This window comes from Balaenoptera physalus (genome assembly GCF_965194825.1).
Source record: "Balaenoptera physalus genome assembly, contig: HAP1_SCAFFOLD_902, whole genome shotgun sequence".
NCBI lineage: Eukaryota > Metazoa > Chordata > Mammalia > Artiodactyla > Balaenopteridae > Balaenoptera > Balaenoptera physalus.
This window is the reverse complement of record NW_028125882.1, coordinates 1-72089: the sequence shown is the minus strand read 5'-3', so window position 1 is coordinate 72089 and position 72089 is coordinate 1. Positions and strand designations below refer to the sequence as shown.

At 42.6% G+C, this 72089-nt stretch overlaps 1 protein-coding gene, 1 long non-coding RNA gene and 1 pseudogene across 3 annotated transcripts; all 3 read left to right on the top strand.

Moving 5' to 3' along the window:
- The first annotated feature begins 30893 nt into the window (after positions 1-30893).
- LOC309653695 (serine/arginine-rich splicing factor 3 pseudogene) lies at positions 30894-31945 on the top strand (annotated as a pseudogene). Its single transcript has 2 exons — positions 30894-30933; positions 31125-31945. The product of its transcript is annotated as a serine/arginine-rich splicing factor 3 pseudogene (transcript).
- Positions 31946-38980: 7035 nt separating this feature from the next.
- On the top strand, positions 38981-41345 carry LOC309653693. Its single transcript, XR_014259374.1, has 2 exons — positions 38981-39091; positions 39587-41345. It is a non-coding gene; the product is annotated as an uncharacterized lncRNA (long non-coding RNA).
- Positions 41346-46639: 5294 nt separating this feature from the next.
- On the top strand, positions 46640-71633 carry LOC309653694 (unconventional myosin-XVIIIb-like; the record flags this gene model as incomplete). The annotated part of the gene is made up of 5 exons (XM_082478537.1): positions 46640-46999; positions 67202-67400; positions 69438-69580; positions 70415-70515; positions 71570-71633. Coding segments are annotated over exons 2-5 (339 nt in total), but the record flags the coding sequence as incomplete, so codon positions are not given.
- Between the last annotated feature and the right edge of the window lie 456 nt (positions 71634-72089).

Genomic DNA, 72089 nt, shown 5'->3' with positions numbered 1-72089 from the left:
TGTATTTCCTGATGAGAGAATCACTAAGTCACATTAGCTGTTCTGAACTACGTCTTACTCACCGTGACTCTAATTAAAACAAACAAACAAAATACTTTTTTTGTAAGTCAGTTCTGACACTTCCTCGTTAAAGACAAGGTAACAGATATCGACTTAGATCTACCAGAATTGAGCAAATTTTTGATTATACCTGTGTTGAATATATGAGCATGACCTGCTACAAATCTTCATTATACTCATTGCCACAACTGACAAATTCCCTTTTTCCACTCCTGATATGTTGCATGTAAGGAATGCATAGGTCACTAATCCCAGCTGGTCACAGGTAAACTCTGCCACATGGATTACTGCATGTTTTCCTGCTGGAAGACCACACATTCTCGAGTATCATGCCTGCCGAGTATCTGGGCTCTTCTTTTTTTCTGGATAAAGGTTAGATAATCACCTAATTTTATGACAAATATATAAAATGTATTTGCATATTCTTCAGGTTTTTATTTATCCATTCTCTTTCAAGTCCTAAGTGCAAATATTAAAGTGATTTCCAAGAGGGTGGTAAATAAGACAGCTACATTTATGCTCCAAAATTAGCAATAAATCATAATACAATTGTAAATGCATTAATGTGTGATTAATATGTAGATACTTATGTAAATGCAAGTTTAGTAATGCTTTGTGGAGAGCTTCAGAATCTAGGTATTAAAAAAAAAAGAAGGAGTTCTTGAAACTCTGAGGGAATTATAGAGAAGTCTTTGTGTCTATAAATATCACTCTGAAATAATGCATTTTCTCAGAAGTAAACTAGGCATAAAACTGTAGGAAAAAACTTCATGAAATGAAAGAGCATGTGAGATGGCCATACAAGAAAAAGAATATTCTCACAGAATAATGAACAGTGTGGAGTTCAGCAGAAGGGTCATACAGATTCAGAGAGTAAAACTTTGTAGAGCCTAATTGTGAGTTCCTCATATTTCATCTTTGGAGACATGGTAGTCATTGGAAATATGATGTTATAAGATGACGTTAACATACTTAAATACTTTCGTTTAGAAATGACCACTTAGAACCAGAATAAATGAAAGAGAACACAAAATTATGTTTTTGTTGATTTTTAAAGACCTCAGGTGAGTGCTGATAATTTAAAAACACATGATGTCTTTCACTGCAAAGTAAAGGAGCTGTTACAGTGGAGGATTACTGGACTGAATGTCAATATTACGACACAGTATGAGTGTGTTTCGTCTTTGGTAATGGCAATCATTGTTGCTTTTGTTGTGGTCATCCATTTACAATGCTTAGTGTCAGTTGATTTATCTCTTGTAAAAATAAAATACAGTGTGTGTGTGTGAAAAAAAAATACATGATTTCTTGACTAAAGTTGTATGGAATTTGAGATCTGGAAAAAAAAGCATCTCTTTTCTGTAATGCTAGGATGCTAATTGGACATTTTTGCAAGAAAGAGATTTCAGGATGCAAATCTCGTGTCTCTAAGGTGGGAAGTCAGTTCATGGCGGAACATTCTATTAAACTTGTGTGAGTGGAGAAATATTTCTTTGCAAGGAAGAGGTCACGAATCCCTTTTTAATAGTTATTGGTTTATAGTATACCGAATGAGCAAAATGGCTATTTCTGAACGTTAGAAACAAATAATATAGTTTTTCTGCATTTATAATATGAAGCTGATGTAACGTATCAAAAATTCTTTATTTTGCAAAGCAATGTAACCAATTTGACATAATTCACATATATTGAACCTGTGGTACACACACACACAATAAAACTTACATTCAGAAAATTTTTTGCAGTTAAGAAATATTTTCAAGTGTAGTTGATTTACAGTGTTGTGGGTTTTTAAAATACATGTTTATTGGAGTATAATTGCTTTATAATACTGTATTAACTTCTGCTTTACAACAAAGTGAATCATCTATATGTATACATATATTCCCCACATCCCTCCCTCTTGAGCCTCCCTCTCACACTCCCTACCCCACCCCTCTGGGGGACATAAAGCACCGAGCTGATCTCCCTGTGCTATGAGGCAGCTTACCACTAGCTATTTTACATTTGGTAGTGTATATATGTCAGTGCTACTCTCTCACTACGTCCCTGTCTCCCATTCCCCCCTGTGTCCTTAAGTCCGTTCTCTACGTCTGTGTCTTTATTCCTGCCCTGTCACTAGGTTCGTCAGTACCATTTTTCTAGATTCCATATATATGTGTTAGCATACGGTATTTGTTTTTCTCTTTCTGACTTACTTCACTCTGTATGACAGACTCTAGGTCCAACCACCTCACTACAAATAACTCAATTTTGTTCCTTTTTATGGCTGAGTAATACTCCATTGTATAGATGTGCCACATCTTCTTTATATATTCATCTGTCGATGGACATTTAGGTTGCTTCTATGTCCTGGCTATTGTAAATAGTGCTACAGTGAACATTGTGGTACATGTATCTTTTTGAATTATGGTTTTCTCCAGGTATATGTCCAGTAGTGGGATTGCTGTGTCATATGGTAGTTGTATTTTTAGCTTTTAAGGAATCTCCATACTGTTCTCCATAGTGGCTGTATCAGTTTACATTCCCACCAACAGTTCAGGAGGGTTCCCTTTTCTCCACACCCTCTGCAGCATTTATACATTGTTGTATTAATTTCTGCTGTGCAGCAAAGTGATTCAGTTTTATATATATATAGATATATATCTATCTCTCTATATATATCTATATCTATATATATGTATATCTATATATCTATATATATTCTTTTCCATTATGTTTTATCACAGGATATTGAATATAGTTTCCTGTGCTATACAGTAGGTCTTTGTGGGTTGTCCATCCTATGTAGAATAGTTTGCTTCTGCTATTCCAAAGCTCCCAATCTTTCCTTCACTCTCTCCTTGGCAACCACAACTGTGTTTTCTATATCTGTGTGTTTGTTTCTGTTTCGCTGACATGTTCATTTGTGTCCTGTTTTCGATTCCACATATAAGTGATATTATATGGTATTTGTCTTTCTCTCTCTGACTTACTTCACTTAGTATCATTATCTCTAGGTCCATCCATGTTGCTTCAAATGGCATTATTTCATTCTTTTTTATGTCTGAGTAATATCTATTGTATACGTATATCACACCTTCTTTATACATTCATTTTTCAATGAACATTTAGGTTGTTTCCATGTCTTGGCTATTATAAATAGTGCTGCTATGAACATAGGGTTTCATGTATCTTTTTGAATTATAGTTTTGTCTAGATATTTGTCCACAAGTGGGATTGCTAGATCATATGGCAACTCTCTTTATAGTTTTTTTGAGGAACATCCATACTGTTTTCCACAGTGGCTGCACCAACTTACATGGCCACCGACAGTGTAGAAGGGTCCCCTCTTCTCCATATCCCCTCCAGCATTTGTTAATTGTAGATTTTTTTTAATGATGGCCATTCTGATCAGTGTGAAGTGATACCTCATTGTAATTTGGATTTGCGTTTCTCTAATAATTAGTGATGATGAGCATCTTTTCATGTGCCTATTGGCTATCTGTATGTCTTCTTTGGAGAAATGTTTATTTAGATCTTCTACCCATTTTTCCATTGATTTATTTGTTATTTTGTTATTGAGTTGTATCAGCTGTTTGTATAGTTTGGAAATTAAGCCCTTGTCAGTCTCATCATTTGCTAATATTTTCTCCCAGTCCATAGGTTGTATTTTCATTTTGATTATGGTTTCCTTTGCTGTGCAAAAGCTTATAAGTTTGATTAGTTCCTGTTTCTTTTTTGCTTTTACAGTAAGTCCCCTACATATGAACAAGTTCCGTTCCAAGAGTGCGTTTGTAAGTCCAATTTGTTTGTAAGTCCAACAAAGTTCGCCTAGGTACACAACTTACACAGTCGGCTATATGGTATGGTACCGTAATAGGTTTATAATACTTTTCATGCAAACAATACATTAAAAACAAGCACAAAAACAAAGAAAACATTTTTAATCTTACAGTACAGTAACTTGAAAATTACAGTAATACAGTACAACAGCTGGCATACTCGGGCTGGCATCGAGGGAATAGGCGAGAAGAGTTACTGATTCAAGAGGGAGAGGAGGTGGGAGATGGTAGAGGTGAAGGATTATCAGTAGTAGGAGACAGAGGGCAAGCTTCAATTTCACTCATACCTGACGTTGATGGCAAATGTTCTGGTTCCTTGTTGGATTTAATTCTATCTACCCTCTTGAAAGAATGATCCATTGATGTCTGAGTAGTAGCTCTTTTTTTCTCATCATAGATGACAAGGTAGCACTGGATTGCATTCTGAATGGCTGCTGCCACCTTTGGGTCCCATTCTAGGTTCGGGTCCTGTGCCTCAAAAACTAACAGTGTTTCCTCAAATAACGAAGATTCCCTTGCCATTTTCTGTGTCGTGAATCTCTTCAGTTCTTCAGTTACTTCTTCTTTCTCCTGTCCCTCTTCATCCTTTCTCTGGGCCTCCAATTCCATCAGTAAGCTCCTCATGTTGCACAGCAAGGAGTTCAATGGAATCATCCTCTTGCAGATCTAGCTCCAGCTTCTCACTGAGGTTCACTGCGTTGCTGAAGACCTCTTTGGACTTCTGATCTACCTTCTCAAATCCACAAAAATCATGAACAAACTGTGGGCAAAAGTTCTTCCAAACCCTATTCATGGTGACCGCCATAGCCTCACACCATGCAAAGTCAATGTTTTTTATGGTCTTGTAGATGTTATAGTCTTTCCAAAGTTGTCCCTAGGTTGTTCCTGATTTGTTACTTACCTTTACTGCCTGACAAAAAGTGTGACATAAATAATATTTCTTGAAAGTCGTTATAACTCCCTGGTCCATAGGTTGGATGAGCAACGTAGTATTCGGTGACAGATGCAGTACTTTGACGTTGGGATGAAAGTCATCCATGAATGGGGGGTGGCCCAGAGCATAGTCAAGCAGCAACAGAATGTTTTGCTGGAACGTCCTTCTCCAAGTAATATTTCTCTACATCTGGGATAAAGTGGTGGCAAAACCAGTCCTGGAATGTGGCCTGTGTAATCCAGGATTTGGGGTTACGCTTCCACACAACAGGAAGGGTTCTTGGGTTCTCTGAATGATAAACTGAGAGAGGTTTCAGCTTCAATTCACCGGAAGCATTGCCACCAAACAACAGTTAGCCTGTCCTTTGCTGCTTTACAGCCCGGCATCAACTTTTCCTCCTTACTGATGTAACGTCGGTCTGGCATCCTCTTCCAGTACAGTTGTGTCTCATCCACGTTAAAAACCTGGTTGGGTAAATACACACCATCATCAATAATTTCTCAAAGTGTTTCTGGATGTTCCTGGACAGCTACCCTATCTGCACTTGCTGTCTCTCCACTTACTTTTACATTGTGAAGGTTGGCTCTAGCCTTGAACCGATGAAACCAGCCATGGTTGGCATTAAAAGATGTGCCCTCTGATTCTTTGCCGTGTTTCTTCTTCAAGTCTTCATACAGGCTTTTAGCTTTCTCTTGAATCAGTGTTAAGTTGAGCAGGACTCAGCGCTGATGTTGATCCTGCATCCGCACACTGAGAAGTTTCTCCATCTCCTCCATCACTTTTCCATGCTTCTTCGATATTTTGTCAACATCATCGGCACAGCAGACTTCACATGTTCCATGATCTTGTCCCTGTTCTTTAGATTCCTGACAATGATTGAATGATTCATGTTATAAGAATGAGCGATGTCTAACATCTTTTTGCCTCGCTCCACTCTCTCAATTACTTTCACTTTTGTTTCCATCATTATCGCTTGGCGCTTCTTAACAGTACCAGCTACATCACCTCTGCTTTTACGCTTGCTTCCAGACATCTTGGGCTTGAAATAAAGATACTGTACTACTGTACTCTATACAGTACTGTAAAGTACGCAAAAGCACAACCACATATAGAGGAAGCACGCACGTGACAATGTATGCCAGACACGTGAACTAACTTACATGATTTGACATGCAAATGGACGTTTGCATCTTTGAAAGTTTGCAACTTGAAGGTTCGTATGTAGGTGACTTACCGTATTCGTACTGCCTAAGGAGAACTACCTAGGAAAACTTTGGTATGACTTATGTCAGAGAATGTTTTGCTTATGTTCTCTTCTAGGAGTTATAAGGTGTCCTATCTTATATTTAAGCATATAAGCCGTTTTGAGTTTATTTTTGTGTATGGTGTGAGGGTATGTTCTGACTTCACTGATTTGCATACGGCTCTCCAACTTTCAAAACACCACTTGCTGAAGAGACTCTCTTTTCCCCATTGTATATTCTTGCCTCCTTTGTCAAATGTTAATTGACCATAGGTGTGTGGGTTTATTTCTTAGCTCTCTATTCCATTCCATTGATCCATGTGTCTCTTTCTGTGCCAATACCATGCGGCTTTGATTACTGTAACTCTGTAGTATTGTCTGAAGTTTAGGAGGGTTATGCCTCCTGCTTTGTTCTTTTTCCTGGGGATTGTGTTGACAGTTCTGACTTTTTATGGTTCCAGATACATTTTAAGATTATTTGTTCTAGTTCTGGGGAAAATGTCATGGGTAATTTGATAGGGATCACATTAAATCTGTAGATTGCTTTGGGTAGTATAGCCATTTTAACAGTATTAATTCTTCCCATCCAAGAGCGTGGGATGTCTTTCCATTTCTTTGAATCATCTTCAGTTTCCTTTACTAACGTTTTGTAGTTCTCAGCATATAAGTCTTTCACCTCCTTGGTGAGGTTTATTCCTAAGAATTTATTTTTTTGATGCCATTTAAAAAAGGATTGCTTGTTTACAGTTCCTTTCTGATATTTCATTGTTAGTATAAAGAAATGCAACCAGGGACTTCCCTGGTGGCTCTGTGGTTGAGAATCTGCCTGCCAATACAGGGGACATGGGTTTGAGCCCTGATGCAGGAAGATCTCACATGCCGTGGAGCAACTAAACCTGTGTGCCACAACTACTTAGCCTGCACTCTAGAGCCAGAGAGCCACAACTACTGAGCCCGTGTGCCACAACTACTTAAGCCTGCGTGCCTAGAGCCCATGCTCCACAACAAGAGAAGCCACTGCAATAAGAAGCCTGTGCACCACACGAAAGACTAGTCCCCACTGGCCACAACTAGAGAAAGCCCGTGCACAGCAATGAAGACCCAATGCAGCCAAAATAAATTTTAAAAAAAAGAAAGAAAAACCAAGAAATGCAACCAATTTATGTATGTTAATCTTGTATCCTGTTACTTTGCTGAATTTGTTTATCAGTTCTAGTAGTGTTTGTGTGGAATTTTTAGGGTTTCCTTTATATATATTATCATGTCATCACATATAATGACAACTTTACCTCTTCCCTTCCAATTTGGTTGGATTTTATTTCTTTTCCTTGTCTGATTGCTGTGGCTAGGACTTCCAGTACTATGTTGAAGAGAAGAGGTGAGAGTGGGCATCTTTGTCTTGTTCCAGATTTTAGTGGGAAGGCTTTCAGCTTATGAACATTGAGTATTATATTGGCTGTGGGTTTGTCATAAATAGCTTTTATTATGTTGAGATATGTTTCCTCTATACCCACTTTGGTAAGTGTTTTTATCATGAATGGATGTTGAAGTTTTTCAAATGTTTTTTCGCCATCTATTGAGATGATCGTTTGTTTTGTGTTTTTCCTTTGTTGACGGGGTGTATCATGTCGATTGACTTGCATATGTTGAAACAACTTTGTGACACTGGGATGAATCAAATTTGGTCATGGTGTATGATCCTCTTCTGTGATGTCAGTTTCGGTTTTCTAATATTCAGTTGAGAATTTTTGCATCTATATTTATCAAAGATATTGGCCTGCAGTTTTCTTTTTTGGTAGTGTCTTCCTCTGTGTTTTTTGTTAAAGTCTTTATTGAATTTGTTCCAATATTGCTTCTGTTTTATGTTTTGGTTCCTTGTTTGTGAGGCATGTGGGATCTTAGCTCCAAAACCAGGGATCGAACCTGCACCCCCTGCACTGGAAGGCAAAGTCTTAACTGCTGGACCACCAGAGAGGTCCCCATCTGTTTTATTTTGTTTTTTTTAAGTAAATTTCTTTATCTATTTATTTTTGGATGCATTGGGCGTTCGTTGCTGTGCTCGGGCTCTCTCTAGTTGCGGCGAGCGGGGGCTACTCTTCACTGTGGTGTGCAGGCTGTTCATTGCAGTGGCTTCTTTTGTTGCAGATCATGTGCTCTAGGTGCACAGGTTTCAGCAGTTGTGGCTATCAGGCTCAGTAGTTGTGGCTCATGGGCTGTAGAGCGCAGGCTCAGTAGTTGTGGCACACAGGCTTAGTTGCTCCGTGGCATGTGGGATCTTTCCAGACCAGGTCTCGAACCTATGTCCCCTGCATTGGCAGACTGATTCTTAACCACTGTACCACCAGGGAAGTCGCCCCCCCCATCTGTTTTTGATATCAGCGTGATAGTGGCTTCATAGAATGTCTTTGGAAGTATTCTTTACTCTTTAGTCTTTTCAAAGAGTTTGAGAAGAATCAGTGTAAGTTCTGCTTTGTATATTTGGTAGAATTTGCCTGTGAAACCATCTGATCCTGGACTTCTGTTGGTAGGGAGTTTTTTAAAATTACAGATTCTATTTTTTTTAATTTTATTTATTTATTTATTTATTTATTTTTGGCTGTGTTGGATCTTCGTTTCTGTGCGAGGGCCTTCTCTAGTTGCAGCGAGCGGGGGCCACTCTTCATCGCGGTGCGTGGGCCTCTCACTATCGTGACCTCTCTTGTTGCGGAGCACGGGCTCCAGACGCGCAGGCTCAGTAGTTGTGGCTCACGGACCCAGTTGCTCCGCGACATGTGGGATCTTCCCAGACCAGAGCTCGAACCCATGTCCCCTGCATTGGCAGGCAGATTCTTAACCACTGCGCCACCAGGGAAGCCCTCTGTTTTGCTTTTAGTGATCAGTATGTTCAAGTTATCTATTTCCTCTTGATTCAGTTTTGTTCAGCTGTAAAAAAACAAAATATATTTTTAAGTTATGTTAGCACCTAAATACTTACCATGTATTAGACCACAAAAGAGTGAAGAAAAAAATATTAATATTTTTTCAAATACAAAAAGTATTGAAATGTTTTTAAGAAATTGGTATAATAATACTAATTACAATAATGACAAATTGTTCTGAACTTAAAGACTACTTATATCTAAGATGCATATTATATGCTTATTGTTTTATTATTTTTAAAAACATGGAATGTTTTCTCCTTTCTAATGTAGTTCTTTTATTTTACCTGTATATTGTGAAGAAAATTTAGTTGCACATAATATAAAAAATTACACTTTAATAGGAGATATTAATCCATTTACATTTACTATAGTACTGAAAATACTTCGGTTTAGAGTTCCATGTCACTGAGTGCTCTTTTTTATTTATTTATTTTTTAAAAAGATTTAATTTGGGGGGCATAAATTATTTATTTATTTATTTTTAGCATCTTTATTGGACTATAATTGCTTTACAATGGTGTGTTAGTCTCTGCTTTATAGCAAAGTGAATCAGCTATACATATCCAAATATCCCCATATCTCCTCCCTGTTGCATCTCCCTCCCACCCTCCCTATCCCACCCCTCTAAGTGGTCACAAAGCACTGAGCTGATCTCCCTGTGCTATGCAGCTGTTTCCTACTAGCTAGCTATTTTACATTTGGTAGTATATATAAGTCCATGCCACTCTCTCACTTCGTCCCAGCTTACCCTTCCCCCTCCCCATGTCCTCAAGTCCATTCTCTATGTCTGCGTCTTTATTCCTGTCCTGTCCCTAGGTTCTTCCCAACCATTTTTTCTTCTTTTTTTTTTGATTCCACATATATGTGTTAGCATACAGTATTTGTTTTTCTCTTTCTGACTTACTTCACTCTGTATGACAGACCCTAGGTCCATCCATCTCACTACAAATAACTCAATTTCATTTCTTTTTATGGCTGAGTAATATTCCATTTTATATTGAAGATGTGCAACATCTTTTTTACCCATTCATCAGTTGATGGACACTTAGGTTGCTTCCATGTCCTGGCTATTGCAAATAGAGCTGCAATGAACATTGTGGAACATGACTCTTTTTGAATTATGGTTTTCTCCAGGTATATGCCCAGTAGTGGGATTGCTGTGTCATATGGTAGTTCTATTTTTAGTTTTTTAAAGAACGTCCATACTGTTCTCGATAGTGGCTGTATCAATTTACACTCCCACCAACGGTGCAAGAGGGTTCCCTTTTTTCCACACTTCTGCAGCATTTATTGTTTGTAGATTTTTTTGATGATGGCCATTCTTACCTGTGTGTGGTGATATCTCATTGTAATTTCGATTTGCATTTCTCTAATGATCAATGATGTTGAGCATTCTTTCATGTGTTTGTTGGCAATCTGTATATCTTCTTTGGAGAAATGTCTATTTAAGTCTTCTGCCCATTTATGGATTGGGTTGTTTGTTTTTTTGATATTGAGTTGCATGGGCTGCTTGTAAAGTTTGGAGATTAATCCTCTGTCAGTTGCTTCATTGGCAAATATTTTCTCCCATTCTGAGGGTTGCCTTTTCATCTTGTTTACATTTTCCTTTGCTGTGCAAAACCTTTTAAGTCTCCTTAGGTCTCATTTGTTTATGTTTTTTTTTAAATTTCCATTTCTCTAGGAGGTGGGTCAAAAAGGATCTTGCTGTGATTGATGTCATAGAGTGTTCTGCCTATGTTTTCCTCTAAGAGTTTTATAGTGTCTGGCCTTACATTTAGGTCTTTAATCCATTTTGAGTTTATTTTTGTGTGTGGTGTTAGGGAGTCTTCTAATTTCATTCTTTTACCTGTAGCTGTCCAGTTTTCCCAGCACCACTTATTGAAGAGGCTGTGATTTCTCCATTGTATATTCTTGCCTCCTTTATCAAAAATAAGGTGACCATATGTGTATGGGTTTATGTCTGGGCTTTCACTCCTGTTCCATTGATCTATATTTCTGTTTTTGTGCCAGTACCATACTGTCTTGGCTAATGTAGCTTTGTAGTATTGTCTGAAGTCAGGGAGCCTGATTCCTCCAGCTCTGTTTTTCTTCTCAAGATTGCTTTGGCTGTTCAGGGTCTTTTGTGTTTCCATACAAATTGTGAAATTTTTTTGTGCTAGTTCTCTGAAAAATTCCATTGGTAGTTTGATAGGGATTGCAATGAATCTGTAGATTGCTTTGGGCAGTAGAGTCCTTTTCACAATGTTGATTCTTCCAATCCAAGAACATGGTATATCTCTGTATCTGTTTGTGTCATCTTTGATTTCTTTCATCAGTGTCTTATAGTTTGTTGAGTAAACGTCTTTTGTCTCCTTAGGTAGGTTTATTCCTAGGTATTTTATTCTTTTTGTTGCAGTGGTAAATGGGAGTGTTTCCTGAATTTCTCTTTCAGATTTTTCATCTTTAATGTATAGGAATGAAAGAGATATCTGTACATTAATTTTGTATCCTGCAACCTTACCAGATTCATTGATTAACTCTAGTAGGTTTCTGGTAGCATCTTTAGGATTCTCTATATATAGTATCATGTCATCTGCAAACAGTGAGAGCTTAACTTCTTCTTTTCCGATTTGGATTCCTTTTATTTCTTTTTCTTCTCTGATTGCTGTAGCTAAAAATTCCAAAAGTGTGTGGAATAATAGTGGTGAGAGTGGGCAATCTTGTCTTGTTCCTGATCTTGGTGGAAATGGTTTCACTTTTTCACCATTGAGAACGATGCTGGCTGTGGGTTTGTCATATATGGCCTTTATTATGTTGAGGAAAGTTCCCTCTATGCCTACTTTCTGGAGGGTTTTTATCATAAATGGGTGTTTAATATTGTCGAAAGCATTTTCTGCATCTATTGAGATGACCATATGGTTTTATCCTTCAGCTTTTTAATATGGTGTATCACATTGATTTGCATGTATTGAAGACTCCTTGCATTCCTGGGATAAACCCCACTTGATCATGGTGTATGATCCTTTTAAGGTGCTGTTGGATTCTGTTTGCTAGTATTGTGCCGTGGATTTTTGCAGCTATGTTCATCAGTGATATTGGCCTGTAGTTTTCTTTCTTTGTGACATCTTTGTCTGGTTTTGGTGACAGGGAGATGGTGGTCTCATAGAATAAGTTTGGGAGAGTTCCTCCCTCTGCTATATTTTGGAAGAGTTTGAGAAGGATAGGTGTTAACTCTTCTCTAAATGTTTGATAGAATTTGCCTGTGAAGCCATCTGGTCCTGGGCTTTTGTTTGTTGGAAGATTTTTAATCACAGTCTCAATTTCAGTGCTTGGGATTGGTTTGTTTATAGTTTCTATTTCTTCCTGGTTCAGTCTTGGAAGGTTGTGCTTTTCTAAGAATTTGTCCATTTCTTCCAGGTTGTCCATTTTATTGGCATATAGTTGCTTGCAGTAATCTCTCATGATCCTTTGTATTTCTGCCATGTCAGTTGTTACTTCTCCTTTTTCATTTGTAATTCTATTGATTTGAGTCTTCTCCCTTTTTTTCTTGATGAGTCTGGCTAATAGTTTATCAATTTTGTTTATCTTCTCAAAGAACCAGCTTTTAGTTTTTTTGATCTTTGCTGTTGTTTCCTTCATTTCTTTTTCATTTATTTCTGATCTGATCTTTATGATTTCTTTCCTCTGCTGACTTTGGGGTTTTTTTTTCTTTCTTTCTCTAATTGATTTAGGTGTAAGGTTAACTTGTTTATTTAAGATGTTTCTAGTTTCTTGAGGTAGGATTGTATTGCTATTAACTTCCCTCTTAGGACTGCTTTTGCTGCATCCCATAGGTTTTGGGTCTTCATGTTTTCATTGTCATTTGTTTCTAGGTATTTTTTTATTTCCTCTTTGATTTCTTCAGTGATGTCTTGGTTATTAAGTAGCGTATTGTTTAACGTCCATGTGTTTGTATTTTTTTACAGATTTTTTCCTGTAATTGATATCTAGTCTGATAGCGTTGTGGTCGGAAAAGATACTTGATACGATTTCAATTTTCTTAAATTTACCAAGGCTTGCTTTGTGACCCAAGATATGATCTATCCTGGAGAATGTTCCATGAGCACTTGAGAAAAATGTGTATTCTGTTGTCTTTGGGTGGAATGTCCTATAAATATCAATTAAGTCCATCTTGTTTAATGCATCATTTAAAGCTTGTGTTTCCTTATTTATTTTCATTTTGGATGATCTGTTCATTGGTGAAAGAGGGGTGCTAAAGTCCCCTACTATGATTGTGTTACTGTCAATGTCCCCTTTTATGGCTGTTAGCATTTGCCTTATGTATTGAGGTGCTCCTATGTTGGGTGCATAAATATGTACAATTGTTATATCTTCTTCTTGGATTGATCCCTTGATCATTATGTAGTGTCCTTCTTTATCTCCTGTAATAGTCTTTATTTTAAAGTCTTTTTTGTCTGATATGAGAATTGCTACTCTAGCTTTCTTTTGATTTCCATTTGCATGGAATATCTTATTCCATCCCTTCACTTTCCGTCTGTATGTGTCCCTAGGTCTGAAGTGGGTCTCTTGTAGACCACATATATACCGGTCGTGTTCTCGGAGCCATTCAGCCAGTGTATGTCTTTTGGTTGGAGCATTTAATTCATTTACATTTAAGGTAATTATTGATATGTATGTTTTTATTACCATTTTCTTAATTGTTTTGGGTTTCTTATTGTAGGTCTTTTCCTTCTCTTGTGTTTCCTGCCTAGAGAAGTTCCTTTAGCATTTGTTGTAAAGCAGGTTTGGTGGTGCTGAATTCTCTTAGCTTTTGCTTGTCTGTAAAGGTTTTAATTTCTCTGTCGAATCTGAACGAGATCCTTGGTGGGTCAAGTAATCTTGGTTGTAGCTCTTCCCCTTTTATCACTTTAAATGTGTCCTGCCAGTCCCTTCTGGCTTGCAGAGTTTCTGCTGAAAGATCAGCTGTTAACCTTATGGGGATTCCCTTGTATGTTATTTGTTGTTTTTCCCTTGCTGCTTTTAATAATTTTTCTTTGTATTTAATTTTTGATAGTTTGATTAATATATGTTTTGGAATGTTTCTCCTTGGGTTTATCTTGTATGGGACTCTCTGCACTTCCTGGACTTGATTAATGATTTCCTTTCCCATATTAGGGAAGTTTTCAACTATAATCTCTTTAAATATTTTCTCAGTGTCTTTCTTTTTCTCTTCTACTTCTTGGACCCCTATATTCGAATGTTGGTGCGTTTAATGTTGTCCCAGAGGTGTCTCAGATTGTCCTCAATTCTTTTCATTCTTTTTTCTTTTTTCTGCTCAGCAGTAGTTATTTCCACTATTTTATCTTCCAGGTCATTTATCCATTCTTCTGCCTCAGTTATTCTACTATTGTTTCCTTCTAGAGAATTTTTAATTCCATTTATTGTGTTGTTCATCATTGTTTGTTTGCTCTTTAGTTCTTCTAGGTCCTTGTTAAACGTTTCTTGTCTATTCTCCATTCCAGTTCCAAGATTTGGGATCATCTTTATTATCATTACTCTGAATTCTTTTTCAGGTAGACTGCCTATTTCCTCCACATTTGTTTGATCTGATGGGTTTTTACCTTGCTCCATCATCTGCTGTGTGTTTCTGTGTTTTCTCATTTGGCTTTGGGGACTGTGTTTGGGGTCTCCTTTTCAGAGGCTGCAGATTCATAGTTCCCGTTGTTTTTGGTGTCTGCCCCCAGTGGCTAAGATTGGTTCAGTGGGTTGTTTAGGCTTTCTGATGGAGGGGACTGGTGCCTGTGTTCTGGTGGGTGTGTCTGGATCTTGTCTTTCTGGTGGACAGGTCAGCATCCGGTGGTGTGTTTTGGGGTGTCTGTGACCTTATTATGATTTTAGGCAGCCTCTCTGCTAATGGGTGGGCCTGCATTCCTGTCTTGCTAGTTGTTTGGCATGGGACGTCCAGCACTGGATCTTGTTGGTCTCTGAGTGGAGCTGGGTCTTAGCATTGAGAAGGGTACCTCTGGGAGAGCTTTTGCCGTTTGATATTACAAGGTGCCGGAGGTCTCTGGTAGACCAATATCCTGAATTCGGCTCTCCCGCCTCAGAGGCACAGGCTTGACACCCGGCTGGAGTACCAAGACCCTGTCAGCCACATGGCTGGGGGTGAGAGCAAGAGGTAACTTTGGTACATCTCAAAGACCACCAATGAGAATCACTGACCATTTTCTCTCCAGAAGTGAAGAAAACAAAATTCAGACTTCGGCTTGTCAGCCACTTTGGTAGCCAACCTCCAAGATGGCCCTAATTATCCCCTAATTATCTCCCAGTCTTCATGTACCTGTGTGGCTCCTCGCACTTGAAAAGGGTTGACTGTTTAACTAATAAGAAATTGCAGAAATGACAAAGTGCAGCTTCCAAAGTTATAAAAGACATTGCAGCTTCTGCTTTGGTTTCTGCTAGATCACTCATCCTGGGGTAAGCCAGCTGCCATGTCATGAGGACACTCAAGCAGCCCTAAGGAGAGATCCATGTGGCAAGGAACTGAGGCCTCTTACCTACAGCCACGTGAGTGAGTCATCTCAGAAGTCAAAAGATTTAATTTTATTTATTTTTGGTTGCGTTGGGTCTTCGTTGCTGCACAGGGTTTCTCTAGTTGTGTCAAGCAGGGGTTACTCATCGTTGTGGTGCGTGGGTTTCTCCTTGTGGTGGTTTCTCTTGTTGTGGAGTATGGGCTCTAGGTGCATGGGCTCCAGTAGTTGTGTCATGCAGGCTCAATAGTTGTTGCTTGCAGGCTCTAGAGCACAGGCTCAGTAGTTGCGGCACACAGGCTTAGTTGCTCTGTGGCATGTGGGATCTTCCCAGACCAGGGATTGAACCACTGTTCCCTGCATTGGCAGGCAAATTCTTACCCACTGTGCCACCAGGGAAGTCCAGTGTGCTCTTTTTTAAACCTAGTCTGTTTTCATTATTTTCTATCTTAACGATTCTTTATTAAAGAAAAAAAATAATACTCCTTTCTACCCCTCCTCTTTGAGGATTATATATGAAGAAGTATGTCTTATTTATTAACCTCAAAGTTTCACCTTACATTTAAGGAGTAATCACAATGTCAAGTATTTAATACCTTTCACTTCCACCTTGAAAAGCATGGATATTAAAGTGCTAATATAATTACCTTCCCTAGTCTATCTTTTTTACTTTTTGTTATGTATAAAAAACAACTAAAAACATGCATGGTTTGTAAGGAAATGACAAATTTCAGAAAATTCAGCATCTGAATACACTCTCTACATAGCTTCTAGATAAATACACAGAAAATTGCCAGATACTCAGAGGTCCCCTGGTCCCATTCTAGTGACTCCCCTTAAGGTTTAATATTGTTCTGGTATCTAACAAAAAGATAACTTTACCTGTATTTTGTATTTTATATAAATGTTATGGCACAGTAAAATCACTTTTGGATTGGGCTTTTTTATTTTATGTTGTTTGTGAATATGCCTATATGGTTGCCTGTTGTTGTGATCATGCATTGCCACTGATGCATAGGATTCCATAGTGTAAATATTTAACTATTAATTAATTTATTCCAATGTGTATTACAATATGAGTGATTTTCAGTTTGTGTCTATTGAGAACAGCACTGGTATATAAATTCTAGAACTTGAGCTTTGGCGGTGTGTGTATAAATTATTGTTCAGTATACATGTAGTAGTAAAATTTTCGAGTCATAGCTTTCTTGTGTTTATCTTTTTAGATATTTCTAAATATTTTCAAAACATTTGTATGATTTTTCATCTTCAGCAGCAATGAATGAGATTCAAGGATTATACACATTCTTGTCAAACTTGATAATACTTGTCATTTTCATTTGAACTTTCTGGTTGGTGAGTGATAATTCCAGGTATCACGTTTTTGCATTTAATTGACTACTAAGAAGCCAAGCATCTTTTGATATGTTTACTTAACATTCTGTACTCTCTTTTTTGAAATATCTTTTGGTATATTTTCCCCATTTTGCTATTCCATTATCTTCTTATTGAAGACTTCTTTTTTATAACATCTGAAGACTTTTTATTTAAGAGTTTTTAATATATGCTTGATATGAGTTCTTCTCTCTTTGTGTCTCTCCTTCTCTTTCTTTAGATGAGTGTCAGTTTTTAATGTTAATAACATCTAATTTGTTATTTTCTTCTTTATTTATTTATTTAGTCTTATTTCTATTTATTTATGTAGTCTTCTTATCTGTAGCAGAACACATTATTTATTCTAAACCACAAATATGTTTTCGTTTCTTTAATAAATCTAATTATTAAGCTTTAAAATTAAGTTAACTTTCTAAACTAAATATGTTGTATCATAGTGAGTATTAATTTTTCTATGACAGCTGAAATGTTACATTTATTCAGAAAATGTTGTATTCAGTTTTCTTTTCATTTGCTCCTACTTCTCATTGATTCACAGTGGTAAACATCACTTCATCCATGGATCTGACTTTTCTCTGATTTCTCATGGTCATTCTCACTAATTCGTCTTGCCTCCTGAAATCTTTAGCAATCCCATTATTCCACAGAAGCAAAAACCTTCCTTGGGCCTTTTTCCTCAGAAGATTGATTATTCCCACATTTTAAATGGGAGATTGCAATAAGTTAGGAGAAAATGCCACAAGGGTCTCTCATTTTTTTTTCACATCTTGTATCACCCTCTGCTTGCACTCTCTGTTCAAAGATTTTTGTACAACACATTGATGGAAGATGCCAGTTGTTTCTCTCCTTGGGGAAAAGACAGATTAATTACCTGACAAATAAAATAAAGAGAGTGTCTTGCTCTGTTCAAATGTTGGACAGGATTGCTTGCATCCTAATTTAAATGTTTCAGGTGACTGAAGCTTAAGATTCCTAAGCTTTAATCCATACTTGCACCATGCACAGCACCCAACAGGAGTGCTTTACATAACCCCATGAGACACTTGTGTGCAAGTGGAACAGATAAAAATATAAAACTATTGCTGTCTTTTTGTGCCATAAAAATGATTTTTTGTCTCATTTAAAATATTTTTTTCTAAAATCCAAAAACGTGTCAGGCTAAAATATTGTTATTTCAAATATGGTAAAATCGAAGACCCTTCAAATTTCTTTCCAGTTTTGTTGATGATGGAATGTTGTCAGAGATATGACTTCATTAAACACAATAGGTAAGATTCCTTCATAGGCCTGATTGGGGAATATGAAAATAATCCCCAGAAAAATCTGGACATTTTCTAGTTCTCAAATATTGGTTAAGATGGTAGAAAGGGCCCTTCATTGTCCTATATGTTAATGCAGATCAATTGTGAGAGGTGGGGATAAAACAAGCAGCCTAAATATCCTTTATGTTTGTTGTACTACTAGTAGAAAGAGGAAGGGTCAACATGTCACCATGGTTGATATAGCAAATAAGCTGCTTGAAACTACACAGAAATGTACCTGCTTGTGTTTTCTGTGCAGTTACCCTCTCTTTTGGTGTGCCCTGATACCTCCCTCAACTTATGTACCAACTCCAGCAGCATTAAGCAGAAATCCAAAGAAATCTATTCTTTGGAATTATGAGGAAGGGAAGAGTCGAAAATTTTATAGCATACTCTATACAAGGATACACGTCACCATTCTTATCTATGTCATGCCATTCATGGAGGGTCAGTAGGTTCAGGGGATTCTGGAAGCACCAAGTTCTGTGGGGTTAATCACAGCTGCGTTCATGGGCAGTAAAAGAGAAGGGCCTTATCTTGGTCACTTTCTCAATGCTAGTAGCTACAAAAAGAAGAGGACAGCAGACATCTTAGGGAGAAGAGCCAACATTAAATGAAATGTCCTAATTACTCTAGGCAACTTCTCATGATGGACTCCCATAGCTCCTCAAATCCCTACATACTTGCACAAGGGATAGTGTAATATTACTGGAGTGTCTGACTGCAGATTAACATTATTTTTGTTGAAAAAAATAAAAATAGGTTCAAGTGATAGGGTTTGAAAAGGGTTCACAGTGCGAGGGAAGCTATTGTAACAATGTGGCCAGAACCCTTTGGATGGATTCATCATGTTTTGTTTTGTTTTTTTGCTGCTTCAGAATCTGTAGTAGAGATTGGTGTGTTCCATGATGCATTCCCGCTTCTTATAAGTTTTACATGGAATACCCCATTAGGAAGAAGTGCACGTAAGGAAGATTAGTGAATCAAACTCCTCTGCCCTCTGTCAGCAGTGGGTGCAAAGGGATTTAGACCAAGTGCTTTCATCCTTTTATGTGCAAAGTTTTCACTATATGAATGATGTTTTGTTTGTTTGCAGGTCAGGAGCCTTGGTCTCAATATCCCTGTTTAAAGTGTTATCACGTGTCTGCCAGAAAGAATTGCTGATGATACTGGAAAAAATTGAGAGTTATCCTTAACAATTAAGGGTTTTGTAACAACATGGATGGACCTAGAGATTGTTATACTGAGTGAAGCAACTCAGACACACAAAGACAGATATCATATGATATTGCTTATATGAGGAATCTAAAAAAAAAAGGTACAAATGAACTTATTTACACAACAGAAATAGAGTCATGGATATAGAAAACAAACTTATGGTTACCAGGGGATAAGTGGGGAAGGGATAAATTGGGAGATTGGGACTGACATATACACACTACTATATATAAAATAGATAAGTATTGATAAAGACCTGCTTTATAGCACAGGGAACTCGTCTCAATGGTCTGTACTGGCATATACAGAAAAAGAATCTTAAAAAAAAAAAACAAGGGTTTGGGGATTATATAATAAATATAAATGTGCAAACCTTTAACATGAAAGGAAAAGTCAGTTAACTCTGTGGTCCCTGTTATGGTGTAAACAATTTGTACCTCTAATTTTAAAATTTTGAAACCTAGCTCCCATGTTGATGGTATTAGGAGGAGGAGTTTTGGGGAGGTGATTAGGTTATGAGGCCATAGACCTCAAACATGGGCTTAGTGACCTAATAAGTGTAGCACACAGAAGATCTTATGCCCATTCCATGATTTCATTGCCGAGCGAGAAGACCCATATTATGAACCAGAAATTGGTCGCTCGCCACACACTAAGTCAGCTGGCAACTTGTTCTTTTTTTAAAAAATTAATTAGATAATTAATTAATTAATTTTTTGGCTGTGTTGGGTCTTTGTTGCAGTGTGCGGGCTTCTCATTGGGTGGCTTCTCTTGTTGCGGAGCACGGGCTCTAGGCGTACGGGTTTCAGTAGTTGTGGCTCACGGGCTCAGTAGTTGTGGCCTGTGGGCTCTAGAGCACAGGCTCAGTATTTGTGGTGCATGGGCTTAGTTGTTCCATGGCATGTGGGATGTCCCCGGACCATGGCTCGAACTCTTGTCCCCTTTATTGGTAGGCAGATTCTTAACCACTGCACCACCAGGGAAGCCCCTGGTAATTTGTTCTTGAACTTTTCAGCCTCAGCAGTTATGAGAAAACAGAAATATTCTGTTGTTTATAAAATACCAAGTCTCTCATATTTTGTTTTAGCAGTCAAAGAGCTGGCTGAGGAGAAATATCTGTGAGCTTGAAGAAATATCAAGAGAAACCTTTAAATCTCAAAAGAAAAGAGAAAATGGGCAGGAAAGAAATCAACAGAACAGAGTAATCAATAATTGTGGAACAATGAAAAATGCTGCGACCTATACATAATGGGTATAGCAGGAGGAGAATAAAGATAACAAAGAACAGAAAATATTTTCTAAAAATGACTGAGAATCTCCCCAAACGAATGTCTGACACTAAATCCACAACATCCAAACTTAGAGGAACATCCGAATAGTAAAGAAAACTGACCAATATCTCTCAGGAACATCAGTGCAAAAATCCTCAACAAAATATTACCAAATCGAATCCAACAATATTTTGAGAGAATTTTATATCATGAATGAGAGGGAATAATCCCAGGTATGCAAGGCTGGTTCAACATTCTAAAATCAAATAATTATAGCCATCATATCAACACCCTAAAGACAATCATTAGCATATCAATAGATTCAGAAGCCCTTTGAAAAAATCTAACACCCATTCTTCATAAAAACTCTCAGTTAAAGAAATAGACTGGAGCTTTCTCAAGTTGATAACAAAGATTTACAGGAAACTTTTATCTTACATCATGATTAATGGTCCAAAACATGAAGCTTTTCCACTAAGTTCAGGTAAAAGCAAGGATGTCCTCTTTCATGGCTCCTTTTCCATATTTTACTTCAAGTCCTTGCTAATGCAATAAGGCACAAAAATAAATAAAACAAATACAGATTGGGTAGAAGAAAATGAAAGCAACCTAAATAAAATGTGGACCAATATACTTTATGGACACCTCACCAAAGAAAATAGACACTATGCATATAAGTATACAGAAGAATAATCCAGATTACATGCTGCCATGAAAAAGCAAATTAAAAATACAATTACATACCACCATGTAACACTTAGAATGGCTAAAATGTGAACAATGACAAGAACAAATTCTGTAGGAGATGTGGAACAATAGGAAATGTCATTTGTTATTGGTGGAAATGAAAAATAATACAGCTACTTTGGTAGTCTGATTGACACTTGCTATAATATTGAACATTCCCTTACTGTACAATCCGGCAAGTGTTCTCATGGATATTTACTGAAAGTAGTTTAAAACATACTTCCAGACGAAAACCTGCATATGGATATTTATAGCACCTAATTCAATATTGCCAAAATGTGAATGAAACTAAGGTGTCCTCCAATAGGTGAATGAAATGATATAGTATTAATATATTCTGGGAATGGGATAATATTGAGCACTAAAAAAGTAAACTATCAAGCCATAAAAATAGATGGGGATTCTTATTTTCTTTTGAAATATAGGTGATTTTCTTTATCTTGTAATTTAAATTTTATTGGAGTATAGTTGATTTACAATGTTGTGTTCATTTCACCTGCACAGCAAGTGATTCAGTTACACATATGCATATATTCATTCTTTTTCAAATTCTTTTCTGATAAAGGTATTCTCAGAATATTGAGTAGAGTTCCCTGTGCTATACAGTAGGTCCTTGTTGCTTATCTATGTTATATATAGTAGTATTCATATGTTTACCCCAAGTTCCTGATTTATCCCTACCCCCCACCTTTCCCCTTTGGTAACCATAAGTTTGTTTTCCAAGTCTGTGAGTCTGCCTCTGTTTTGCAAGTTAGTTCATTTGTATCAATTTCTAGGTTCCACCTAGAAGTGATATCATACAATATTTGTCTTACTCTGTCTGACTTACTTCACTTAGTACAATCATCTCTAGGTCCATCCAAGTGACTGCAATTGGCATTATTTTCTTCTATTTTATGGCTGAGTCATATTCCATTATATATATGTATCACATATTCTTTACCTATATTCATATGTTGATGGACATTTTGGTTGCTTCCATGTCTTCGCTATTGTAAAGAGTGTTGCAGTGAACATTGGGGAAGATGTGTCTTTTCGATTTATGCTTTCCTCCAGATATGCACACAGGAGTGAACTTGCTGGATCATCTGGTAGCTCTATTTTATTTTATTTTATTTCATTTCATTTCAATTTCAATTTTTTTGGAGAAGAGTTGATTTACAATGTTGTGTTACTTTCTGCTGTACAGCACAGTGAAGCAGTTATACATATATCCAATCCTTTTTGGATTCCTTTCCCATACAGATCATTACAGAGTATTGAGTAGAGTTCCCTGTGCTATACAGTAAGCCCTTATTTGTTTTCTCTTTTATATATAGTGGTGTGTATATGTCAATCCCAATTTCCAATTTATCCCTGCCGCCTCCCCTTACTCTGGTAACCTCCATTCTGTGCTCCATAGTGGCTATTACCAATTGGCATTGCCACCGATAGCGTAGTATTGGTGGCGCAGTGGTTAAGAATCTGCCTACCATTTCAGGGGTCACAGGTTCGAGCCCTGGCACGGGAAGACCCCACATGTCACAGAACAAGTAAGCCCGTGCACCACAACTACTGAGTCTGCACTCTAGAGCCCACGAGCCACAACTACTGAAGCCTGTGTGCCTATAGCCTGTGCTCCACAACAAGAGAAGCCACCGAAAAGAGAAGGCTTTGTACCACAACGATGAGTAGCCCCCGCTTGCTGCAGCTAGAGAAAAGCCACATGCAGCAATGAAGACCCAACGCAGATTAAAAAAAATAATAATAAGTAGTAGGTTTCTCTTTTTCCCACACCATCTGAAGCATTTCGTGTTTGTAGACATTGTGATGATGGCTGTTCTGAGTGGTTCCAGGTGATACTTCTTTGTTCATCTGATTTGCATTTGTCTAACATAAAGCAATGGTGAGCATCTTCATATGTGCTTTATTTTTTTTGAACAGTGTGAGTAAAATTTACCCCTTGAAAAAGGGTTATTGAAAGGTTGCCTTGTTTTGAAGTCTATTTCGATTACCTACCCTAAGACATTTTTTGAGGGCTGTTGTCATTTACAGCTCCCCAGGCATTGTGAATATGAAGTGCCTATAAGGTCCAGTTTTTAGAGTTGTTGTTATGGGAAACAGAAGGCGGCAGGATTTCTACTGCCCCTGTCTGGTTGCTGACACAACCTTAGATGTAGGGAAAGTCCTGTTCCTGGGTTTTAAATTAGAGTGGAATGTGCCTGAGCAAACATGTAAGGGCTTCTGTCCCATTCCTTCTTCCCCCTTACCCTTCATCCCCCGAACAAATACAAACCCCTGCAAAATCACCTGTTGAGGGTGCTGTCTTGCAGAGTGGGATGACCCTAATGAAGAAGTCTGGAGGTCGGAACCCAAACACCAGGATATGTTGAGACCAGGTGATTTTCCAAGTGTCATCCAGCCCAGAGAGTCCACCATCCTTTGGGTGTCAGAGGGTTGATTTAGTAGTATGAGGGCACACTTAGATCTGGAGATTGTGATCCCATGCAGAGGGGACCAGGTACTACATGTTCAAGGGGGGTGAATTAGCTGGCATATCCTCCCGAGGTCCTCAGGCCCACAACAGTCCAGTCTTGGGACCAAATTGGGTCTGTGTCCAGGGATGTGACACTAGCACGTTCACCGCGACTAAACGAATTTAGTGATCATTTTTCTTTTCTGTAATTTAATTTTAAATTTATAATGGAGTATAGTTGATTTACCATATTGTGTTCATTTTTGACATACACCAACATGATGCATTTATACAGAGATGACTATATATTCTTTTTAGAATTATTTTCCCATTGAGGTTACTAAAGGGTGTTGAGAAGAGTTCCAAGTGCTCTACAGCGGGTCCATGTTGATTACAAGTTTTCTCTCTGTAAATATGTATATACTAACTCCAACCTCATGATTTATGCCTCCAACACACCTTTCCAGTTTGGTAACCATAAGTTTGTGTTCCAAGTCTGGGACTCTGTTTCTGTGTTGTAAGATAGTACCTTTCTATCAATTTTTAGATTCCCCTGATAAGTAATATCATATGATATTTTTCATTGTCTGATTTATGACACTTAGTATGAATGTATCTAGGTCCTTCCGAGTGGCTGCAAATGGCCTTATTTCATTCATTTCATGGCTGAGTAATATTCCATTGTACATATCTACCATAATTTCTTTATCCATTCTTCCTTCCAAGGACTTTTAGGTAGCTTCCAAGTAGAGGCTCTTGTAAACAGGGCTGCATAAATTTTGGAATGCCTGGGTCCTGTCAATTTACGTTTTTTCCAAGATACAGGCCCAGGAGTGGTATCGCCATATGCTCTGAAGCTCTGGTTTTTAGATTTTTAAGGAATCACCACCCACTTCTCCAGAGTGGCTGTTAGCAATTTACATTCCCACCATCAGCTTGTCAGGGTTCCCTTTTCTGCACATCCTGTCCTGCATTTCAGGTTTTACACTTTGTGAGGTTGGCCATTCTGACTGGTGCGAAGTGATATCTCTTTGTAGTATTAATTTACATTGCCCACCTGTTCTGTTGGTCAAAAATGGAGTAAGGATTTTTCCTGAATATATTAAGGAATAACGCATACGGCCTTTTTGGCAAACTGCATCATTGGCGATGTTCAGCAGCTTTGCATGTGCTTTAATGGCGAGTGCAAACTACCTCTTGAAATTCCTTTCCTGCAATTCTGCCTTGCTTACAAGGCCTTTAGGAATACTTGGCTGAAGAAATGGCTCCATTAGAGGTGTCAGTTACAACCCTGCTTGTTTGTGAATTGCAGTGCCCCTGAGCACCGGTTTTCAACTTGTTGTTTAGGGAAGCAGACACAAAGGGGCAGGATTTCTACAGACCCATTCCGGTTACTGGGGCACCTGAAGGCTAGGGAAATTCTTCTTCCAGATTAGGAAACTAGAGTGGCATATGCCTGTCCAAACATCTAAGGCTCGTGTCTCATTCCATCCCCCCATTCCCCTTCTTCACCGGAAAATTCCAAGCCGTGAAAAACTGGCTGTTGAGTGTGCTGCCTTCCCAAAGTGGGGAGACTCTAAGGAAAGGAGCTGGGGAACCCGAATACCAGGAGAAGTGGAGATGGGGTGACGTTTGCAAACTCTTCCCGATCAGACGGTGTACCATCCTCTGGATGTCCCATGAATGTTTTAGCTGTAGGAAGGGTCCCCTGCACCTGGAGATATGGGACACATGGAATGGGGGCCAGGCAGTATTACTCTAAAAGTGTTGCATTTGCTGTCCCATCCTCACGAAGCCTCTCAGACCAACGAGTGTAGAGCCTTAGGTCCCATCCAGCTCTGTGTCTAGATGTGGTCAGTCCAGGTTGCATCACAGCCCTTGAACAAATTTTGTAAGAATTTCTCTCTCTCTCACTGTCTTTTTTTTTGTTCTTGTTATTTAATTTTATAATGGGGTATAGCTGATTTTCAATACTGTGTTTCTTCCTGCTCTGCATCTATCCACTTGATTCACTTAAAGAGAGACATCAATAAATTGTTTTACAGATTCTTACCAGTCTTATATATCCTTTTCCGGTGACAACAGTGTGCTGAGTCCAGCTCGTTGAGCTATACAGTAGGTCCTGTCGAATACCTATTTTGTTTATGGAACTGTATCTATGCTAATTTCAACCTCCTGGTTTATGCATCACCCCACCCCACCTTTCTTCTTTAGCAGCCATAAGTGTGTTTTCTAAATGTGTGACTGTTTCTGTTTTGTAATTGAGTTCATGTGTAGCCATTTTTAGATACTATCTATAAGTGATACCTTATGGTAAGTCTCTTTTTATGTCTGACTTAGGTCACTTAGAATGATCGCACCTCAGTCTCCACGAGTTGCTGCAATTGGCCTTATTTCATTGATTTAATTGCAGAGTAATGTTCCATTGTACAGAAGTACCACATCTTCGTTATCCATTTATTGCTTCCAAGGACGTGTAAGTTGTACCCAAATCGAGGCATTTCTAAACAGAGCAGCACTAAACGTATGGGGTGCCTGTGTCCTGTCGATTTTTGGTTTTCCCAAGATATGCGGCGAAGAGTGGAAGAGATGTATGCTCTGTAGCTCTGTATTTTAGACGTTTTAGGGAACACCATAGACTTCTCCAGAGTGGCCGTTGGCTATTTACATCCCCGTCATCAGCGAAACAAAGCTCCCTCTTCTCCATGGCCTGTCCAGCATTTTTGCTGTCTACACTTTTCCAGGATGGCATTTTGATGAATGCGAAGTGATACTTCTTTGTAGTATGGATTTGCTTTGCCCGCTTGTTTGATTGGCCAAAAAGGGCGTATGCGTTTTTTTCTGAATATATTTATTTTTATAATGGAGTTTAGCTGATTTTCACTGCTGTGTTTATGCCGCTTTACACCCACTTGATTCATTTACAGAGAGAAGTCAATACATAGGTTTTAAGATTCTTACTAGTCAGATATATTCTTGTGCGATGAATAGGGGGAGTTGAGTCCAGTTCACTGAGCAAGGAGTAGGTCTTGTCTATTACACATTTGGTTTATGGAACGGTATCTGTGCTAATTTCAAACCCTTGTTTTATGCATCACCCCACCTCACCTTTCCCGTTAAGCAGCCATAGTGTGTTTGCTAAATGTGTGACTCTCTTCTGTTTTGTAATACAGTTAATGTGTAGCGATTTTTACATGCCCTCTATAAGAGATATCTTATGATGTGTCTTTTTCTGTGTGACTTATTTCACTTAGAATCATCGTACTTAAATCCACTCATCATGCTGCTACTAGCCTTATGACATTGATTTCATGGCTGAGTGATATTCCATTGTACATAACTAGCACAACTTCTTTATTACATTTTTCTCTTTCCTGGGATATTTAAGGTGTACCGAAGTGGAGGTTCTTGTCAACAGAGCAGCCATAAACTTTGGGGTGCCTGTGTCTTGTTGATATTTAGCTTTCCCTATTTATACGCCCATGAGTGGAAGTGCCCTATGCTCTCTAGCTGTGTTTTTTAGATGTTTTGGGAAACGCCATACACTTCTCCAGAGTGGCCGTTGGCAATTAACATCCCGCCCATCAGCGTAACAAGGCTCCCATTTCTCCCTGGCCTGTCCTGCACTTCTGGGTTTTACACTTTTTTAGGATGGCCCTTTTGACCGCTGGGAAGTGAGACTTCTTTGTAGTGCTGATTTGCATTTCCTGCTTGCTTGGTTGGCCAAAAAGGGCATATGCGTGTTTTCCTGAATATATTCGGGGAAAACACGCATACGCCCTTTTTGGCCAGGGGCATCATTTTCAACGTTTTGCCGCTTTTCACGTGCTTTAAAGGCGATTCGAATCTACCTCCTGAAATCTGTTTCCTGCAATTCTGCCTTACTTTCAAATCCTCTTCGTTGCCTTCCGTCAATATATTTTTGGACGATAGTTATCATTTGTAACTCTGCAGGTTTGTGCATTGTAGTGTCACTGAGCTCCATTTTTCAACTCGCTTTTTTGGGAGCTGGCCGCAAAACCGCAGGATTGCTTCAGGCCCTATTCTGGTTCCGGGGGGCAGGTTCAGCCTGTGGTTAATCCTTCTTCCTAATGGGAAATTAAAGTGACCTATGCCTGTCCCTACAGCTAGAGCTAGTCTCTCATTGGTTCCCCCTCTTCCCGTTCATCCTCAGGACAAATTGCAACCTGTACGAAACAGGAGGTTAAAGGCGCTGATTCTCCAAGTGGGAAGATTGTTAGGAAAGCGGCTGGAATGGCGAACCCGAGCACCAGGAGATGAGAAATGAGGTGCGTTTTAGAAACCTTTCCCGATCACACGGTGTCCCATCCTCTGTGTTTCCCATGCATGTTTTCGCTGTAGGAAGATTCCCTTGAACCTGGAGATTTGGGCTCCATGGAACTGGTCCCACGCAGTATTACTTTAAAGGGTCTGCATTTGATCACCCAACCTCACCAAACCTCGCAGCCCCAAGAGTGTCCAGCCTTATGTCTCATTCAGCTGAGGGTCTAGATATGGTCAATCCAGGTTGCATCACAGTCCCTGAAAGAATTTTGTAAGAATTTCTCTGACTTTCACTGTCTTTGTATTTTTTTTTGTAATTTATTTTTATAATGGGGATTAGCTGATTTTCACTGCTGTGTTTATGGCACTTTACAGCCACTTGATTCACTTACAGAGAGATATCAATACATAAGGTTTCAGATGCTTACTAGTCAGATATATACTTGTGTGCTGAATAGGGGGTGTTGAGTCCAGTTCACTGAGCAAGGAGTAGGTCTTGTCTATTACGTATTGGGTTTATGGAACGGTATCTGAGCTAATTTCAAACCCTTGTTTTATGCATCACCCCACCTACCTTTCCCGTTAAGCAGCCATAGTATGTTTTCCAAATGTGTGATTCTGTTCTGTTTTGTGATTCAGTCCATGAGTAGCGATTTTTACATTCCCTCTATAAGTGATATCTTATGATAATTGTCTTTTTCTGTGTGACTTATTTCACTTAGACTCATCGTACCTAAATCCACTGATCATGCTGCTGTTAGCCTTATGACATTGATTTCATGGCTGAGTGACATTCCATTGTACATAAGTACCACAACTTCTTTATCCATTTTTCTCTTTCCTGGGATATTTAAAGTGTACCGAAGTGGAGGTTCTTGTAAACAGAGCAGCCGTAAACATTGTGGTGACTGTGTCTTGTTGATTTTTAGTTTTCCCTATTTATACGCCCATGAGTGGAAGTGCCCTATGCTCTCTAGCTGTGTTTTTCAGATGTTTTGGGAAACACCATACACTTCTCCAGAGTGGCCGTTGGCAGTTTACATCCCGCCCATCAGCGTAACAAGGCTCCCATTTCGCCTTGGCCTGTCCTGCATTTCTGGGTTTTACACTTTTTTAGGATGGCCCTTCTGACCGCTGGGAAGTGAGACTTCTTTGTAGTGCTGATTTGCATTTCCTGCTTGCTTGAGTGGCCTAAAAGGGCCAGGAGGGAGAAGGGAAGGAGTTTCAAGGAGAAGGACAGAGAGCAGGAGAAGGAGGGGGTGAGGGAGAGAGGGGGGGAGTGGGATAGAGGGAAGGAGGGAAAGACAAAGATATCTCTCCCTCACTACCTCTATCCGTCTCTCCCTCCCTCTATCCCTCTCCCTCGCTCCCTCTCCTCCCTCTCCCTGTCCCTCCAGCTCTCCCTCTCCCTCCGTCTCTCCATCTCCCTTACTCCCTCCCAGAGATGGAGAGATGTAGGGACAGTCAGAGACAAGGGAGAGGGAGAGAGGGAGAGAGAGAGGGGAGAGAGTTAGAGAGGGAGAGAGAGAGAGGTCTCTTCCTTCCTCTCTTTCCCTCTCTCCTCCTTCTCTCCCTCTCTCCCTCTTCCCTCTCCCTCTCCCTCTCTCCCCCCTCCCTCTCCCCGTCTCTCTGGTCTCTGCCTATCCCTCCATCTCTCCCTCTCTGGGAGCGAGTGAGGGAGAGGGAAAGACAGAGGGAGGGAGAGGGAGAGGGAGGGAGAGAGGAAGGGAAAATGCGAGGGAGGGAGAGGGAAGGAGGGCAAGACATCTCTCCCTCTCCCTCTCCTTCCACCTGCCTCTCTCCCTCTCCCTCCCTTCCTCTTCCTTTCCTAGAGGGAGGGAGGGAGAGGGAGAGACAGAGGAAGAGGAGAGGGAGGGAGCAAAGGAGAGAGGGAGTCGGAGAAGGAGGTAGGGAGAGGGAGAAGGAGAGAGAGTGCCTGCTTCCCTCTCTGTCTCCCTCCCTCCCTCCCTCTCCGTGTCCCTCTCTCCCCCCCCCCCCTCTGTCTCTCCTTCTCTGGGAGGGAGAGAGGGAGAGGAAGAGGGAGGGAGAGTGAGAAGGAGGGAAAGTGATGGAGGGAGGGAGAGGGAGAGAGGGAGGGAGAGAGGGATAGAGGGAGGGAGAGAGGGATAGAGGGAGGGAGGGAGAGATGTCTTTCCCTCCATCCCTCTATCACTCTCTCTCTCTACCCCCCTTTCTCTCCCTCTCCCCCTCCCTCTCCTGCTCTCTGTCCCTCTCCCTCCACCTCTTTCCCTCTCCAGAGAGGGAAGCAGGTGGAGGGAGAGGGAGAAGGAGGGAGGGAGGGAGAGGGAAAGAGGTAGAGGCAGAGCGGAACAGGGAAACAAGGACAGGGAAACAGGCACAGGGAGAGGGAGGGAGAGAGGGAGAGAGGAGAGGGAAGAGGGAGAGGGAAGAGGGAGAGGGAGAGGGAGCGAGGGAGAGGAAAGAGAGAGAGGGAGAGGGAGAGAGGGAGGGAGAGAGGGAGAGACAGATGGAGAGAAAGAGAGGGAGAGAGAGAGAGGGAGAGGGAAAGAGGGAGAGGGAGAGTGGAACAGGGAAAGAGGGACAGGGAGAGAGGGAGGGATAGAGGGAGGAGAGGAAGCAGGGAGAAAAGAGAGAAAGAACACACCATCTACACTTCTGTCAAATGACACCGGGGATCCTTACACAACCAGGAGAAAATAACACAGGGAGGCTCTTTCTCAGCTGGAACTGGAACTGCAGACGGGGCCAAACACCAACAGGCTGGCCACAAATGTCCAGCCGCCGCTCCAGCCCCGTCAGCTGTGAGTCCGGTCACCAGGGCTCTGAGTGTCTGCTCCAGGGAGCTGGGGTTCACCCTCTCACCCGGGAGGCTGGGCCAAGACAGCAGGGCCCCGGGCTGGACACATAGGTGGAAAAGCATCCCCACAGGACAGCTTGTGTAAGCAGATTCAGCTGACAGATTCTAGAGGCCCGGGACCACCCTGTGGCCCATGAAACCCAGGAGCCACGAGGGTCTTGCAACGTGATTCCTGTCCATTGGACTGTAAAGTTTATGTAGGGAATCTTGGAAACAGTGGTAACAAGTCTGAATTGGAACGAGCTTTAGGCTATTATGGACCACTCTGAAGTGTGTGGGGTGCTAAAAACCCTCCTGGCTTCGCTCTTGTTGAATGTGAAGATCCCCGAGATGCAGCTGATGCTGTCCGAGAACTAGATGCGAGAACACTATGTGGCTGCCGAGTAAGAGTGGACCTGTCGAATGGGGAAAAGAGAAGTCGAAATCGTGACCGCCTCCTTCTTGGGGTTGTCGCCCTCGAGATGATTATCGGAGGAGGAGTCCTCCACCTCCCACACATCTCCAAGATGGAGAGCCTTCTCCGTCAGCCAGAGCAGGTCCCTTTCTAGATATAGGAGAAGAGAGAGATCCCTGTCCCAAGAGAGAAATCACAAGCCGTCCCGATCTTTCTCTAGGTCTCCTAGCCAATCTAGGTCAGATGAAAGGAAATAGAAGACCACTTTGCAAGAGGAGTGGTGTACAGGCAATAACTTCATTTGGCAGGAGTATGTACAGAATATTCAAGTTTTGTTTGAGACTTCCGAAGCTTGGTGCACTTTTTAAATGTTTTAGTTGTTCACACTTGTTTGTCTCTTGGGACAGTGACACATAAAGGTGTCATTCTCTATGGTTTGAAATGGGTCCTATGAGGCATGTAATATGAAGAATTGTTACCTTACAATGTTCCCTTAAGCAAAATTGAATTTGCTTTGAATTTTTGGTCTTGCCTAGACTGATAATGAAACTCTAACTCCTGCCCACCTAAAGTGTGATGTTTACTATTATGGAAACAACACTGGCAAACATTGAAAAGACTTTCTGTAGCTGGGATATGGTATGCAGCTGTAGTTAAGCAAGCAGTCTTTAAAAGGTGCTGTGAACCCAAGCCAGCAGGTAAAAATGAAAGCCGCACCCTTACCCTAGATTAGAGGTTTAAAAATTCCACTAGTCTTCACACTGGACAAGAGGTTGTCCAGGGAGTTTAAAATCTAAGAAGTTTAAAGGAAGTTAGTTTACCTTTGAGTTAGGTCATACGTCCCCTCTGTGATTGCTGTACATGAATACATAGCTCTTTGTAATATTCTTTGGAAATTTGAGATTATCAAGATACCAATGTCCTGCCAGATTAAGAGTATATTGTAGAGCTGAACTTTGAGTTACTGTGCAATTTTTTTTTCATGCTGTCATTTGTAATATGTTTTGTGAGAATCCTTGGGATTAAAGTTTTGGTTGCAAAAGAAAAAAAGAAAAGAAAAGAATCCGCCTGCCAATGCAGGGGACACAGGTTCAAGCCCTGGTCTGGGAAGATCCCAGGTGCCGCAGATCAACTAAGCCCGTGGGCCACAACTACTGAGCCTGCACTCTAGATCCTGGGAGCCAGAACTACTGAGCCCCCGTGCCACAACTACAGAAGCCCACACGCAACGAAGACCCAACGCAGCAAGAATAAAAGGACGATACTGGCCAGGTGATCAAGGGTAAAATCGTTTGTCATAAGTCCCGTTGATAGTGTGTATCCTTGATGTGACCTGAGGAGAATGGCATTTTTATCTCTGTCTGGGTCTTCCGCCCCAAACCCCATAACTCCAGACCAACCATAAGAAAACATCCGAAAACAAACAGACAAACAAATTGAGGGACAAAATACCTGACCAGTCCTCCTCAAAACTTTCAAGGTATCAAAACCCAGCGACGTCTGAGAAATGTCACAGCCCAGAGGAGACTGGGACAGAAAAAGGATGTTAGGGGAACACTAGGGAAATGCTAATAAAGTTTGGACTTTAGTTAATAACAATGTATCCATCTTGGTTCCTTAGTTGGATAAACATGTCGTACTAAGGTACTAACCAGTTGGAAATAGGGGTACTGGGTCAGGGTCCACGGCACTCTGTACACTCTGTACAGATCTTTGCAACTTTTTTGTAACTCTAAGCTCTTCTAAAATGAAGCGAGTACTGAACAGAGCTAAGAATGTTATTTCCCTGATTTGAACATGCCTGAGTTTCTTTTCAGGGTCACATTTTTGTTATTTGGATGTGCCTTCGAATCAGTAGCAAAGGAGAGTTGCCAGCCCCTGGGAAGATGTGGGTGGTTTGCAGGTGGCTTGCTCTGGAGCTGAAGACCACGGTGGGAAGTCTGCAGCTTCGGGCTGCACTTAGAACCATGGGAGGGGATGGGCCAGCTCAGTTAGGGATGGAACCTATAAATAAAACTTTTTTCTTTTCCGTTATGGCTTATCACAGGATACTGAATATAGTTCCCTGTGCTAGACAGTAGGACGTTGTAGTTTATCCATCCTATATTTAATAGTTTGCATCTGCTAACCCCAAACTCCCAATCCAACCCTCCTTCACTGTTTCTCCCCCTTGGCAACCACAAGTCTGTTCTCTATGTCTGTGAGTCTGTTTTTGTTTCGTAGACGAGTTCATTTGTGTCGTATTTTAGATTTCACATATAAGTGAGATCATATGATATTTGTCTTTCTCTTCTGACTTACTTCACTTAGTATGATCATCTCTAGGTCCATCCACGTTGCTGCAAATAGCATTATTTCATTCTTTTTATGGCTGAATAATATTCCATTGTATATATGTACCACATCTTCTTTATCCATTCATCCATCAGTGGACATTTAGGTAGCTTCCATGTCTTGGCTACTGTAAATAGTGCTGCAATGAACATTGGGGTGCGTGTATCTTTTCTTTCTTTCTTCCTTCTTTCTGCCTTTCTTCCTTTCTTTCTCTCTCTCTCTTTCTCTCTTTCTTCCTTTTTTTCTCTCTCTCTTTCTCTCTTTCTTTCTTTTTTCATTCTTCTTTTATTGTCACACGGCATGTGAGATCTTAGTTCCCTGACCAGAAATGGAACCCATGCCCCCTGCACTGGAAGCGCGGAGTCTTAAACACTGGACAACCAGGGAAATGCCAGGGGTGTATGTATAGTTTTGAATTAGAGTTTTCTCCGGATCTATGCCCAGGAGTGGAATTGTGGGACCCTATGGCAGCTGTATCTGTTCCTGCACGCCTCACATCAACCACCTGCACTCCAATCCTTGCTCTCAACGTCATCTTCGGGGAACCCAACCTGCGACAGGGACCTTGACAAGAAGAAATGGCTCAGGGAAAAGCTACCTGCACAGAGAGGAGATAGAGACCATCGCCCCTGGGGTGCGGCGGGGAGAGTGGGCACAGAGATTTGTCGTTTCACCCACCCCCGATACTCATCTCAGCCCTCCTGGCTGCCCCACTCTAGGTCACCTCAGGATACAGAGGTGACCCGGTTAGAGTCCCTGCCTGTGCAGGAATCTGGGGGCACCAGCGGGTCTGAATAATATTAGTGCAGGGTATCCCCCATGGCACTGGGTTTATTCGGAGCGGGTCATCCTCTGCTGAGGGCCTCTCCTGGTCACTGTGTGGGGTTTAGCAGCATCCCTGGCCGCACCCATTTGATTCCAGGGTCCCCTCCCCCCCAGTTGTGACAACCACAGATTTTCCACACACATCACGGAAGAACTGGGTGAGGCGGGGGCAGGATGGCTCTGGGCGAGGACAGCTGTGTTGAAGCAACCAGCCTGGCCCAGGGCAAGGTCTGCCCCAATCCCGTCAGCGCCTGCATTTAGAACTGCCCCTTTCCTCTCCCACCTCCCCTGCCCTGCAGTGGTCTCCGAGACATCATCCCCATGTAATAAATCACACCTTCTCAGTTTACTGTTTGCTGCCCTCGCTAGAACGTGAGCTCTTTGAGGACAGGGATGCTGTTATGTCCCCAGCACCTAGAATAGTGTCTGCTCTGTAGTAGATGCTTCATAAATACTTGCTGAATAAAGGAGTTGAATACAGGGATGAGTGGATGAATGAATGAATGTTACAATGGAAGGAGGGGGGAGATTCCCTTTCTGGCTCTCGGGGGTTGGGAGATCAAGTGAAAGATCTGTCCTAAATAGGCTGACCAGCCTTCTGGGGTCCCCCGGGACTGAGGGTTTCCCCAGAGTTCCAGCGCTCAAACCTGAGCGGTCCTGGGGGAGGGGAGAGATTCCCTTTCTGGCTCTCGGGGGTTGGGAGATCAAGTGAAAGATCTGTCCTAAATAGGCTGACCAGCCTTCTGGGGTCCCCTGGGACTGAGGGTTTCCCCAGAATTCCAGCGCTCAAACCTGAGCGGTCCTGGGCAAACTGGGGGCGGGTGTTGGTCACCCTATCTAAACACAGTAACAATTCCAGCTGCAATAGCAATGGCCAATGACCTCTACGGTCTTATTGACCATGCACAGTTCTCTACCTGGCGGGGAAGGGTGGGCCGGGATTGGAATTCTGGTGATCCAGGGCGGGTGAGGGCACACCCCAGGCTTGTGGAGTGGAGTCCAGGAAGGTTCTGGAGGAAGTGACAGTGACACAGGAGGGAGGGAGGAGTCTAAGGAAGAACGTCCCACATGACAACATGTGCCAATGGCCCTGGGCCCAAGGTCACACCTGACCAGGGCTTGCTTTTTTTTATTTTCTAATTTACTTTTTCCCACATGGATATGCAATTGTCCTAATGCCATTTATTGAAAACTCCTTAATTTCCCCACTTTCTATCATATCAAGTTCTCATATATCTGTTTCTGGACCTTTATTCTATACCATAGAGCTATACGTCCCATCCTTGCACCACTAGGGCTGTTTCATCACTATAACTTTATTTATTCATTTTTTTTTGGCCGTGCCGTGTGGCATGTGGGATCTTATTTCCCTGACCAGGGATCGAACCCGCGTCCCCTGCAGTGGAAGCTCGGAGTCTTAATCACTGGACCTCCAGGGAAGTCCCCAGGGCTTGCTTTGACATCCATGGAATGGTGGCAGGTGGGCACAGGGAGCAGCTGTCTGTGAGCCATCCTGTGTAGAAATGCAGGGTGGAGGGGAGGACAGATGGAGCTGGAGGGGGAGAAGCGGAGGAGGGAGGGAGGAAGGGAGGGAGGCCGGGCGAGAGACAGACAGAGAGTTTCCTGAGACAATAGCTCTGGCCGTGTCCTAGGGCATGAAAGCTGAAAATAGCTCCTAGTGCCGGGAGCCTTGGAGCTGGAGCCTGGGAGCCAGGGTGACTGGCTCTCCTCCCTGGTGTGTGTGTGTTGCGGCGGGGGCGGGTGGCTCTGGGCTTCTCAGGCTGGGAATGGGGTGCACAGAGCAGGGACGGAGCAGGGACCCTTCGCTCTGGGACCTCGTGGGCCATCCTCAGCTCACAAAGCTGAGCCACTCCTGGCCCTACGAGTGGGGGGCTTATCCTCCCTGTCCCCTGGATCATACCCCCTCACACACAACTTCCCCGTGTGTGTTCCCAGCAACCAAGAGAATCTGTTTTTAAAAGATTTGGGGGAGGGGGGTAACCATACAAACAAGAGCAGAATGGATACTTTTTCAGAATATGAATGGCTCTGTGTAAGCCCACCCCCAGGGTAACCACAGTCCTGACCTCTAACACTCTTGACGAGTCAGCCTTGGTCTGGGCTTGCGGACCCACGGAAGCTTCCTCATCCCCTCCTTCAGATCCCGACTCTCCCTCGGCGGCTTTGTGAGAAGCACCCGGGGAAGTCGGACTGCTAGGCTGTACTGCTGCTAGAACTCCACCTGGGCTCCACCAGGCTCCAGCCCCCTGCCCTGTCCACCTAACTGACCCTGAGGCACCTCAACTGGTAGGAGCAGCATCACCTTCCCTCCTGGGACTTGTGACACTTAAGGGAGACCCCGAAAGACAAGCCTTTGGCTCCCTGGCTGCAAAGAGCAGGTACTCAATTGTCATAAGTGTCCGTATCAGTGAGGGTTCTCCAGACAAACAGAATCCATACAGGGTGTGTGTGTATATACACACACACGTACATATGTACAAGCATACAAAAATATACAGCTGTGTACATATGCAGTATGCGTACACACATATACACATATAGTATATACAATAAACACATACATATATACACACATAAAATGCAGTTTGTATATATACAGTATGTATACACACATATACACACAATATAGACAATACACACATACATATACACTATACATACACACATATAAAATGCATAGTTTGTATATATACAGTATGTACACATACGTATAACATATGCAATATACACACCTAGGTACATATATATCATACATATATACGCACATACAAAGATATTTAGGTGTGCATATAGACAGTATACATACATACACATATAATATATGCAATACATACACGTACATACATATAGACACACATATACACCTACATATAAAAGCATATAGCATAAAAATATATATGTACTGTATATAGAAATTCATCGTATATATACATACATATATCATATATATAAGATATATACACATACATATATACAATGTATACACACACACACCCCTATATGTAAATATGCGCATGGACATTCACATATAAATTCATACGCAAGTGTGTATATAATAGTATATTCATATATACATATAATACCTAGAAACATATACACATGCAGGTATACAACAGATATACACACCTATATATAAATATACACTGTATACATACATACATACAGTGTACATACACTGTATATATACACACACCCATAAATCAATATATGGGTGTGTGTATATATACAGCATGTTCACATTTATAATATGTATACTATATATATATACACATACATACATGTATACAATATATACACACAAATATATAGGCTTGTATGTATACTGTATATAGTACTTACACATATACTACAAACGCACGCACATATAAACATATGTGTATACATATATATAATATGTATACACACGTATACAAATTAATAGGCTTGTATATATTCAGTATTTTTACATATATAGTTTTGTTTTAAGGAGTTGACTCATGTGACCGTGAGGCAGGCAAGTCAGGGCAGGACTCTGGGCTGGAGACACAGGGAAGAGCTGATGTGCCAAGGCCATTGGAGGAACAGTTCCCTCTTTCTACGGAACCTCATTTTTCTCTCCAGTCCTTCAACTGATGGACGAGGCCCACCCACGCCACGGCATTGACAATCTCCTTTATGCAAAGTGGTCCAATTTCAGTGTTCATCTCTTCTGAAAAATACCTTCCTGGCCACATCTGGAATAATGTTTGTGGTTGCCGGGGCCCCACGCAGTGCGCACATGAGATTAACCATCCCCGTGGCGATGATGACACTTTATTTTCTCCCTTGACCATTGTCACTACTATTCCAATTAAAATGGCAGCGCCATGAGGGCAGGGCATTTCCTTTTTTGCCAGTACTGAGCGTCCAGGTCTGGTGCCTAGCATAGGCTAAATACACAGCATTTTTGTGAACAGAAGCCAGGATTCCGGCTGCCATATTTAATGAGGAATTATAGTCTTATTATTGGGGGGGAGGTGTCACGGTACGTCAAGGGCGGGAGTCGAACCCGCCACCCCAGGCCCCGAGGGGTCTCCCCGGGTCTCCACTTTGGGCCGGTGGGTGTGGCCGGGGGCAGCTGAAGACGTGCGTGCGTGCTTGCGTGCGTACGTGCGTGCGTTCGTACGTGCGTGCGAGGGGGCGGGTCCACGGGGCGGGAGGCGCTCGCCGCGAGTGAGTGGTTCAGCCGGGCCCCGGCTCATTGTGCTTGCCTCACGCCGGCCCCAGTTGGCAGCAGCGCTGGAGGCCCCGGGCCTGTGACCACAAAGAGGGAGCCGGGGGCCGGACTGGAGCGGGCCGGCGGCGGCGGCGGCGCCGGCTGAGGCCCAGGCCAGGCTCCCTCCCCTCAGCCTCCCACCCGCCCGCCTGTCCCGCCCCCGCCGGCGGCGCCCCGCCCCTCCCACAACCGCCAGACTAGCCTGGTGCGGGGGCCGCGCGCGAAAACGTGGGGGAGAAGCTGAGGCTGGAGTCGCCCGTGGTGGCCGAGCCCGCCGTCTACCCATGGCTGCTGCTGGTCTACGTGAGTGCCGCCCGTCCCCTCTTCCCGGACCTCCACCTCTCTTCCCCCAGGGCGCGCGCTGAGCCCACCGAGAAACGGAGCGACTCGAGTCGCCAGACCCTCTTTGGAGCCCCCCTTCCCGCCCTGCCCGCTTCTCCGCGGCCGTTTCCAGCCCCCGTGCGCAGGGTGGGCAGAGGGGAGCCGGGGCCGGCCAGGGGCACAGACTCGGCCGCGGGGACCCCGCGCTTCCGAGGGTCGCCCGAGCCGGTCTGCCGTTGGCCCTGTAGGGCTGGGGACCCCGGTCCCCCCCCCCCGGCCTGAACTGCTGGCGGGCTTGCCCTTCCGTACTTTATGATCTGACACGTCGGGTTTCTTTTTCCTGGCCAGCTTTACCATTACCTGACCAGCTTTCCCAGCATCCCCTGATAATGTGTTAGATATTCAAGTTTTAGGGCCCGGTCCCAGCCCTATGGAATCAGCAACTCTGGTGGGGCTCAGTGATCTCTGTTACAACAGGCCCTCCAGATGATTTTTATTCACCTTAAAGTTTGAAAATATCTGCATTGTCAGCTGGCCAAAGCGTCCACCAGCAGGTGAAGGGGAGTGGCGCCTGGAAAAGATAGGGACTAGCCAAGGTAAGTACAGTAGCATTTGCCATGGTAGTAATGGAGAATGCCTTTTCTCCACTGGTTGGCACAGACTAGTATCTGGGAGCAGTGGCAGGGTTATTTCGGATGCTTTACATTGCAATGTAGAGTGACCGCTGTCCTGGTTTGCCAGGGACTTCCCCTGTGTGAGCACTTAAAATCTCATCCTGGCAAACCCCTTAGCCTTGGGTTTGAAAAACTTAGGGAATAACATGAAACTTAGGGGAAACATGATCTAGGTTTTGGGCAAGTCACAAGTGCTAATTAAAGCTAAGCAAGTATGGACAACATCTAGCCTTCTTTACCCCTTTGCGGGGAGGTAAATCTTGATTGGGTGAGAGGACTTATTGTTAAGAGATCTTTGTAGAAACATCCCCTTCTGCTTAGTCCGCTGGTTCTCAGTTCTGGCTAGACATTGGCATCGTCTGAGGAGAGTTAAAATGATTGTATTGGTCTAGCATGACCAACCGTCGGTGTGAGGGTTTTTAAAAAGTGCTTCAGAGGATTCTAATGTGCAGCCAAATTTAGGTGCCACTGCTTAAGCTTTTGAACCGCTGCTACGTATTTTCACCTCATCTTGCTGTGAGAATATCCAACTGTAGTTGAGGTTTGTTTTTTTTCTTTTTCTTTTTTTAACTGTCTTATTATAAGATTTACTGTCTTAAATAAGATTGAATGTACAGAAACTCCTGCTAGTCCATCTGGTATAGCTGGATACCCAGAGTAATATCGTTAAGATATGTACCATTTAAGTATTGTGACTGGCCTTTTAAAAATTAACATATGCATTAAATTAGTATTGATAGTATAGATCTCTTTCGAAGTTGTCATGTTGGGGAGCTATACCTCTAATCTGCTGCCATTGCTAAATATCTGGACACCTCTTATTAGGAATTGCTTTTAAAAATCTTTAGGGATTAAAACCAAGATTGCTGTATTATTTGTACTGGGACCACAAAAACCTCACAGAGTTCCCCCGCTGTACCTTCTACCCCCATCTCTAACCCTTGGCAACTTCTAATCTGTTCTCCATCTCCACAGTTTTGTTATTTTAAGAATAATATGTAAACATAATCATGAATTACTTAATCTTCGGAGATTGGCTTTTAAAAAATTTTCCCTCGGCATCATTCCCTTGAAGTTCATTTCAATTTTTGCATATATTAATAATTTGTTCCTTGTTGTTGCTCAGTAGTATTCTATCATAAGATTTTATCACAATTTGTTTCAACATTCACCCATTGAAAGACATTTGGGTAGTTGCCAGTTTTTGGCTATTAGAAATAAAACTGCTATGAACATTTATGTGTAAGTTTCTGTGGGAACTTCATTAAGTTTTTGTTTCTTTTGGATAAATGCTCAAGAGTACAATTACTGCATTGTAGGGTGAATCTACTTTTAGGATTAAAAGAGACTGTCAAGCTGTTTCTCAGAGTGGCTAAACCATTTTATTTTCCCACCAGTGATGTGATATAATTTTTCTACGTACTCGCTAGCATTTGATGTTGTCACTATACTTTAATTTTAGTTATTCTCTGATATCTCATTATGGTCTTAATTTGCATTTCCCTGATGGCTAACGATGTTGAACATCTTTTCATGTGCTTCTTTGCCATGTGTATATTCTTTTCCATGAAATGTCTGTTCCTGTCTTCTGCCTATTTTCTAGTTGGATTTTTTTAAGTTGTTTGGAGAGTTCTTTGTATATTATAGATACAAGTCATTTGTCTCCTATGGGATTTTCAAATATGTTTTCCCACTGTGTAATTTGAGTTTTCATCCACTTAAAAGGATCTTCTATGAAGCATTTTAAACTCATTTTGATGAGATCCAATTTATCAGTTTTTGCTTTTATTGATCATACTTTCGGTGTCAAGTCTAAGAATTATTCACCTAGTTCTAGATGCCAAAGATTTTCTCCTATTTTTTTTTCTAAAACTGTCCTGCTTTTACATTTAAGATTATGATCCACTTTGATTTAATTTTTGTGTAAGATGTGTAAGGTTTAGGTTAAGGTTCATTGTTTGTTTGTTTGTTTTTGTCGAGGGATGTCCAACTGTTTCAGTACCATTTTTTGAAAAGTCTATTCTTCCTTGATAGCTTTTGCACTGCTGTCAAAACCAAGTTAAATGTATTTGTGTCGGTCTATTTCTGGGTTCTCTGTTCCATTCCATTGATCTATGTATCTACCCTCCATCATTACGGCGAAATCTTGAAATTGGGTAGATTAATTCCTCCCATTTTAATCTTCCTTTACAAATTGTTTTAGCTATTCTTCAGCCTCTTCCTACCATATAAATCTTAGAATAAGCTTGTCTATATCCACAAAAACCTTGAGGGCATTTTAAGAGTAATTGTGTTAAGCCTGTTAACTTGGGGAGAATTGACATCTTTATTATGTTGTGTTTTCTAATCCATGAACAAGGTATGTCTCCCTATTTGTTTGGGACTTTTAAAATTTTCTTCATCAGCATTTTGTAATTTTCAGTATAGAGGTCCTATAAATGTCTTATTGGGCTTCTATTTAAGTATTTATTTAGGTCAGTTGTAAATGGCATCACATATTTTTATTTAAGCTTCTACACATTTGTTATTAATATATAATTTGATAAAATTGTGTGGATCTTGTACTCTAAAACATTTACAAACTAATATTATTTCTCAAGCTTTTTGTGGATTCCTTGGTATTTTCTCCATTTAGATTATCATCTCATCTTCAGATATAGACAGTTTTAGTTTTCCTTATTCAATATAATAAGATATATTACTATTCAACATTCAGTAGGATTTATTCCTTCCTATTCAACATAGTAGGAATAGTTCTTTCATCTTTTAAATAAACTTTTTAAAAATTTAACTGTTAAATTTATCTATTTATTTATTTTTGCTTTATTTTCTTACTAGAACCTCCAGTAATATATTTAATAAAATTGGTGAGAGCAGATATCGGTGCCTTGTTTCTGATCTTACAGAGAAAGCGTTCAGTCTTTCACAGTTAAATATAATGTCAGTATAGGTTGTTTGTAGATCATCTTTATGAGTTTCAGTATGTTCCTTTTCTATTCCTAGTTTGCTTGGAGTTTTTTTTCTTCTTTTTTTAAAATCATGAATGGGATTGGATTTTGTCAAATGCTTTCTCTGCATTAATGGATAGGATCACATGACTTTTCCCCCTTAATCTATTGGATATGGTAGATTACATTGTTTGATTTTCAAATATTTAACCAACTTTGCATAACTGGAATAAATACCACTTGGTCACGGTATATTATTCTTTTTATATATTTCTGGATTTAATTTGCTAATATTTGGCTGAGGATTTTTACAGCCAATTTCATAAAAAATACTGGTCTGTAGTTTTCTTCTTTCTATACTATCCCAGTCTGGTTTTGGTATCAAGGTAATACTGGCTTCATAAAATTAATTAGGAACTGTTCCCTCTACTTCTGTTTCTTATCAAGTCATGTAAAATTGGTGTTAATGCTTTAAGTCTTGGGTAAAAGTGAAACATGTAAGCCTGAATATTTCTTTTGGGAGTTTTTAAATGAAAAATCAGTGTTTCTCATAGTTACAGGAAAATTGAGATTGTCTCTTTCATCTTGGCTGAGTTTTGGTAGTTTTGGGTGTAGAAGCATTGGTCCATTTCATCCACATTTTTGAATTTATAGTGTAGACTTGTTCATAATAACGTGTCCCTTATTAACCTGCAGGATATGTCATGGTATCCCTGGTTGCATTTCTGATATCTGTGATTTGTGCCATCTCTCTTTTTATCTTTATCAGTCTTGCTACATCTTTCTTGATTAGATTGTTTATTTCGAAGAACCAGCCTTTTGTTTCATTGATTTCCTCCCCCCCCCCCCATTTTCCTGTTTTCAGTTTCATGGATTTTTGTTTCATCTTTATTATTTCCTTCTTTCTGCTTGTTTAGTGTTTTTTCCTCTTCCGTTTTTACTATTTTAATATAGAAAATTAGACTATTTCTTTGAAATATTTTCTTTCCCAATTTAGTGCTATAAACTTCCCTTTCAGCATTGCTTTCACTTCATTCCACAAACGTTGATCTGTTATATCTCCATTTTCTTTTATTCTATGCATTTAAAAATTTTTCCTTGACTTTTTACCCATGAGTTATTTGGAATTGTGATGTTTAGTTTTCATGTGATTGAAGATTTTCCTGTTGTCTTTCTGTTATTGATTTCTAGTCTGGTTCCATTATGGCTAGAGAACATACTCTCTCTGATTTTAATTCTTTTAAATCTGCTAATGTTTTTTTATCACCCAGTGTATGGTATATGAGTGAATGTTCCATGGACACTTGAATATGTATTCTGCTTTTATTGAGTGTGTTCTTTAAATGTCAGTTATATCCTGTTGATTGATGATGTTTTCAGTTCTTCCATACCCTTGCTGATTTTTCTCTCCGGGAGTTCTATAAATTGCTGTGTTGAAGTCTCAAATAATAATTGTGGATTTGAAATTTTCTCCTTTTACCTTTTTCAGTGTTTGCTTCATGTGTTTTGAAGTTCTGTTGTTTGGTGCACACACATTTAGTATCACTAGGTCATCTAGGTGGATTATTCCTGTTATCTTTATGTAATGACCCTCTTTGCCCCTAATAATTTCCTTTGCTCTGAAATCTACTTTATCTGACATTAATATAGCCATTCCTGCTTTTTCTGATGAATGTTCATATGATATACCTTTTTCATCCTTTTACTTTGAACTACCTATATCATGATGTTTAAAGTAAGTTTCTTATAGACAGTATATAGTTGGATCATGCTTGTGATCTTTTCATCTACTCTTCCAATGTCTGTCTTTGACTTGGTTATTTAGATCATTTACAGTTTATGTAATTATTGCTATGTTAAACATTAGGTCTAGCATTTTATTTTTTGTTTTGTCTTTTACCTTAGTTTCTCAATCCTGTGTTTCTCTTATTTTGCCTTCTTGTGGGTTACTTAAACATTTTTTGATAAGTCCATTTTAATCTAATTTATTTATAATCATTTGTGTATACTGTTTGTATAGTTTTCTTAGTGGTTGCTTTTGGCATTACACTATACATATGTAACTTATCATAGCCTACTGGAATCTGTCTTTGATTACTTCAAGTGAAGTTTCAAAATTTTACTTCCATTTAGGTCTCTTAATAGTCCCCAGTTTTAAAGTATGATTTTCTGTAGTATTTCCTTTATATACATTGAGAATCACATCAGATGGTGTCATAATTTTTGCTTTGACCATCATACGGAATTTAAGAAACTCATGAGGCTAATGATAGTCTCTTATATTTATCCCACTTGTTTTCACCCATTCCATTGTTCCCCTTTTCTTTCTGAAGTTGCCAGTCTTCTGTTATTTTTTTTTATGTTTGCATAACAGTAGGTGATATCTGGGCTTTCCAGTGCCATTGGATATGAGTTTCAGGAAACACTGAGCCTGGCTCACTTAATGCTACTGAGTTGGAGGGTTTGTATACGTTGGGTCTGTTGGCACAGCAGATGCTAGCAGATTAGACTAATGCTGATGGGACTAGTGCCACAGGAGGATGCATTCCCATTCAGGCTATGCTGCTGCTACAGTAGATCAAATCCCCCTCTACCCCAAGTGTGGGGCAGTGACCTGCTGCTGTCACTGCTTCTTTATTAGGCTGCTTTCGCCTCAGGTGTGTGGTGGGATCCCTTGGAAGCTGCTGCTGCTGTCAATCACAGGGTTAAATTCATTTTAGAAATACTTAAATGTAAATATATAGCCTGGCTCTTGTAGGACCTCTGTATTTGTTTTTTATTGCTTTCATACGAATTACCACAAATTGAGTGACTCAAAACATCGTAAATTTATTACCTTAGAAGTCTGACATTGGTCTCAATTGAGTAAAGTAAAAGTGTTGGCAGGATCGACAGATGAATGGATAAAGCTGTGGCACATATATACAATGGAATATTACTCAGCCATAAAAAGAAATGAAATTGAGTTATTTGTAGTGAGGGGTATTGACCTAGAGACTGTCATACAGAGTGAAGTAAGTCAGAAAGAGAAAAACAAATACCGTATGCTAACACATATATATGGAATCTAAAAAAAAAAGAAAAAAATGGTTATGAAGAACCTAGGGGCAGGAGAGGAATAAAGACTCAGCCATAGAGAATGGACTTGAGGACACAGGGAGGGGGAAGGGTAATCTGGGATGAAGTGAGAGAGTGGCATGGACATATATACACTACCAAATGTAAACTAGATAGCTAGTGGGAAGCAGCCACAAAGCACAGGAGGAGTGGAATCCTGCAGTGTTTGCTGATGGTCATTTGACTGGTGTGAGCTGAAACCTTTTTGACGTTGGATTTGCATGTGGCTAATAATTCCTTATACTGAGCTTTAGGCATGTCCTTTTTTTTCTTTTCCTTTTTTTTAAAGAGTGACTACAACTTCCCTCTTCATATTGACTTCTTGAAAAATTTGTCATGTGTTGAATTTTCTTGCCTATTCCCTACTCCAGGGCATTTTTTGAGGTCAGGCGTCATTTACAACCCAGCAGTCCTTGTGACTATTAAGCAACCATTAGCACTGGGTTTAAAGCTGCTGTTATGGGAATCAGCCACAAGGTGGCAGCATTATTTCGTTCTCAACTCTTGTTACTAGGGCAACAGAGTCTTCCTGGAGGTAGTGTTCCAAGGTTGTAAATTAGAGTGGAATGTGCTGGGACAAGCCCCCAGAAGTTTATGTCTCCTTACTTATGTTTGTTTTTTAAATTTAATTTCTATTTCTTATTGGAGTAAATTTGATTAGAGTGTTGTGATTGTCTGGCTGTACAGAATCTGCTCAATGATTCATACATACGTCTGTTCATCTTCAGATCCTGTTACCATGTATGTTACTACAGAATGTTGAGTAGACCTCCCTTGGTATTTGGTAGGTGTTTTGTCATTATATATTTTCTATGTATTAGTTATTATATAATTCATATAGTTTATATGTTATATGTTTATATACATTTAACATACATTAATCTATGTATGTTAGCCCCTTAGTCCTAAATTATCCATCCTCCCACCTTTCATTTTGGTTAACCATTAGTTTGTTTTATAAGTCTGTGAGTGTCTTTTTCTGTGGAAATATGTTCATTGGTAGCAATCTTAGGATAACATGTATAAATGATATCATAGGATATTTGTCATTCCCTTTTGACTGACTTAACCTAATATGATTATTTCTAGGCTCATCTGTAGTCCTGTAAACGGCATTGTTCATTTTTTTCCCGAGGCTACTATTCCATTCGGTACGTATACCACTTCTTCTTTGTCCGTTTATCTGTTGATGGGCATTTTGTTTGCTTCCATGTCTTGCCTATTGTAAATACTGCTGCAGTACACGATTTTCCATCCCGTGTCTTTTGGATTCTGGCTTTCACCGGTGACAGGCCCAATAGTGGGCCTTCCAGATCATATGGTGACTCACTTTTTACCTTTAAACGCACTGCCATTCTGTTCCTATTATTGGCCGTTACCAGTTTACATCCCACTTAGACCGAGAGGTTATGCTGTTCTCCACAACTTCTTCAACATCTATTGTTTGTTGACTTTTTGCTGATGGTCATTCTGACTGGTGTGAGGTGATACCTTTGTGTAGATTGGGTTTGCATGTGTCTAATAATTCCTGATGTTTTGCGTTTATCAATGTCCTTTTCATTTTTCTTTAAGATTGAGCTAAACTTACAACTTCTAATTGCCTTCTTGAAAAATTTGCCGCGTTTGGATTTTTATGGCCATTCCCTACACCAGGACATTTTTTGAGGGCATGAGTCATTTACATCCCTGCAGTCCTTGTGAATATTTGTGACCATTAACAGTAGATTTGAAGCTGCTGTTTGAGGAAACGGCCTTAGGGTGGCAACACTTCTACGCTGCCAACTTTGCTTGCTAGGGAAACAGCACCTTGCTGCAAGTTGCGCTTTTAGGTTGCAGATTAGAGTGGAATGTGCCAGGGCAAACTCCCATAAGTTTTAGCCTCCTTAATTCTTGTTTGTGTCTTTAAGTTGTAGTTTTTATCAGAGCAAATTTGATTGAAAAATGTCTTTTTTTCTAGGTGTACAGAATCTTGTTCATTTACACATATACATATATCTATTGATCTTTCGGTCCTTTTCCATGTAGGTTGTTACAGAGTGTTGAGTAGACCACTCTTGGTATTCCATAGGTCTTTGGGGATTGTATATTTTATATGTATTAGTATATGTGTGTTAACCCCAATATCCTAATTTATCCATTCCTCACACCTTTTCTTTGGCTTAACCATAAGTTTGTCTTTTCAATCTGAGATTCCCTTTCTCTGTGGAAATATGTTCATTTTTATGAATTTTCAGATAACATAAGGGACATCATAGGGCATTTGTCTTTCGCATTCTGACTTACTTCACGTTGTGTGATTATCACTAGGCTCCTCTGTGGTGCTGCATATGCCACTCTTTTATTTTTTTTCGTGACTGATATTCCATTCTGTCCATTAACCACTTCTTCTTTGTCCATTCATGTGTTTATGGACCTTTTTTTTGCTTCCATGTCTTGGCTATTTCAATATTGCTGCAGTGCACATTTGCCTGCTTCTGTCTTTCCGATTCTGGTGGTCTTAGCTTATAGGCCCAAAAGGTGCCCTGCCGCATCATATGGTAGCTCAATTTTTACCTTTTAAAGCAGCTCCATTCAGTTTGTGTTAGTGCTGTTACCACTTTACATCCCACCAGCAGCTAGAAGGTACACAGTTCTGTAAGACCCCTTCAGCATTTATACTTTATAGACTTTTTGCTGATGGTCATTTGACTGGTGTGAGCTGGAACCTTTTTGGATGTTGGATTTGCACGTGGCTAATAATTCCTTATAGTGAACTTTAGGCATGTCCTTATTTTTCTTTTCCTTTTTTTTTTAAAGAGTGACTACAACTTCCCTGTTCCTATTGAGTTCTTGAAAAATTTGTCATGTGTTGAATTTTCTTCCCTATTCCCTACCCCAGGGCATTTTTTGAGGGCAGGCGTCATTTACAGTTTTTTTTTAATTTATTTTATTTTATTTTTTATTTTATTTTATTTTTGGCTGTGTTGGGTCTTCATTGCTGCGCACTGGCTTTCTCTAGTTGCGGTGAGCGGGGGCTACTCTTTGTTACAGTGCGCAGGCCTCTCATTGTGGTGGCTTCTCTTATTGTGGAGCACGGGCTCTAGGGTGCGCGGGCTTCAGTAGTTGTGGCACGCGGGCTCAGTAGTTGTGGCTCGCGGGCTCTAGAGCACAGTCTCAGTAGTTGTGGCGCATGAGCTTAGTTGCTCCGCGGCATGTGGGATCTTCCTGGACCAGGGCTCGAACCCGTGTCCCCTGCGTTGGCACGCGGATTCGTAACCACTGCGCCACCAGGGAAGGCCAAGAAGGTGTTTTTTAACGTGTAATTTGAGCAAGTGGTTCCGTGTTATTAACATGCCCGGGGCGGGGGGTGGGGCAGTGTGACAGGCCTGCCCTCCCCTGCAGGTCTAGCTCCAGTCTCTGAAAGGCATTGAGGATTCTGTTTGAGGATTCTGTCTTCCTTTGTGTTTTCTGCTCCCCACTCTCCCTCCTGTAACCCCTTTCTGCCATCCCCACTCCCTCCACCCCCCCAGTCACACGTTGCAAGCCCCAGAACTGTTTTTTCCGTTGTGATTAAACCGTCACCTGAAGCCGCCTCCAGGAGCCTCTGATCTGAACCCCCTAGTGGCATTAACGTGGCCCTCGTGCTATTAACTTCAGCCTCACAGACTTTCCCCGCTGAGAACAGCTTTGCTGGGCACTGAGAGTCTGTGACTTTTATCTCAGTTAGGCCATTAAAAAACTGAAACATGGTTTAGATAAATAAATAACTCCTCCTTCCCTTCCTCCTGACTCTGAGCTTGGAGCTGGTGAGCTGTCTGGGGAGAAGGTCACGGGATGGGGGCTGGGGGATGTGGAGAGAGGACAAGGTAACCGTGCCTGACACGGATCTGTAACTACACGTGGACAGAGCTCTATACTGAACGGTGTCTGGTCCCTCCTTTGCTCCGAGGCATTCCCGTTTTCTGGTTGGTGTGAGGGGTGGGGCAGAGTGGAAGGTGGACCAAGGTTGCAGTAGCTTTGTCTGACTCTCTAGGTCTGTGACATCCCCCTTCAAGCACATCCCTCTTCCCCACTGTCTCCCCATCTCTTCCCTCCGCCCCTTTCCGTGACTGTCTCCCTGTGTTTCCACCTTGTTGCTTTTCTGTGGTCCCTCTGTTTCTCTTTCACCCTCTACCTGTCTCCGCCTTTTGTCTCCTTCCGAACCTTCCAGCATCCCCTGTGCTGCGGTTGGCGCATGGTTTGGGGGATCACCCTCCAACGCGGGCTGCAGCCGACTTGTCAAACTGCTTTGTGAAACAAAAAAATGTAGAAATCTTTCATTTACTTGGCCTCTGAGGCTTCGCTGGGGTGGCGGGCAATTGGCAGGCCTGCCAGCTACACCCCACACTGGTCGTTGTTTCATATTCTTAGCTATAAAAGTGGGGATACAAATGGTACCTGCTTCATAAGGCCGTAGTGAGGATCCAGCAGGAAGTGGATGCGAAGCCCTGAACACAGTGATTGATTCTCAGCAGATGCTCAATGAATGAAATCTCTTAAATGAAATTGTTTATTATAAAAATTTTTAGTCCGGGGTAAAAATGGACCAGAACAATGAGCCCCCATGCATATACATCACCCAGATTCGATATGTTTCAACATTTTGTGTACCTGCTTTGTCCATCCCCTCTTTTTGTGGTTGCCGGAATATTTTAAAGCAATTAGCAAACCCCTCGTAGCATTTCAGCCCTATGTGCGTCTCTAAAAAATCTGAATGTTTTCTCATACAACCTTAAGACCTTTATGCCGACCAATGAAAATGATGATTCTTACTTTAATACTGAGTCCATATTCAGGATTTTCTGATTAACTTTAAAATGTCCTTTTACTCTTGTGTTTTTTGAATCAGGATCCAAATATTGTTCTTGTATTGTAATTGGTAATAACATCCCATTAATCCAGAACAGCCCCCCACCCCACCCCCACCCCCAGGTAATTGACGTATTGAAGAAACTGGGCCGGCTGTAGAGTGTTCCACATTCTGGATTTCTCTGTTTGCTTTTTCGTGGTGTCATTTAAATTGCACTTCTGCTTCCTAAATTTCCTGTGAGCTGAAAGCCAGCTCCAACAGCTGGATTAGCGTGTTAGGTTTGGACTTTGTAGCAAGAGGCACGTGACACGTAGGGGCCGCTCTGCCGTCCGTCACTTCTCTAAAGTGGGCTCAGGTGCGCTCAGCTCTCCGGCTCCTCATTCAGCTGTCATCTGCCATTCGTTTCATTTTCACTGACGATCTCTGCATAAATCGATTATTTTATTAGGAAGTTAGGAAGCGGTGAGTTTGCTAATCATGCCATTCCTTCCACGTTGACTGCTTTTTACTCATCCACTTGAGCTATATATTTGCCTGTAAAGACAGTCAGGTGCAGTTGGCAGATTTCTACGACGTCTCCCGTGACTTTTAAAAGCCTCCAGGGGTTACTCCCAGGGGTAACCCGCTGAAAGAGATTTTGCAGATATAATTAAGGTTGTGTTCTGGGTGGGTTGAATTTGCTCACACCAGCCCTTTAAAAGCAGAGAATGTCCTCAGGCCGGCAGCAGAAGTCAGAGAGATTGAAGCAGGAGAAAGGTGGGACGCACCCTTGCCGACTTTGCAGGTGGAGGGGGCCCCATGAGAAGGATTGTGAGTGTGTCGAGGAGCTGAGGGTGACCCCTCCTCCTTGGCAGGCAGCAAGGGAACAGGGACCTCAGTCCTACAGCCCTCGGAACTGCATTCTGCCAACAGCATGAATGAGTTTGGGAGCAGATTCCTCCCTGGAGCCTCTAGATAAGAACCCAGGTTGCCACCACCTTGATTCTGGCTTTGTGAGCCCCTAGGCAGAAAACCCAGCAGAGCCAGCCAGGACTTCTGACCTCCAGAACTGGGAGGTATTTATTAGTGGTGTTTTTAAGTCACTGAGTTTGTGGATATTTGTTACACAGCAATAGAAGACTAATAGAGCAGGATCAATGCTTAACTTCTTTGTTTTTAATTGCCGGTTTCCAGAATAAAAAAGGTTAAGTAAATGACAGCTGCCTTTATCTTCCTCATCCTTACATAGAAATCATACGTCTTAATGGACATCAATGAAGTGGATTCCTAATTTGCTGTCAGTAAAACTTACTCATTTAGAGATTGACAAATGTCCTGGGTTTGGCTCATTGAAAGAATGGTTTTAAAGGGATACTGGTTAACAAATAGACAGTAAAATCAATTTGTCGGTTAAAATCAATTTGTATGGTTAAGATGTTTTGCTACCATTTTCTTCTGTGATATACTGAAATAATTTCATCATATGCAAGTGGGGCACATAACATTTGATAAATTCCATCTGTCTGTTGACAATCTACTCACTTCTCTGACTGCATACCCTCTCCTGTTAGAGAAGGATGTTTCCGATTATAAGGAGACTCCAAAATAGATGCTTAATTCATAAAGTATGCAAATGTTACTCTCATATATAAAGAACATCATGGTTAAAGTACTATGACGTCACATCATTATTGCCACGGAAGACATTTCATTTTCTCACACTGACTTCAGAGCTTAATCCAGAGTCTGAATATTAATCTTTTTGAATTCGTGTGAGAATTGGTGTCTTTGAAACATGGTTTTGGTCAAAACAAAATTTTGCAACTTTTACTCTTTTAAAAACAGCTTTATCGAGGCATGATATTACATGTTATAAAATTCACTCACTATGAGTGTAAATTTGATGAGTTTTAGTAAACTCTGAGTTGTGCAGCCAGCACCACAGTCTAATTTTAAAACATTTCCATGTCTCAAAGAGGCACCCTGTGCCCACTTGTAGTCACTTCCTGCTCCCATCCCCAGGCGACCAGTAATCTGCTTTCTGTCTCTATAGTAATTTTCCTTTTCTGAACATTTCATATGAGTGGAATCTTACAGGCTGTAGACTGTTAGTCTTTTGCACATGGCTTCTTTCATTTAACACCAGGTTTTGGAGGTTGATCCACGTTGTGTGTTCCGGTCTCTCATTCCCTTTTGTTGCTGAATAATATTCCATTACGTGGATAGACCACATTTTGTTTATCCCTTCGCCAGTTGATGGACATTTGAATTATTCCCACTTTTGGTCTATTACAGATGATGCTGCTGTGTTCACATTCACGTACAAGTGTGGATGTATGTTTTCATTTCTCCTGGGTATGTAACTAGGAGTGGAATTGCTGGGCTGTATGGTGAATTCATGTTTAACTTTCTAAGGAATCACTAATTGCTTTCTAAATTATACTACATTTACATTCTCACCATCATTTTATGAGAGTTCCAGGTTTGCCATAGCCTCATCAACACTTGCTGTTGTCTTTGATTCTAGCCTTCCTAGTGGGTGTGAAGTGGTGCTTCATTGGGGTCTTGATTTGCATTTCCCTAACAGTTAGTGATATTGGACATGTTTGTGGTGATTAGCCATTCTTATATCTTCTTTGGTGAAATATCTATTTAAATCTTATGCCCATTTAAAAAATTGATTGTCTTTATTTATGTTATTTATCATGTGTATAATTCACAAATACTTCCTCCCAGTCAGTGGCTTCTTTTTCATTTTCTTCATAGTGACTTTTGAAGTACAGAAGGTTTTAATTTTGAAGTCCAGTTTACAAATTTTTAGAATGAATTTTAGTGTCTTATCTAAGAACTTTTTGCCTAACTGAATTCCCCAAAGATTTTTTTCTCTTTTTCTTCTAGAAGTGTTTTAGCATTTTAGCTCTTAGATCTTTGTTTGATTTTTGAGTTGTCATGTATAATGTGAGGTAAGGGTCTAAATTCATCTTTTTTTGCATGTGGCTATCTAGTTGTCTGAAAAAAGTTTGTTTTTTTGTTTGAAGATAAAAACGTTTTCTTCCCCCATTGGATTGTCTTGGCACCTTTGTTGAAAATTAATTGACCATAAACTTAAGGACTTATTTCTGGACTCTTAGTTTTGTTCTGTTGATGTATATGTCTGTCCTTATGCTGGTCCCACAGTGTCTTGATTACTGTAGCTTTATAGTAAGTTTTGAAATCAGGAAATAAAAATCTTCTCACTTTATTCTTTTCTTTCTTTTTTTTTTCAAACTTGTTTTTGGCTCTTCTGGATCCTTTGCATTTCCATATGAATTTTAGCATCAGTTTTTCAATTTCTGCCCCCCCTCAAAAAAAAAGCCTACTCAGATTTTGGTAGGGATTTTGTTGAACGTATAGATTTGGAGACAACTGTCATTTTAACAACATTAAGTCTTCCAATCCATGAATGAAATGTCTCTACAGTTGTTTACGTCGTCCCTAATTTCTCTCAGCAGTGCTTTGTAGTTTTCAGTCTTATGTGTCTTCTTAAATTTATTCACAAATATTTTAATGTTTTTGATGCTATTATGGGTGAAATTGTTTCTTTAATTTCATTTTTGGTTGTTCATTGCTAGTACATGGAAATAGAATTGGTTTTTGTATGGTGATCTTGTATCCTACAATCTTGCTGAACTAATTTATTAGTTCTAGTAGATTTGTGTATGTGTGTATGTGTGTGAGTTCTTTAGGATTTTCTACATGTAAGATCCTGTCTCTGAATAAAAACAAATGTACTCCTTTCTTTCCAGTCTGGTGCCTTTTCTTTTCGATTTTTACTTTTCACTTTAATTTCTTAAATATTTATTAACGTTGGTCTCAAACATATTTAGCATGCTTTCAAAGAACATTCGGGTTGAAAGAATGCATAAATTATATTTGGCGTTTGGGGCTAAGGCATAAGAAATATACTTGCCATGGACTTTGAAAAAAAAAGTATGTTTCATTATAAAAAGGATACATTGGAAAGACAGAAATTGCTACCTTACAAAGTTCTTTTTTTTTTAAATTATTATTTATTTATTTATTTTTGGCTGTGTTGGGTCTTCGTTTCTGTGCAAGGGCTTCCTCTAGCTGCGGCAAGTGGGGGCCACTCTTCATCGCGGTGCGCGGGCCTCACTATCGTGGCCTTTCGTTGCGGAGCACAGGCTCCAGACGCGCAGGCTCAGTAGTTGTGGCTCACGGGCCTAGTTGCTCTGTGGCATGCGGGATCTTCCCAGACCAGGGCTCGAACCCGTGTCCCCTGTATTAGCAGGCAGAGTCTCAACCACTGCGCCACCAAGGAAGCCCCAAAGTTCTTTTTAAAAGGATTTTCTAAGCAGGCCTGTAGAAAGAAAGATGGACACAGACATGACATAGAGACCTCTTTTTTTAATTTGGTAATTATATGCAAAATACAGGACCACAGAATTACTGAAAAAAAAATAAGCGACACAGAGGAAAACATTTTAGGATTACTTTTTTGTCAGTTTCAAGGAACAAAGTTACCAGCCTATTTTATGATTATAAAATTATTGCTCGAAGTGCTCTGTGCTTCAAAACATGGTAGGTGGCTAAAATCTGCAAATACTTAACCTCTGTGCAACTTCTGACTTGAAGAGCAGAGTTAAATGATAGAACATCGAGCCCTTTTGCTTGTGGTCGTAGAGAGGGAAATCTTAACCTGGGAACCCCCCTTCAGGCTTTGTTTTCTCTTTTGTTTCCACCTTTGTTTGGAAGAGTTTGTTTGTGTCCCTGTGCAGGGCCTTCCCCAGACAAACAGCCTCCCTGATTGACAGTCACAGATGGCCCCCGTCCCACCCTGTCTGACGTGTAAAACTTCCTCCAGCTGAGAGCCACCAGCCCCAAAAGAGAAGAAAACCTGAGGGCCCATTCAACCCTGCATCAATTATCCACGGCTTTGTGGAGACTTCTAGTGAGGGAAAGAGTTAAAGATCCATTTAAACTTTCAAACAGCAGAGGTAAACACTTGACTAAGCACAGCTGATTGGATTTTCAATTGAAGAGGCCAGGCAGCCACAGGCAACGGGTGGTGAGGAACCCACAGAAATGATGGACACAGATTCTGCACTTTCAACTTGCATCTCTAGACAGAAATGCCGCCTAGAGAGGAAAGACACTGAAGAAGAGGGAAAGGCTGTTAGTCCAAACCCCACTGGTAGGCAGTCCTTTGGGCTGACTCCTTATCTGTGTTGGCTCCCACAAGCCTGGGTATTGGCGCCCCGGGTTGGAGACGCCACCTGCCCTGCCACGCAGCCTCTGCGTCTCTGAAAACTGGGGACATCTGAGAAAATTGTGGCAGCTTTCAAAGAGAGTAAAAAGGCTTAAACCAGTCCTATGAGAAATTTCGTTGTCTTTTTTGTGCGTTTATTTTAAACCAGTTTATTTGGGCCGGTTTTCCTCTTACAAGACATCATTCAGGTTCTAAGATCAGCCATGATTATCTCTTCCCAGAAAAATTCAGAAGAGCTACACTTCTGCTGGAATGGCACAATCCTTTAACATCTGCTAATCACTAGAACTATAGGAACCCTGGCATGTGACCACCAGACCCCTGATCTGCAGGCTGGCAACTCTCTCTTTGATCTTGTAGGTGGTTGCTATTTAATTTTCCCTGAGCTCTTCTGAGCCCGTGGTTGATGGGAATTACTATTGGTTTAAGACAGTGATGGCCACCTGTGTACTAAACACAGCACTAGTGTTTTCTATGCTAGTTAAAATAATGTGACCAAGCTTGCCCATCCCCCAAAAAGCAGAGCCTGAATAGGAGGTAGGCACTTCACAACTGCTATTTTCTGTCTGTCACCAGGAAAAGTTAGTGGGGAAATGAGCACGCCTCGGGGTTTTTTTTTTAATTTTTTTCTTTAAATTTATTTATTTATATTTATTTTTGGCTGTGTTGGGTCTTTGTTTCTACGCGAGGGCTTTTCTCTAGTTGCAGCAAGCGGGGGCCACTCTTCATCGCGGTGCGCGGGCCTCTCACTCTCGCGGCCTCTCTTGTTGCGGAGCACAGGCTCCAGACGCGCAGGCTCAGTAGTTGTGGCTCACGGGCCTAGTTGCTTCGCGGCATGTGGGATCTTCCCAGACCAGGGCTCGAACCCGTGTCCCCTGCATTGGCAGGCAGATTCTCAACCACTGCGCCACCAGGGAAGCCCTGGGTTTTATTTAATTGAAGTATAGTTGATAGAATGTTGTGTTAGTTTCAGGTGTACAGCAAAGTGATTCAGTTATACATATATATATATTCTTTTTCAGATTCTTTTCCATTATAGGTTATTACATGTAGTTCCCTGTGCCATACAGTAGGTCCTTGTGTTTTATCTATTTTATATATAATGGTGTGTATCTGTTAATCCCAAACTCCTAATTTATCCCTCCCCACGTTTCTCCTTCGGTAGCCATAAGTTTGTTTTCTATGTCTGTGAGTCTATTTCTGTTCTGTAAATCAGTTCATTTGTATCATTTTTTTAGATTCCATGTATAAGTGATATCATGTAATATTTGTCTTTCTCTGTCTGACTCACTTCACTTAGTATGATCATCTCTAGGTCCGTCCATGTTGCTGCAAATGGCATTATTTCATTCTTTTTTATGGCTGCATAATATACCATTGTGTATATATTGATATATACCACATCATCTTTATCCATTCATCTGTGGACGGACATTTAGGCTGCTTCCATGTCTTGGCTATTGTAACTAGTGCTGGAGTTTGTTTTTAAAAAAAGCATATAAACTATACAATTCCTAGTTAATATATCATGATACTAAAATCCAGAATTTGGGGGCAGTGCACAGGTCTCTGCTTTATGTGCTTTGTTGAATGAGACATTGAGAATCTAATATATTTTAAGTGCTCCACTGGAAATGTCTTATTAAACAAAATGGCACATAGGGGAGACTAGAACAGCGTCAGGCCACAGAGGACTTTCCACCTGCCACCAGCTCACTCTGCAAAAGGATGGATGTGAAACCCACAGACCTCTGGCATGCCAGGATCAGACAGCTGTAAGGAGTGTTTACTACTGCCCAGAAGTCTCTGAAATTCTTGGAAGGGGCTACAGGTGATGTTTCAGAGCCATGAGTTTAGATCCCACGGCAAGTGTGGGGAAACCACTCTTAGCCAAAAGGAAAGTCTAGCCAATCAGCCAACATCTGCAACTGACTCAACTTTGTAGCTGTCTCGTTGCCTGGGTCCACATAATTAAGGGAAAATACTACATGCTCTAGCAATATTAGCAAAGCTGGGGTCTTAATATATATTCCTGGAGAGTTCTAAGGACCCAGGAAACATCACCTCTACTGGAAAAGTTGACCGTCAGCTTTTTGAACTGACAGTAGAGGGATGATTGGGCGGTTTTAGGACTTTAGGAGCCCCAAACGCCTGAAATTCCAGGTGGCAGTGCACTGTCATTAATATCCCCTGGTTTTAGCTCTTTGGGAGGTACCTTTTCTGAGGGTTTTATACATTATTTTTGATTTATTTTAGTATTCCTACTTCTAGTCAAAGTCAAGACCAGGAAATGTAGAGATATGCTATGAGGTGGTTCTCGGGCTTTGTTTGAAATCTACGAAAAGTTCCGTCATTCATTCAGTAAATTTCACTGTGTACCATGCATCCGTGAATAGTACTGCTATGGGTGCCCCTATGGAGCTAACATTCTTTGTTTAATATATTTATTTAATTATTTATTTGGCTGCGCTGGGTCTTAGTTGTGGCACGCGGGATCTTTTAGTTGCAGCATGCGAACTCTTAGTTGTGGCATGTGGGATCTAGTGCCCTGACCAGGGATCGAACCCGGGCCCCCCTGCACTTAGCCACTGGACCACCAGGGAAGTTCCTGGAGCTAACATTCTACCGGGGGATTGGCGGGGGCGGGAGACAGACCAACGAATACACACTGTCCGCACAGTAGTAAATGTTGTGGAGAATTGTAGAGGCCAGAGGGGGGCAGGGCTTGCCGGTATGTGCGGCAGTTTCAAATAGGGTGTTTGGAGAAGGCACCACTTATAAAGGGATGGTTGAACAGCGTCCTGGGGAGGTGTGAGGGCTGAGCCCCTGTGTACTGGGGGGAAGTGGGTCCAGGCAGAGGGCTCAGCAGGGCAGAGACCCTAAGACTGGAACCACGTGGTGGAGGAAGAGCAAGGAGGCTGCAGCCAAGGGGCTGAGTGCGAGGGACCGCGAGACAGGTGGGGGGTGGTTGGCGAGGCTTTTTAGGCAATCACGAGGATCTCCACTTTCACTGGTCCTGGGGTGGGGCACAGGAAAGTTTGAGCACTGGGGCGGCGCACCCTGACTCAAGTGCTCATGCAGCATCGTCTCGGTGCTGTGGAAGCAAGAAGCAGGAGATGCTGCAGCGCTCAGCAAGAGATGATCCCGGCTTTGGGACCAGCGGCCAGCAGTGGAGGTGGTGAGAAGTCATCTGAAGATGGGAGGATAGATTTGCAGTGAATTGTGCTGTGGTACAAAAGCGGGTGGGAGGCACAGGGGCTTGCAGGGTACCATGTGCTTGGGTTCAGTTGGGGTCAGAAGGTGAAAGAAAGGCTCAGGCAAGAGCCTGAGGGTGTAGGGCGATGACTGTGTTCATGCATCTCGGAATTAAGGTGACTTGCTTGCTTTGCACAGTGGGCCGTCTGCTGAAGAGTATTGTCACACCCGCTCTGTGTTCTGCATGATGCTTTTAGGTCAGCCTTAGAGTTCAGAGCTTTGTCCCAACTCTGCTCGCTGATGAACAGAGAAGATTCTTGTGATTTGGTGGTTTCCAAGAGAAATCCCAGCAAAGTGTGGATGGAGGTGGGGGCAGAGAGAATTGCTTTAGTCCCTCAAAGAGACTGTTTATAACAGTAGAACACAGTGAGAGCAACTAGGACAGCTTCTTCAAGAAGCACATATTCTTTCTTCCCTTGTAAGATGCACTTACTCTCCAAAGAAATCTTTTTTTTTTTCCTTACTGGAAATATTTCACTGCTTTGATTTTATTTTTTAATTCATTGTCTTCAAAGTTTGCTCTTTCAGAATTCATTTGCTTACCATATAATCTATGACTATTTCAGAAGATTGAAATTAGGTTTATTTTGTGGCTTCTACTTTTAAACCAAGAAGTGGGTTCAGAATTGGTGATGGAAGAGAACTTGAAATAGGATAGCTTATTGGGAACATTGATTTGGGCCCTTTTCTTCTATTGTTACTTTTTAGCTTATCTCTTTCAGAATATGCCTGATTTCCTTCTCGTGAGATACCACATATCTAAGGATCCAGTTGTTACTTAATTTTTCTTTGTTTACTGATAAATATGCTGTATGCTTTTGTTCTTTTAAAAAGCAATTTTATTGAGGTATAAAACACTCACAATAAAATACATCCAATTTAAGTATAGAGTTTGAGTTTTGACAAAAGTGTGCACCCGCGTACCTGTTACCACGATCCATATATGGACCATTTCCATCACCTTAAAAAGTACACTCTTGGCCCGTTTCTAAATAGCTCATCCCACCCAGCCCCAGGCAAACACTGATCTGCTTCTGCTTCCAGTCACAATAGATTATATTTGCCTTTTCTAGAACATCCTATCAATAGAATCAAATCCTATGCACTCTTTTGGGTCTGGCCCCTTTGCCTCAGCACCATGTTCTTCCTTGAGGTTCATTATCATGTTGCTGTGTTGGGATTTTTGTTTCTTTTATTGCTGAATAGTATTCCAATGTATGGACTTACTAACACACTTCACTTTTCATGGACATCGGGTTGTTTCCAGTTCAGGGAAATTATGAGTAAAGCTGCTATGGATATTTTTCATCAAGTCTTGTGAACAAATGCTGTCACTTCTCTTTGGTAAGTGCCTAGGAGAGGCATTGTTGCATCTCCTGTGATAGGTACACACAGTATTTTTTTGTTTTTTGGTCGTACCATGCAGCTTGCGGGATCTTAGTCCCCCGACCAGAGATTGAACCTGTGCCCCCTGCAGTGGAAGCATGGACCCCTAACCACTTACCGCCAGGGAATTCCCAGTACACACACATTATGATTGTTATGTCATCTTGATGAATCTACCACTTTTATCATGGTGAGAAGTCTGTCCTGGTAATAATATATTTGTTCTGACGTCTATTTTGTCTAATATTGTTATAATCACTCGAGCTTTCTTGATATTAGTGTTTGCATGGTATGTCTATTCTCTGATCTCTGCCTTGTAATTAGACTATTTAGACCATTTACACTTGAATAATTACCAATTTAGTTGGATTTAAATCTCGCATGTATTATTTGTTTCCTTGTTGCTTTTTTCTTCTCCAGTCTTCTTTTGGATTGAGTATATCCTAGTAAGTTGTCATCACCACTGGCTTATAATAGCTATATAGCTCTTCATTTCATTTATTTTTCTGGTGTTTCCAGGCACCTCGTCTTCCGTGAACTCCTGGTGCCTTTGCCTCGGCAGGACCACCATGGTCTGCTTGGGTCCCCCTCCCAGCACCACATTTCAGAAAGTGCCTCCAGGCCAAGAGCTGACGCAGCCTGGGGTCCTCCTAGTTTGCTTCCCTTCTTTCAGGGACTCTAGCCCCTTCTGTGTCTGAAAACAGTTACTTTATATATTTTGTCCAGTTTTCTGGTTGTTATTGTGGGAGCTTAGGTCCGGCTCTGGTTACCATATTATGTTCTGAAGTGTAATTTTATTTTTGAAATAAAGTATTTGGTTCTTGGCAGGAGAATGTGTTAAATATGTGAAATTGGGACTACCTGTAAAACCCTAGATGCATAACACCATTGTTATGACTTCACAAAGTGATGTAAAGATGGTGATGATCAGTTTCCGGCTTACACATAGCAGCACGTGTAAACCTCAGAAGCAGAAGCTTTGAAAAGTTCTGTATCAGTCCCGTTTGAATGATAACAGCCCATAATCGAGCCCTTAGGTGCTCAGTGTTCTACATACAGATCTTTTTTTAAAAAAATCATCTTACGTGTGTGTTTTTTAAATTATTTATTTATTTATTTATTTTTGGCTGCGTTGAGTCTTCGTTGCTGTGCACGGGTTTTCTCTAGTTGTGGGGAGCCGGGGCTGCTCTTCGTTGTGGTGTGAGGGCTTCTCACTGTGGTAGCTTCTCTTGTTGCAGAGCACGGGCTGTAGGCACGTGGGCTTCAGTAGTTGTGGTGCGTGGGCTTCAGTAGTTGTGGCTCACCGGCTCTAGAGCGCAGGCTCAGTAGTTGTAGTGCACGGGCTTAGTTGCTCCGAGGCATGTGGGATCTTCCCGGACCAGGGCTTAAACCCGTGTCCCCTGCATTGACAGGCGGATTCTTAACCACTGTGCCACCAGGGAAGCCCCTGAGGTTTTAATTTAATTTCAATTAATTTAAATTGAAATAGCCCCATGTGGCTAGTGGCTGCCGTATGAGACAGCAAAACTCCAGGTAGCAAGGGAGCAGGGGTAGAAAGACAGCCCTGTGATGGAGCAGTCAAGGGAGCCTCCCAGCAAAAGACTGACCAGCCTCTTGCCTCACTGTGGCAGGGGAAGCCCCAGGCTGGAAATGGCAAACACTTGGCACAGGCACCACTCCTAACCATTCCTGCGCCCATGGCAGACATTGCTAGTCAATCACCACACACTTTCTTGCTAGTTCAGCCATAGCTCAGGATCCTTCTCAATACAACACTCCAGGCAGTCCCCAACTACAGATCAGTAGATGCTAGCATTTGAGAGAAATATTACTGGTCATCCCTAGGCCAGGAGGCCCATCTGGGAGGTCCAGGATCTCACCAGGCTGTAAGGTGGCTGGCAAGGGACGTGTGGCCAACCTGGGTCAGTGAGGCAACCACAAATATGGAGAGTGGAGAGGCAATGTGCTGGAGGAGCCAAGATTTTTCTATTTCTTCAAGAAACACTCAGAGCATGATTTAGGGAGAGAGGAAGGGGGTGGGGGGAGAGGTGAAGACTTGTCAAAGCCAGCTGATGTGCAAAGCATTTGAAGATTTTTATTGAGCTGGGTGCAATATTGTGATTTATGAAGAAAAATACATATTTGGTCATTCAGACCAAAAATATATATTTGGCCATCTCCCACGTGGCCCAAAGCTTAAAATATTTACATTTTCGCCCTTTTTGGAAAAAAAAAATTTGCTGACCCATATTCTAGAGAGCGTTCTGAATTGCCCACAAAAGTGGACTTGCTGGATTAAAGGAAATATGCATTGAAAATTTCAGCAGATGCTGCCCTTCATACTTGCACTAGCAGTGTATGAGATTGCCTGTTCCCCAGTATCCTCACCAACACAGAGTAATATCAAACTTTTCCATGTGGCCAATTTGATAGGTGAAAATGGTATTTCACTATAGTTTTAATTGTACTTACCTTATTAGCAGTAAGATTTAGTATTAGGGAGTAGGTATAATAAAATATATATTTGGTCTTTGTCCCTCATTCCTGGCACAAAACTTCTAAACCCCGTGGAATTTCCAGATAGGAGTGTCTTTTGATATTCATAACAAAACCCTTTCAACCACACCTGAGTTTGTGTTAATGAGGTGACTTTTGGAAAGCCCCTAAGGAAGGGGCTGGTTGCCAGGGGAACCAACCAGAATTAGAGGATTGGAACTTTCAGTCTCTTTCACCCTCCCCCCCACCCCCTTGAAGGGTAGAGGGGCTTGAGGTTGAATCAGTTAATCCTGTCTACATAACGAAGCTTCAGTGAAATTAAAAGAATGGAGTTTGGAGAGCTTCTGGATTGGTGTACACAGGGAGGTGCCAGGTGGGACAGCATGGAAGCTTTGCACCCCTTTCCCCATACCTTGCCCTGTGCGTCTCTTCCATATGGCTGTTCCTGAGTTAGATCCTTTTATAATAAACTGGTAATCTAGAAAGGAAAAAATATATATATATATACATATATATATATATATATATATATATATTTGGTCATCTCATATATATTTGGCTTTCCAAAAGTCACCTCATTAACATAACAAAAGGCACCTTTTTAAAAAAATTAATTTTTATGCGAGCGTAGTTCTGCTGTACAGCAAAGTGAATCAGCTATACATATACATATATCCCCTCTTTTTTGGATTTCCTTCCCATTTAGGTCACCACAGAGCACTGAGTAGAGTTCCCTTTGCTATAACAGTAGGTTCTCATTAGCCTGGAAGGGCGACGCTGCACTCTCCCCTCCCTTGCCAGGCAGGCTGTGCTTCTGTTACTGCAGCCCAAGGCCCCGAGAGCCTGCTCTGGTTCCTTAGGGGCCCCTGGGAGGGGTGTTTGTCACCGGTCTCTCCGCAAGCCCCGTTCTCTCGACCGTGACTGTCCTCGTTTGCGGCGTCTGCTACACGGCCTGGGTCAAAGAGCCTAAAAGTGCGGGGATTGGGACCCAACCTGGTAGGAGGAACTTGAGTCCCGTGATCCCCCTAAGCCCCTGTAACCCTGCGGTGGGCGTGGGTTCCCCTCAAGTCACGCTGCCTCCCACACCCACAGCTGCCTTCTGTCTTTGGCTGAGTCCCCTCTGGTTCCTCAAATGGCCACCAGGTGGGAGCAGAGACCTGCGGTGAGGCTGGGACTGAGGCCTCCTTGAAGATGGGCTAGAAGGGGTCCAGGCAGGGCTGGGGGCCTCTCTCACTGGGGGTCTGGGCTTGCCGGGTGGCTGGGAGCTGGGTGCGTGCCTGGGGGTGCAGGCCTCTTTTGGGGTGAGTGTGCTGTGACTGCGTGGGGTGTAGATGGGCACACCTGTGTGCAGAGGCCTCTGCAGCTGTTGGGTGCGTGTGCCCTTGAGCGTGCCCGTGTGCAAGCATGCAGGGGTACCTGTGTGTGACTGCGGGGCCTGGGTCTGCAGAATCCTCCCTGTTCCCCTGCAGCCTAAGAAGGCTGACGATTGGGATAGCCTGGCCCTTGAACTTTATGTTTCCAAAGCGGGAGGTGGCTCCGAGGCTCGGACCTCAGGACCCCCTGCCCGCTGCGTTCCCTTAGGCTGTGTCCAGCCAGTGTGGCGGCCTGTCCTACTTTGCCAGGTTTGGGGTCCTGCTGAGCCTTTTTTATTTATTGATTGATTTTAACATCTTTATTGGAGTATAATTGCTTTACAATGGTGTGTTAGTTTCTGCTGTGTAACAAAGTGAATCAGTTATACATATACGTATGTTCCCATATTCTCTTCCCTCTTGCATCTCCCTCCCTCCCACCCTCCCTATCCCACCCCTCTAGGTGGTCACAAAGCACCAAGCTGATCTCCCTGTGCTCTGCGGCTGCTTCCCACTAGCTATCTATTTCACGTTTGATAGTGTATATATGTCCATGCCACTCTCTCACTTTGTCACATCTTACCCTTCCCCCTCCCCATATCCTCAGGTCCATTCTCTAGTAGGTCTGTGAGCCTTTTGATTTGTGTCAGGATGGGGACTCATTGCTGTTCCTGGGGGCCTTGGGGTAGGAAAGGCCAACAGTGCACTGGGGGTGCTCCTTAGCTCCAGGCTGGGGGTTCGGGGAGGGGGGAGGGCCGCCACACTGGAGTTTGTGCCCCTGGTCCTGCCAAGCCACTGGGAGGGTGGATGCTAGCCCACTTGTCACCCGCTTAGCATCCTGGGCTTCCAAGGTCCTCCTCCAGCCAGGCCCGTTTCCCTGCTCCCTTTGGTGCCTTTCTACTGCCCTCACTACCTCCACCGCCCTCTTCCGTTCTCCCTGAAAACCACGCTAAGCAGACATTTGTCAAGGTCACAGTGACCTCCATGCTGCCAAGCCCAGTGGACAATTCTCCGGCCTCCTCTGACTTGACCCTCAGCAGCACTTCAGGGGCTGGTCCTTCCCTCCTCCTGCCATCACTCCCTTCCGCAGCTCAGGAATTCCGCTCTCCTGGTTTTCCTTCTGTCCCGCTGGCCCTCCCTCTCAGCCTCCTTTGCTGGTCCCTGATCTCTCCAAGTCTGGGTGCCCCATCCCTACACCTCTTCTGTCTCCCTCTTTAAACGCCCGCTTCCTTGGTGATCTCATCCAAGCTCATGGCTTTCAAATGACTCCCGTTCAGTATAATTTAATTAGTTGGTTTTTTATCATCTGTCTTCTCCCAAAGGAAAGCAAGCTCTACAGGCAGGGCTTTTTTTGTCTTAAGTCAGGTTTATTAAGGTATAATTTACATACAGTTAATGTCACCCTTTTTAGTGTTCACTTCTGTAAGTTTTTGACAAACACGTATAGTTGTGAAACTGTCTCTGCCATCAATTACAGGACAGTTCCCATCACCCCCAAAAGTTCTCCATACCCTTGTGGTCATCCCCTCCCCCATGTCCCGCCCTGGGCAGCCACTAATCTGTTCTTTTGTCCCTTTTCCCTAGTTGTGCCTTTTCTGAAAAGTCATATAAATGGAATTGTACTGCATGTAACCTTTGGAATCGGCTTCTTCCACTTATCACAATGCACAGCGCATTTGAGATTCACCCATATTGTTGCAGCTGTGAGCCGTTAGTTCTTTTATTCTATTGTATTTTATTGCACAGCTTTGTTTATCTGTTCGGAGGGGGACCAGTTGTCCTGGTTTCCGTGGGAGGGAATGGTTTTTCTGGGACATGGGACTTTCAGTGCTAAAACCAGGGTGGTTGGTTATCTTAGTTCTTTAGTTGAGGGACATTTGGGTTGTTTCTAGTTTGTTGATGAGTTTGAATACCTACTCCATATAACCAGTGACAGAGGGTTTTTTGGTGAACACAAATGTCCATTTCTCTTGGGTAAATACCTAGGAGTGGGGTTGCTCAGTTGTATGACGGGTGTACGTATCACTGTTAAAGAGGCTGCCAAGCTGTTCTGCAGAGTGGCTGTATTGTGTAGCATTGTGGGAGAATTCCACTTGCTCTGCATCTTAACCAGAACTTGGTAGTGCGTCAAAAAAAATTAAAAACAGGTTTTTTAGCCATCTTAATAGGTGTATAATGATATCTCCTCACGGTTGGCAGAGATTTCCTTTATTCGCCTTGAGTAGTGTTGTGCCCCCAGTGCCTGGGTTAGTGCCTGCTATGTAGTAGACACTCAATGAATTTTTTTTTTTACTGAGTGAATGAATGTATGGATGGATGAATGAATGAAGTCAAAGGGGCTTCCGGTATCTAAATCTGTTATAGCAAATACATAGCACACGTACCGCCAATTCCCCCATGCCCCATTCTGTTTCCATGGCAGACGTCACTCATCAATTGAGCCATTTTATCCACCTGCTTCATTTCAGACAGGTACGATCCAGTCCTTTGTGTAGCAAGTGAGATGAGCCCCATGAGCTAATGCCGCTTTAGTTCAAGCCTCTCATTGGCTGAAGAAGAGGCCAGGCTCAGAGCAGGGTCCAAGGCTGCCCAAGGACTCACAGCGAGCCAGTGGCAGGACTAGATCTCCAGGCTGGGTTCTCCCCAGAAAAATGCACGACGTCTCTGACAAGGCTGGAGTAGGATGGGAGGCATGGATGTGGATCTGGGCTTGAGGCCGGGTTGGAGCATTGTGGAGTGCTCCCTGGGCCCCGGCTGGGTGGGAAGGCTGATGCCGGTGCTCTTCCTGCAGGTGCCCAGGAGCTGCCGGGATGGCCTACCCACCCACGTTGGCTCCCTGGCCCAGCGGGTGTACTGGGCTCTGCTGAGCCAGCAGAGGGACCAGAGCATCGTGGCCCTGGGCCAGAGCGGTGCTGGCAAGACCACCTGCTGCGAGCAGGTCCTGGAGCACCTGGTGGGGATGGCAGGCAGTGTGGATGGCAGGGTCTCGGGTACAGTGGTCTCCAGGTGACGTGCAGCTGGGACGTGGTGGGGGCGGTGGCATGGGGGAAGGGAAGGGAGAGTCAGAGGGGGTGCTGGGCGGCTCTTTCTTATATCTGCTCAGCTAGCGTTCACTGAGCACCTGTGTGCAGACCCTGTGCTGGCTTCTGGGCAGGGCCACCCCTAGTCTGTTGGGTACTTTTGTGTGAATTAGAAACAGGTACTCCTTGCCTAAGACACTCACTGCCACATGTGGAACAGTCGTCACGCATTGACATTGTTAGAACCAAACACTTGACCACCACGTTCTGGGCCATCATCCTAATAAGTATACAGGCCTATGGCTATCTGATATAAATGCTGTGCCCTTAGGTGTGGTGTCCTTGTGCAGCGCACAGCCCACTGGACTGTGCAGAGGACCCGATAAGTAAAAACAGAGACAAGGAGGCACTGACAGCCGGAAGGGAGACTCAGCTGCACATCTGTGCCAGACTCCGATGCTCTGCACCGCTTGCTGGCCGAGCTGGGGAGGGGAGAGGCGGAGGGAGCACAGAGAAGGGGCCGGGGGGCTTCCTTGAGGAAATGATGTTTGAGCTGGGCATTAAAGAAAGAGTTTCAACATTGTAAATCAACTATACTTCAATAAAAAATAGTGTCAGTTGGTGATAATAATTACAATATTGATGGTGATCGTGGTAAATGCTTGCTGAGGACTTACGCGCCAGGCTCTATTCCAAGCAGGTTAACTTATTTATTATTTAAAACATCCCTATAAGGTAGACGTTATTATTATTTGAATTTTATAGATGAGGCCATTAAAACGCAGGGAGGTTAACCAGCTTGCCCAAGGCCACACAGCTCATACAGCCTAGCACCGAGATTCAAACACAGACAGTTTGGCTCCAGAGCTGTTACCCCTGGGCCAGTGTTCTCAATGTATTGTTGCCCCTCTGAGGAGCCTTTTTAGTTGTTCTTTCTCCTAATCGTCTCCCACCATGAAAAGTTAATGCCATAGATTCACCATATATTTGCTTATGCAGTGTGTGTGTATGTGTGTATATATATACAGACACACACAGACGTGTGTGTGTGTGTGTGTGTGTGTGTGTGTATCTGTGCTCTATTCTATACATAAGAAAGGAAAACTGCCCCCATCCTCAAGAATCAGTTTCTGCCCTCTTGGGGGCAGTATTCCCCCTGCTGAGAATATATGGCCCAGGCAGTATTGCTTTTCTAATAATAACAAACAATACTAACACCACCACATTTGGAGCATGTTCTGAGCACTTTACATTATTAAATCTTTTAGTCTTTGTGGCAACCACATGAGGTAAGTAAGTACTATTATTACCCCCATCTTATAGATGGGGTATCTGAGGCACAGGGAGGTTAATTTATTCGCTCCAAATCAGGTGACTAACAACGGGGAGAGGCCATATTCAAGCTTGTTTAACCATTGTACTATCCTGCTTCTCCACTGGGGTTATTCCAATGCTTTATTGATCACCTGTTCTGCACCTGGCCCAGGTTAGAGCCCTGTTAGGAGGAGCTGGGGATACAGCAAGGAGAGGCCCTCCCAGAATGTAGTTCTGCTGAAAGTGTGTGTTGGGGGAGTGGGAGTCAGGCTAGGCTGTATCCAGGTGCCTAGCACATAGTGGGTGCTTGTTAAATAGTTATGTTAAAAAGCTTGGGACTGCTGGGCTTTTTGAGCTGGCTGTGATGGGCGTTCCCCGAGAGCAGGTCCAAGAATGTTAATGCTCTGCCCTCCTCCTAGACTCCACCAGGCCCAGGAGGCCATAGGGCAGCCCTTGTCACTCAGATCGTACCAATCCTAGGTGTGTGTATGTCCCCTTCTGGGCTCACTCTTGCTCACCCCACGCCCCTGCTTGCAGCACAGGGCCAGCCCAGCAACGGAAGAGGTGTGGCTTAGAGCTGAGTTGGGGGAGTGGAGGGGCCCCTGCTGGGGCCTGGGGCCAGAATGGGGTCCTGTGAGAGGTGGGGGTGGCAGCACCCGGGCCACGGGTGATGCCCTGTCTGTGCCCCACCAGTGGAGAAGATTCGAGCCACCTTCACTGTCCTCCGGGCCTTTGGCTCCGTGTTCACCGGCCACAGCCGCCGTGCCACCCAGTGCTCCATGGTGATGTCACTGGACTTGAACGCCACAGGCCGAGTCACGGCCACCCAGCTCCAGGTGAGGCCTCTGGGTGGGAGGGAGAGGGGGCTCTTTGGGGCTGCAGTAGCCTCAGCCCCACTCAGCAGGGCCCACGCCTCCAGCTGGGACCCTGGAATGTGTCTAAATGGTCATCGCTCCCCAGGCCAAGGCCAGCTCCTCCCCACCTCACTCAGTGCCCAGACATCTCCTCCCGGAGCAGGCCGGCTCGTCTGTGCCTCGGAGTATCACAGGGATGAAATATTCATGAGTAGATACATAATTCAGCCGCTCATTAGCTGGGTCTTAAAAGCGTAAGCTGAAATTAAACAGGCACTCGCTGGCCTTCTGCGGCAGCCCGTGTGTGACAGGCACATGGCCTGTTTGTTCCTCTCTCTGAAATCACCTGGCTCCTCCCCTTCCCCCCCCCCCCCCGCCCCCGCAAACATTCTGTTTGAACAGAAAACAGGATTAGGTTATTAGAAGGGTTGTTTGTATGTGGAGCTAGGAGAATACCCAGACTCGCTGGTGCACGATAAATCCCTTTCTGTCCCGGCCCTGAAAGTCTACCGTGCATCACCATGTGGGTCAAGTTATTAAGGGCTTCGGTTGCATAAGAGTGTGTTGGAGGGCGGCTCTGGGTTAATTGTTAGTACCCTTGGATTCCTTCATCGGAATGAGCCCGTTGCATTCGTTGATTGCCTGCGTGGACTCTGAATCAGTGAGACAAAGGCCTGGCACGTTTTGATTTGGAGGCGTCCAGCCAAGTTGGGGCCTGAGGTGCTGCCTCGAAGAGTGGGCCTGGGGGTTGGTGGGGGTGTGCGGGCAGCCTAGCGGGGCCTCGTGCTGACCGGCGCCTGTCCTCTCCCCTGGCAGACGATGCTGTTGGAGAAGAGCCACGTGGCCCGGCAGCTGGAAGGGGAAGGCAATTTCGAGGTTTTCTCCCAGATGCTATCCGGATTGGACCTGGCTCTCAGGTGAGTGACTGGGCTGAGCAGGGACGGCCGAGGGCAGTGAGACAAAGGGCCTCCGCTCTCCAGGGCCCCAGCCCTGCCTCTGCCCAGAGCTGAGAGTCAGTGGAGCCCAGTGGTTAGGAATCTGGCCTCTGATTCTTGCTGCCTGGTACTGCTCCTGGGCTGGGTGAACCTGGCCAGGTGTCACCTGCTCTGAACCTCCGTTTCTTCCTCTGTAAAGTGGAAATAGTACCTTGACTGCTGACCTTACAGGATTAAGTGAGATAAGTCACATATGGCTCTTTATACACGCTGGGGGGTGGTGGTGGATGTCTGCTGTGACGGTGACATTTTGGTACAGGTTCTGACAGCAGCGTGGGAGGTGGGCAAGGAACAGCAGACCCCAAATCTTCCAGAAGCTCCTAAACTCTGTGAGAGCCTTGGGTGCACCTGAGGGTAGCTCAGGGCGAGGAGGCACCAGGTGGAACAGCAGAGAAGCCACAAGACTCATCTGGGAGGGCCTTCTGGGGGAGGTGGCCCAGGGAGTCATCTCTGCCCCTCGCTGACTCCTGGGAATTCTTGGACATGTGGCTCCCTGTCTCTGAGCCTTGGTTTCCTCATCTGTTGAACGAATGAGTAAGGTTCTATCTAGTGAAGCTCCAGGGAGTGCTCACCCCAGGCGAGGGGTGATAATTTTCAATTTGCCTCTGCGTCCCCCATCATTTGTCTCCTGCCTTCCACCCCCATCTGAAGGGCAGGCCCAACCTGTCCTGAGCCTCCTGGCTAAGGCCAGAGGGGCACCTTACCCTTTGGAGAGAGGGCAGATTAGAGAGGAAACTCCCAGTTTTCAGAGCAGGGTAACTGAGGAGTAAGGAAGCTTCTGGAAGGCCTTCACTTAAGAAGGGCCCATTGAGGGCAGCAAGTGAGGAATATTCGGGAGGCAGGGCCAGGGCCTGAGGCAGACCCCGGGGCCACCTGGGGCACTCTGTGGAGCCCCGTGCCATGATGCCCACCTGCCCTGCCAGGCCACTGGTGTGGGTGGGTCCTCCCTTACTTCTGGTCCCTTCTCTGTTTCCAGGACAGAACTGTACCTGCACCAGTTGGCAGACAGCAGCTCCTTCGGCATGGGCGTGTGGCCTAAGGTAAAGAGGAGGTCCTTCTGGGTGTGAGTGGGTGTCTGTGTCCCCATGGCCAAGATGGGCGGGTCCCCTGTGTGGCTCGTCCCTCTGCCACTGGGGTGAGTAGTTGGCAAGGGCTGGTCACGTGGGGGAGGCAGGGTTGCCTTTATGGGGCCTGGGCTTGTCAGGGAAATGAGTCTTGTGCTAATAAAGGGAACCAGGAGGTGGTTTGTGTAGAGGTAAGGGCGCGGTCTCCGGGACAGGCTGTCTAGGTTCAAACCCCGGCTCTGACACTTACTGGATGTGAGACCTCAGGCATGGACCCTAGCCTCTCTGAATGTCTGTGTCCTCTTCGGTAAAATAACAACAGAACGAGCGGGCAGGCTGAGGGGAGGACAGAGCGCTCCGCTGCCTGGCGTCCTTTGTGGGGGCGAAGGGCCGGAGGCAGGGCTCCCGAGGAGCTCAAAGGCCAGGGAAGGA